The 71237-nt window shown below is 44.1% G+C and overlaps 2 protein-coding genes across 5 annotated transcripts; one reads left to right on the top strand and one right to left on the bottom strand.

Moving 5' to 3' along the window:
• Positions 1–5648: 5648 nt before the first annotated feature.
• On the top strand, positions 5649–19526 carry Gusb (glucuronidase beta). 3 transcript variants are annotated; one of them, XM_076923032.1, is made up of 12 exons: positions 5654–5928; positions 7807–7992; positions 8221–8402; positions 8857–8999; positions 9397–9584; positions 10361–10504; positions 10718–10896; positions 10987–11133; positions 13761–13845; positions 15569–15745; positions 18390–18525; positions 19053–19526. In XM_076923032.1, the coding sequence occupies exons 1-12, from the start codon at positions 5719–5721 to the stop codon at positions 19220–19222; spliced, it is 1947 nt and encodes a 648-aa protein (XP_076779147.1). In that variant the 5' UTR covers positions 5654–5718; the 3' UTR covers positions 19223–19526. The 3 variants fall into 3 exon arrangements, 2 of the variants coding, with proteins under 2 accessions (XP_076779147.1, XP_076779148.1); XM_076923033.1 differs by lacking the exons at positions 5654–5928; positions 8221–8402 and having other exon boundaries at positions 7850–7992; positions 19053–19372; XR_013107074.1 differs by lacking the exons at positions 8221–8402; positions 10361–10504; positions 10718–10896; ... (3 more) ...; positions 18390–18525; positions 19053–19526 and having other exon boundaries at positions 5649–5928; positions 9397–9541.
• Positions 19527–23414: 3888 nt separating this feature from the next.
• On the bottom strand, positions 23415–69527 carry Vkorc1l1 (vitamin K epoxide reductase complex subunit 1L1). Of its 2 annotated transcripts, XM_076923030.1 has the most exons (3): positions 69233–69520; positions 31524–31633; positions 23415–27961 (listed from the first exon to the last, which is right to left on the bottom strand). In XM_076923030.1, the coding sequence occupies exons 1-3, from the start codon at positions 69424–69426 to the stop codon at positions 27735–27737; spliced, it is 531 nt and encodes a 176-aa protein (XP_076779145.1). In that variant the 5' UTR covers positions 69427–69520; the 3' UTR covers positions 23415–27734. The 2 variants fall into 2 exon arrangements, with proteins under 2 accessions (XP_076779145.1, XP_076779146.1); XM_076923031.1 differs by lacking the exon at positions 31524–31633 and having other exon boundaries at positions 69233–69527.
• Positions 69528–71237: the final 1710 nt, after the last annotated feature.

The following is a 71237-nucleotide window of genomic DNA, read 5'->3' as shown; positions in this document are numbered from 1 at the left end:
AATCGCCACACAAACCCTATGAACACTGATCTCAGTTAAGCAAGAATAATAGTTATTGAATGCATACCCTGATACTGGTCAGACGAGGGACATAGCTCAGAATTATATGACAACAAATATCTTTTTCTATCAGCTTATAAAGGAAAAAAAAAAAGGAGTTCATATGCAGGTGCAAGAAGTAGTGCCCAGTGCTCAGCTCTGACTCAAGATGTTTTAGACATAGCTTTGATTTGATGGGTCAACAGTAAAGCTTTGTGGAATCTCTTAAGGTTAGCACACCTCATACAGAACATTCAGAACGCCGGGTGGTGGTGGCGCACGCCTTTAGTCACAGCACTTGGGAGGCAGAGACAGGTGGATTTCTGAGTTCAAGGCCAGCCTGGTCTACAGAGTGAGTTCCAGGACAGCCAGGACTACACAGAGAAACCCTGTCTCGAAAAAAAAAAAAAAAAAAAAAAAAAACCATTCAGAACATACAGAACAAACTAGGGGGTGTGGTCAGCATGTCCTTGCTCTGAACCAACTCATTTCTCTGTGTCAATGACTGGCAGGTGTGTTACAGCAACTATAAGAATCAGCTGGCAGGCATGGGACAAAATGGCTACAGCTATGCTGAGGGGCATGGGTTAGACCTTCATGCTGTTAGCTCCTAATTGCATACAACCAGCTGGTAGGAGTGGCTGGAAGCTTAGGTAAAGGTTCGTTGACCTTGCTTCTCTCCTCCTTTTGCAGGAATATTAACTTTTTAACAAGCCCAGCTCTGATTATGTTAAGCAAGCACATGTAGAGTTATCATTGAGAACTTGGTGTGGTGTCTGCAGATGGAGGCAGAAGACCTGAAAAGCTGGAGTATCTGTTATCTTAGAAAGCCATTAAGTTGTAAAAGAATAAAAACCACACACACATCTACAGGAACTCAGGAAAGGTCGGCATCGGGTTGTCTTGTTATCTTTACGGATTTTTGTTTTACAGATTTTTAACCGTATCCAACAAGCTTACAATCTTGAGGTACAGAGAGTTTATATTTTAGCTTTTTAAAAAAGTATATGGTGTCTTTTCCTGGGCTGTTTTGTTTTCTCTCTTTGTCCTAGAGCGGATGATGGCCTTATGACCCAGGACAAAGATTTTGTAGGAAATTTTCAAACAATCGTGCTTGGGTTGGAAGAGGGAGATCATACTTCAACTCCAGAGCCAGCTTTTTAATAAAGTACAACAATAAAACAATATCTTTAAAAAAAATTTATTTATTTTATGAGTACACTGTTGCTGTCATCAGACACACCAGAAGAGAAGAGGGCATCAGATCCTATTACAGATGGTTGTGAGCCACCATGTGGTTGCTGGGAATTGAACTCAGGACCTCGGAAGAGCAGTCAGTGCTCTTAACCGCTGAGCCATCTATCCAGCCCCCCAAACAATATTTTAATGAATAACCATATTGGAAAAAAAAAAACCTAGTAACAAACCTAATAACAAAACCCAGTGATTCCAGGGAAAGACCAGAGAAAGGTGAATACAAAGAAAGTTTGGAGATAAGAAATTCTGGGTACAGGCCAGCTGCAGCAGCGCAGAGAGCAGCAGGCAGCAGAACAGGGACTTATAGTGTCCAGGAGGTTGCATGTCAGGCATGCCCATATTGTCCCAGCCTAACTGCGGGGGAGGGGCCGCAGCCAGCGGGTCAGAGCTCTGGGAACATCTGGGAGATAGAACAACCTGGAAGAAGAATGAGGGGAAAGGATTGTAAACAGGAAGATGTGGAGAGGTGCCTGATGCATCTGTGGAACTTAAACAGCAGACTTCTGCAAGCCAGCGAGAGGGACAGAGACAGAGTAAGCTTCAGAGGAGAGTTAGCCCAGAGGTAGTTAGGAGCAGTTTACCACACTAAAATCCTGAAAAGGTAGTATGAGCTCAGGGGCCATTTGGCTGGGCTCAGTTTGATTCCCATCTCTTCAACAAAACTTGAAAACAAATCCAATAGATAACAGAGAACAACAGAAACACAGTGTGACAGCACAATCAGAAACAAAACAACAACAACAACAAACCAAACCAAATGAATTTAGACATATGGTGGCCACCTTCACTTACACACCAAAACCAGAAGGATTGGAGACTGGGTTTAGAATCTCAACAGATCTCACCTTTTATCTCTCCAAATGTCTAGACACCAAAAAAACAGAACAACTCACCAATGGGTCCAAGCTTCAGAAGCATTTGGCCAGCAATTATTACTTTCAATATGCAAATTTGAGGTAGTTGCCATCTGGGATCCCCAGGGCCTGTCAAATCCACTTTAGACTTGCTTCCTCTGGGGCCCATCCCAGAATCCTGGCCCTGAGTCTGCAGTCTCTCAGTAATCTCTCTGGGGCCTCCAAATATAGAGTTTGTGATCCATGGGAAAAGACCATAGACTAAATCCAATTATTATTAAAATATTTGGTGACCAGCTGCTGGCAGGATGAACAGTCTCTGAGCCAAATTTGAGACTGCCATGCAGGAAGGGTATGGGCAACGACTTTTAAAGGGGAAAGCCACATGAAGACCTTCAATATCTACGCAAGCAAATAAAAAGACTGTTCTGTTCTGCTAAGTTAAGTGGTTAAGGCAACTCAAACCAATCTTTGGCTATCTGCATAAGCAAGTTACAGAAGCAAAACCAGCAGTTAGTCATATTATAACAAGTATATAGACAGGACTGTACATTATTGGGTGTGGGGGGGTCACTGAGTCAGGGTTACAGGGGACTTATCTTCTAGGGACTGGAATCAGAAGCAAATGGCATCCAAGATGGATGCATGCCTAGCTTAAAGTGGATCTTCTTTAGCCGTAACACTTACTCATTAATGAGGGGAGCTGACTTTAGGACAGCGTACTCGTTAAGGACAAGGATATAAAGGCTTCTAGGAGGAGGCAAAGGCAAGACCCAGAATCAGATCAATTTAGTCAAGCACAGGGAATGTTTGTATGCTGCTAATCGGGTTTGCAATGTGAGAAAACACAGATTTAGTTACAATAATAGCCTCAGGTTCTTCAAAACAGCACTGGTATTTATAGCTTAAAAAAAAAAAAAAAAAAAAAAACCAGACTGGACTGGGGAGGTGGCCCAGTTGGTGAGGTGATTGCTGGGCAAGTCTGAGGAGCCTGAATCTGAATCCCCAAGCACCCACATAAAAAGCGAGGCACGAGGCACCTGTCACCCCTGAGCTGGGAAGACAGTAAAAGGTGACTCTTTGGAGCACTCCAGTCAGCCAGTTTAATGGAATTCGTGAGTTCCAGGCTCAGTTCCCAAATACAAGGCAGAGGGACTTCTGAGATGGCTTAGTGAATGCAGGTGTCTGCTACCAAGTCTGATGACTGAGTTCAGTCCCCGGGACTTACAGGGTAGAGGGAGAAAACCAGCTCCAGCCAGACATCATCAGATCGTCACACAGGGCGGGCAATCATGCAAATTAGTGTATAAATAAATAAATAAATAAATAAAAATATAATAAGACGGATGGGACTGCAGAAGTGGCTCAGTGTTTAAGAGCACTGGTTGTCCTTTTCAGAGGACCTGGGTTCAGTTCCCAGCACCTACATGTAGCCCATCCTGAGAGCGGAACCACCATGTCCAGTTCTAGGGAAGCTTTTTGTTGTTGTTGCTGTTCTTAGTGTTTATTTATTTTCTGTGTCCCCGTGTTGCGCTCGCTGGCATGTGTGTCTATGCTCGCTGGCATGTGTGTCTGTGCACCACCTGGTACAGTGCCTGTGGAGGACAGAAGAGCTCAGTAGATCCTCTGGGACTGGAGTTAAAAGTAGTTGTGAGCCTCCATGTGGGTACTGGGAATCAAACCGGGACCTCTGGAAGAGTAGCCAATGCTCTTAACCACTAAGCCAACATCCCTTAGCCCTCCCCAGAAAATAAATACATACATGCATACATGCATACATCCATCCATGCATGCATGCATACATACATCCTTTAAAAAAAATACAGATTGACCTCTAACCTCCACCTGCACATGGTCACGTGTTTAAGCACATCTGAAGGCAGGCACAGGAAACATAAACACTCAAAATTAAGCAAGCGGACTGGAAGCTCGCACAGTCGTGTTTGGCATGCCAAGGAACCCTCCTTCTGTTCAGCTTCATCCCCAACCCCTTAACCAGTATATCAATAATTGCATCGCAATTTAGGTATTTTGTAACATAAAAAAAAAATGGGAGCGTTTGTAAGAGTGGTTGAGGAACCTTCTCTTGTGCTCGAGTTCAACAGACTTTAATAATGCTTTTGGGAGCCGGGCCGTGTTGGCCCACGTCTTTAACCTCAGCCCTCAGGGGGCAGAGGCAGGTGGATCTCTGAGTTCCAGGCCAGCCAGGACTAAACAGAAAAAAACCTCTCTGGAAAAGCCAAAACCAAAGCCAACCAAACAAAATAACGCTTTAGGGAACTCCCTTTTGGCTCAGTCTGAAAGTCCAAAAACACATCTGGGGATGGGTGTATCTTTAGTCCAGCTCAAAGATTTAGGTTGAAACCTGAAGGATATTCACTTCCATTTTAAGAACTGGAAACTAACTGGGTGGAATACGTCTCTTAGTCCCAGCACTCGGGAGGCAGAGACAGGAGGATCTCTGTGATTTTGAGGTCAGCCTGGTCTACATAGTAAGTTCCAGGACAGTCAAGGCTACAGAGAGAAACCATGTCTCCCAAAACCAAAACCAACCAACCACACAACAACAATAAAAACAAAACCAAAAACACGTGGCCATCAAGACTGGCTTAGCTGTATACTTACTTACCCAAGAGGGAAATCTGAGCACTTAAAAGTCTGTTAGCCAGAGGGGCTGGAGTGATGAATTGGGGGCGGGGACGTGGGCGGTACTAACCACTGACTAGGAATGGCTGCTGCAGGTCATGTGACATAGCAACCTGCACTTGTGACTGGACACAACGCAAGCCCAGGAGACACTTCTTTCATGTCCAGTGCTGTCAGTTCTACAAGGGTCTTGAACTTGGACCCTTATTGTTAAAGTTAGATGCTCCAACTCTGCCTAACGGTCTTTCTGCCTTGCAGGCACCAGTTATCGGAAGGATGACCAGTTATCCAGGTCCTCCTAGGGTATAAAACGTGTTCTAAGCCAACCTAGGCAGCACCCCCTTACCCGCCTCTCACCTGGACGTCAAGAGAGCTTGGCTGCAAGCACCCGCTGTGAAACCACTCCCTTCCTCTCTTCCTACAAGAAGAGTTCCCCACCACCACCACCAAGTTGTCTGCGTGTCCTTTAACAACTCCTTTAATAAACTCTTAACTCCCCAAATCCTTCTCAGTGTCTCTTTTGAACCCTCATCCGCGACCTTTCACAGGAGTTGTGACGAAATAAAGTCAGGGACTTCAAGGGTTCTTTCAGACCTTAGCCTAGTGGTCCTGGGAGGTACAACCCCAGAGTGAGGGGAGGAAGGGGAGCTGTTAATGGCTGTGAGGCAGACAGGGACTTCTGTCAGGCATATGGGAGATGATCCAGGACTTCAAGCCTTTGGGGCTTCCTCTTTCTGCAGACTGTAGCCTCGGGGCCTCCAGATGGCATTGAGCAAGCAGCGGTACAAAAGCTTGCCCTCAACCAAGTTGGCGCAGGCGGCTTCTCTCGAGAACATGTGACCCTTCCAGGTCCCGCCTCCGCCCTTCCACGGAGAGCGAGGCTAAAAGGCCCAGCCGCTGGACGGTGGGCAGCCTGGCCAGCATGTCCCCAAAATGGAGTGTGTGTTGGGTCGCGCTGGGCCAGCTGCTGTGCAGCTGCGCGCTGGCGCTGAAGGGCGGGATGCTGTTCCCGAAGGAAAGCCCGTCCCGGGAGCTCAAGACGCTGGATGGACTGTGGCACTTCCGCGCCGATCTCTCCGACAATCGGCTGCAGGGCTTTGAGCAGCAGTGGTACCGGCAGCCGCTGCGGGAGGTGCGCGCTCTCCGGAACCCGGGGTCTGGAAGCTTCCAGAAACCAGGGGATGGGAGGAAGGGTGCTTGTACCTGGAGATCCCCTTGTGCTCACCTAGAGGAGGTTAATGCGTGTTTGCAGGCTAGGGAGGGGAGCAGCCGGAGCAGGAAATGGGACCTGGCATGCCTGAGAACCGCATGGACCCCAGGGCTTCCGCTAGGCAGGCGCTGCCCTAGACAATGGATTTTAAAAAAAACAAAGCACTTTTATTTTTATTTCATAGTGCTGGGGGTTGAACCCAGGGCCTTGTGCGTGCTTGTCACTACTGAGCCTTCTGTTTATGTTTTAAAGCTGTGTCTTATTCTACAACCCAGGATGGGCTGGATATCCCGGTGAACCTCCTGCTCCCGCTTTCCGGAGGGGTGGGGGTGGAGAATGTTTGTGCACATCCCTCCTGCATCCCGGTGCACACGCTTCCCGCATTCTCATCTAGTGAGAAGCAGAACCCTAGGAGATGCTACCCACCACAGAGATTTGGGGGTGAAGATAGAGAAGGGGGGAGCTGGTACACCATCAGGGTTCTGCTCAAACAAGGTCAGAAGGGGCTTGGGCGTTGCAGATTCAGATAGAGGACATGACTTTGCACACAGCTAGCATAGGACCCCATCCCTGCCCTCCCTTCTTATCTGGGTAGGGTTGGTGCAGAAGCAGGTTGAAGCAAACCTTTGTGCTCACAGCCTCCGCCTCTCTCCTATTCATTCATACAGCCTACCTCATTTCCTCTTCCCCTATTTGGCTCTCTCCTCCTCTTCCTCGTCTTTCTGTCTTCGTTTAAAATTTGTAACCTTTATGTATTTGTGTGCGAGTATGTGGCAGAGTATGTGGGCAGCCGTGAGCTACACAGTGCTTGTGGAGGTCAGAGGATAGCTTGTTGGAGTCTGGTCTCTCCTTCGTTCCAGGGATATCAGGTCTCAGGGTCATCAGGCTTAGTGGCTAGTGCCTTTAACCCACTGAAAGAAAGGGCCACAGGCCAGTCTAAAACAGGAAGGACCAGACCCTGACATAAAAGTCACCTCACCAGCAGTGTGTGTGTGTGTGTGTGTGTGTGTGTGTGTGTGTGTGTTTGAGACAGCTGTCCACGTTAGCCTCCGACCCATAGCAATCTGGCTACCTTGCCTCCCAGGTTGCTAGGTTAAGAGCTACCACGCCTGGCTTACTCTCAGTTTTCAACTGCACTGGCTAGCATTCAGAAGAGGAAGTAAGGAGGTAACGTTGCCCCCCCCCACCCCCCACCCCCGTGTGCCTTCTCCGTTTCCTCAGGGGCCCCTGTTCCCTGCTGTCCTGCTGTTGGCCTTCCTCCTTGTGGCAAGGATCACCCGCCTTTTATGTCAGGGTCTGGTCCTTCCTGTTTTAGACTGGCCTGTGGCCCTTTCTTTCATTCTTTCCATGGAAATCTTGGTCCTGGTACCGTCTGCCCGGTGGAAGAACTTAGTTTTAACAGTCTTTTCCGTCAGCTGTCCCTGCACTTCACTTGTGGACAAGTTACCCACCCATGCAGCCAGGATTAACAGAATCCACCCCCACCCCCTTGTGTCCCCTAAGCTTCTCTGGGGGGCTGGGAATGCAATCGTGAAGCATAGACCCGATCCTTCTCCTTAGCTAGAGTCTCCTGTATCCTCAGGCCAGCCTCAGATATGCTATGTAGCAGAGAATAGCCAGGGCATGACCCTGAACGGCCATCTTCCTGGCTGCACCTCCCATAGGCTAGGATTACGAGCGCGCACCACCATGATTGGCTTATGCGGTACTGGAGTTGGAACCCAGGATTCCATCTATGGTAGGCCAGAGATCTATCAGCTGAGCCACAACTGCAGCACGTGACACCACTTCTTTCCCTAGTCCGGCCCGACCTTGGACATGCCCGTCCCTTCCAGCTTCAATGACGTCACCCAAGAAGCGGCGCTTCAGAACTTCATTGGCTGGGTGTGGTATGAACGGGAAGCAATCCTGCCGCAGCGATGGACCCAAGACACCGACACGAGAGTGGTGTTGAGGATCAACAGTGCCCATTACTATGCCGTTGTGGTCAGTGTAGGGAGAGGTTGGCTGGGGGTGGGGGTGGGGGGTGGGGAGGGAAGTAAGGCAGTCTGGACTGTTGAGGGCTCGGTGCCATGGGTCGGAGAAAGGGTTGCTTCGTGGGCTCCGTTAGAACACTATTCTTCCATCTGGCTGATGGCGGGACCCTCTTCTGGAAGGGGGTAACCTGAGACAGCAGAGCCTTTGCCCTCTGCTCATATTTCCTTGTGTCTGCAGTGGGTGAATGGGATCCATGTAGTGGAGCATGAGGGAGGTCACCTCCCTTTTGAGGCTGACATCAGCAAGCTGGTCCAGAGTGGGCCCCTGACCACCTGCCGGGTCACCATCGCCATCAACAACACACTGACCCCTCATACCCTTCCACCGGGGACCATCATCTACAAGACCGATACCTCCATGTGAGCAGCATCCCTCCCCTCCCCTCCCCTTCCCCTGCCCAATGGACTTCCCCATTGAGAGAATGGCTCTAGGCCTGGATCTGATGAGGAGACCAGAGGATGCATGCTAGTTAACGTCAAAGGAGACAGAGTGATTTCTGGAAGTTCTCAGGCCAGCTAGATCGAGACCCTGTCTAGGGGTAGAAGGCAAGAACTGGTGGTGCCTGAGGTTGTCTTCTGCTCTGTACATGTGCACTGTGGTTCACACACACACACACACACTCTGTACATGTGCACTGTGGTACACACACACACACACACACACACTGTACATGTGCACTGTGGTACACACACACACACACACGCACGCACATGTACACACAGAGATACACACACACACCACACACATACACATACAGAGGGGAAGGGATTTAAAAAGCCACACAGACAATGGACTTTGGTTTTCCCACCCTAGGTATCCCAAGGGTTACTTTGTCCAGGACACAAAGTTTGACTTCTTCAACTATGCAGGACTGCACCGGTCTGTGGTCCTCTACACCACCCCAACCACCTACATCGATGATATCACTGTGATCACGAATGTGGACCAAGACATCGGTGAGGGTTCTGAGCGGGAGGCTGTGTGCTAGACTGGGTCCATTTTACCTCAATTCCCAAGAGGAGAAATCCCTAAGGAGAAAAAGGGCTTCAAGCATCTTTTAGCCCTTCCCCCACTTTATTATCCTCAGAAGACAAGACTCAGATTGCTCAAGCTGATACCTTTCTGGTGGATCCTCTTTTACAAGGAAATGAAGACCAATGAGAAGTGGGGTCTTGTCTAAAGTGACATGGCTCGAGATATTGGGTTACTTCTCGCCTCCCTACTGTTCCACCCCTAACCTCTACACTGCTCAAAAAAAAAAAAAAAAAAAAAAAAAAAAAAAAAAAAAAAAGCAGTTTTCTCTAGCATCTTGGGACCTAAGGGGACTTCTGGGACTACGTTTGTGTCCCACAGGGCTGGTGGACTACTGGATTTCCGTGCAGGGCGGTGAACATTTCCAACTAGAAGTACATCTCTTGGATGAGGATGGCAAAGTCGTGGCCCACGGAACAGGGAACCAGGGTCAACTTCAGGTGCCCGGTGTCAACCTCTGGTGGCCTTACCTGATGCATGAGCGTCCAGCCTACCTGTACTCCTTAGAGGTAACAGTGATTTTGGACTGGGGCTAAAGAAGGTCCTTTGCTGCCACCTGGTGACAGCAGCAGGCATCTAGGACAGGTGGCTAAGCGGTACCGTCTGAGATTTCTGGCTTTTTCTGTCACTTTGTGGGAGAGTCCTGCTGTGAAGAGTAGGTCCTGAGATCACATTCTGGTTAAAGACAGAGACTGTCATTTCTGCATCGAAAGTGCAGACATGTGGGATACATAGGCCCCCGGGGGTATTGAATAATAGGATCAAATGGGTGTCGTAGTTGAGGTCTCCATAGTGAATTCCAGGACAGCCAGAGCTACACCCTGTCTCAAATGATCAGTTGTCCCCTACCCCCCCGAAACAAAACAAAACCCCAAACGAGCTGGGATGTGGTAGTGCACTCCTTTAATCCTAGAACTTGGGAGCGGAGGCAGGCAGATTTCTATAAATTCAAGGCCAGCCTGGTCTACAGAGCGAGTTCCAGGACAGTTAGGGCTACACAGAGAAACCCTGTTTTGAAAAACAAAACAGCTGGGCAGTGGTGGCCCACGCCTTTAATCCCAGTACTTGGGAGGCAGGGGCAGGAGAATTTCTGAGTTCGAGGCCAGCCTGGTCTACAGAGTGAGTTCCAGGACAGCCAGAGCTACACAGAGAGACCCTGTCTCGAAAAACCAAAACGAAACACCCCCCCCAAAAAAAAAAAAAAAAAAAAAAAGCTTTAGCGGTTATGTGGCGTGAGAGGCTCAGTCAACTTGGGTGCTCATGCCTGGCACATCGGCTCTCCTAGGTGAAGATGACAACACCTGAGTCTGTGTCTGACTTCTACACCCTCCCTGTTGGGATTCGAACAGTGGCTGTCACAAAGAGCAAGTTCCTCATAAACGGGAAGCCTTTTTATTTCCACGGCGTCAACAAGCACGAGGATTCAGATGTGAGTTGTAGCTGTGGTATCCCTGTGTGGCTTGTTGGGAGTCACCACTATCTCCTTCCCCTTGCTCTGTGCCCTGTAGACTCTATCGTGTGCTGGGGTTTGCGGTGAGCCTAGATAGGGTAGACGGGAGTGACCCCATGGGCTGGGCTTCAGAAGAAAATGCGTATCCTCCAGTCACAAGGATAGAGGTCACGCAGCCCTGCTGTCTCCTAGATCCGAGGGAAAGGCTTCGACTGGCCTCTGCTGATAAAGGATTTCAACCTACTCAGATGGCTCGGGGCAAATTCCTTCCGTACCAGCCACTATCCCTACTCGGAGGAGGTACTTCAGCTCTGTGACCGATATGGAATTGTGGTCATTGATGAGTGTCCTGGTGTGGGCATCGTGCTCCCGTGAGTGGCCGCCCCTTCGCCGCCTACACAGCCCAGCTTCCCCAGCTTGTCTTAGAGCCTTTGGGGACCCTTTCCTCTCTCGCTCCACAGCCAGAGTTTTGGCAACGAGTCTCTTCGGCACCACCTAGAGGTGATGGAGGAGCTGGTGCGCCGGGACAAAAATCACCCTGCGGTAGTGATGTGGTCTGTGGCCAATGAGCCCCTTTCTGCTATCAAACCTGCTGCGTATTACTTCAAGTGAGTGCCCTTTCTCCCCTGGGCTGAGTCGGGCCTCTGGCTTTAGCCCTTGGGCCTGGCTCAACCTCTATAGGCAGCGGGGATCGTGGAAGTCAGCCATAACAGGGTGGACAGGTGCAGTCAATGTCAGTATCCCCTCCATCACTTCTGGGGACCCAAATCAACCCACCAAAATTGTGGGGTTTCTATCCACTGACCATCCTAATCATACTTGAAGTCCAGAGTTCTCTTCGATGCACACAACTGTGGATTTTTGTTTTGTTTTATTTTATTGTGTTTTTCAAGACAAGGTCTAGCTGTGTAGCCCTGGCTATCCTGGAACTAGCTGTGTAGACCAGGCTGGCCTGGTACCCACAGAGATCCGCCTGCCTCTGCCTTCCTATGGCTATGATTAAAGGTGTGTGTTACCACCACCTGGCAGAACGTTGGATTTTATAGAATTTTATTGATTTATTTTTGAGACAGGGTCTTGCTATGTATCCCTGGCTGGCCTCACAGTGGCATGGGTCTCTTTCATCCCAACTTCTGGGATTACACACATGATCTACTAAGTGTGACAATTTGTTTTTAAAGATTTTATTTAGTTTATGTGTATGAGTACACGGTAGCTATTTCCAGACACAGCAGAAGAGGGCATCGGATCCCATTACAGATGGTTGTGAGCCACCATGTCGTTGCTGGGACTTGAACTCAGGACCTCTGGAAGGGCAGTCGGTGCTCTTAACCACTGAGCCATCTCTCCAGCTCCCCCAAATTTTTTTTTGAGATTGATTTTTAATTTCTGTGTGTGTCATGGCACACAGGTGGAGGTCAGAGGACAGCGTATAGGAACTGGTCCTCTCCTTCTACCATATAAGTCCCCAGGCTTGAACTCCAATCACTGGGCTTGGCAGTAAGGGCTAAGTTATTTCACTAGCTCCTTTTCTGATTTTTAATTTTTTTCCAGATAAGATTTCAAAAAGAGCACTGGCCTTGAACTCCTCCTACTCCTTCTGTCTCCATCTCCTACCCAGTGCTAGGATTGCAGTGTGCTCCCTCACACCTGGCATGCATTCATTCATTCATTCATTCATTCTAGACAGAAACACATGCTCAAACTATAGGAAACCCACTTTGTAATGATTTAGGTTCACTTATATAAAACCGATTGATACAGGCATATGAACGTAAGTGGGATTTAAAAATATTTATGTGTAAAGGTATTTTGCCTACATGTATGTCTGTATCACTTGTGGGCTTATTGTCTTCAGGGACCTGAAGACATCAGATCCCCAAGAACTGAAGGTATAGCTGTTGTAAGCTACCATGTGGGTGCAAGGAATTGAGCCCAAGTCCTCTCTGGAAGAGCAACGCCTAGGTTCTCTCTCCAGCACCATAAAAGAGAACTTAAAAAAAAAAAAGATTTATTTATTTTATGTATGTGAGTACACTGCCACTCTCTTCAGATACACCAGAATAGGGTATCAGATCCCATTACACACAGTTGTGAGCCACCGTGTGGTTGCTGGGAATTGAACTCAGGACCTCTGGAAGAGCAGTCAGTGAGTGCTCTTAACCACTGAGCCATCTCTCCCGCCCACAACTAATGAAACAAAATGTTTAAAAGGTATTTTCTGGTACTGGGGATCCAGTCCAGGGCCTTGCCTATGCATGCTAGGCAGGTGTTCCACCATTGAGCTCCACCTTCCTGTCATGAGACTGTCACAGCCTTTAGGATGACTCATACAGCTTGTCACACAGAAGCAGGGGAAGTGTCTTCATCAGCGTTTCTCAGCCTTCCTAACACCGCCGTGGCCCTTGAATACAGAATCCTCATGTTGTGGTGACCCCCAACCGCAAAATTATTTTTGTTGTTACTTCGTAACTGGGATTTTGCTAACTGTTAGAAATCCTAATGTAAATGTTTTTGGAGACAAGAGGTTTGCCAAAGGAGTCTCGACCCACAGGTTGAAAACCCTTTTGTCTCCATGCCGCAGCGGCTGCATCCCAACTCCACATAGTATTTTGGGCTCCCAGATGTGTTTGAGGAGGTGGTGAGGAAGATGCATTCATTAAGGGACAGTAGGGATAAAGCCAGGACTGGGTAGGCTGGAGTACCCCAGAGTGGCCTTTGCTAATTTGGAGCTGTTTTGAGAGGGCGAGTTCAGGACTTATGCCCAAGGGGCAATACACAGCCTTCATATAAGAAGTGTAACGATCAAAAAGACGTAAAAAAAAAAAAAAAAATAGTCTTCAATGGTGATGGATGTCGATCACTGCTGAAGAGATTAGAAGTAGATCCCGGGGACCAAACCCTAACCCTAGACTAGTGCTTCCATTGAGTCGGCTCCTCCCCGTTCCTCCTGGCTCAGTGGTTAATTCAACTTAACACTAACGCCATTTCTTCAAGAGGCTTTCCTGACTCTTAAGTTAAATCGTGTGTGCCGCGCCCCAACTCACAGAGAGCCACGCCCCCTTACAGAGAGCCACGCCCCCTCATGCGCTAAACTTCCGCTCTCCTGACTCCGGGCAGCCACCTTCTTAGCTGTGAGCCATCACTGATGGGGAAGCTGGGAAGGAAAGGGAGAGACAGGTGTCTGAGAGCCCTTTCCGGATTGATGAGCCTGTCTTCTGCCTTCCATGGACAGGACGCTGATCACCCACACCAAAGCCCTGGACCTCACCCGTCCTGTGACCTTTGTGAGCAACGCCAAATATGATGCAGACCTGGGGGTGAGCCTGGAGTGGGGAGGGGGGCCATCTCCGCACTCCACGCCTCTGCTTTGGCCTTTTAGGCTTGTGTTTACTACAAGGACGCGGCGGCAGCAAATCCAGCCATTTTCACAAGTGGTTTTCAGGTTAAAGGGACCAACTTCCTGTTAACTCATACTGCCTAGGCAGTGTGGCTTCAAACCCCAAGAAGGCTGGGCTACATCCAGGGCAATGTACTTGTTTAAACCTGACCGGAAAAAAGGCCTGGTAGTCAAGAGCACTTGTTGCTCTTACAGAGGACCAGAGTTCGGTTCCCAGTACCCACATGATGGTGGCCTTGATGGTGGCTCGTGGCCATCTGTTTCCAGGGGATCTGACGCCTCCTGATGCAAATATACAGGGAGAACATTCATGTATGAGTTTTCTAAAAATAGCTAACAACAACGGAGGCCTTGTTAGCCCTGGCTTCTCTGTGTCTTTAGAGCTCACCCTTCAAAGAAACAGAGGTTTCAGGGAGGCCCAAGTGCTGGCTGCTCCAGTGTTTGCCCTATCTTCTGTGTAGGCTCGGAAGACTTTGCTGGGTGCCCCATGCCTGGCCTCTTTACCTAGAGTGCACTTCCCGAAGTGATGCTGCTTGATCCTCTAGAACTTTCTGCTGTTTTGCATCTTCCCGACACCACAGCCTGGAGAGGGTCTGTGGTCCCTTGGAAAGAACTCATCGTTCCAAGGGCGGCTTTAAAGTTGAGCTTTCTTGCTAGAGAGACAGGCTTGGGTGACACCGGAGGCTAGCTAGCCAGACACGGAACTTTTTGTTGTTGTTGTTGTTTTTAATTTTATATACATTGGTGTTTTGCCTGCGTGTGTCTCGGTGTGAGGGTGTCAGGTGACCTGGAACTGGAGTTACTGACTGCTGGGAGCTACAGAGTGAACCTGGAAGAGCAGCCAGTGCTCCTAACCACAGAGCTATCTCTCCAGCTCCCGAGGCTCAGAATTCTTTGAGGCTGGTTAGACCATCCTATCCCTGTCCCACGCACACCCCACCAGTGCCTGCGAAGAAATCTAGCCAGTCTGCCATTCACAGCCCGGCCTTCTCAATTGTAGATCAGAGAAGACGCTATGACGGGCTGGGGGCGTGGCTCAGTGGTACAACCTATGCTCAGCACGTGCAAGCCCTTGGGTTACGCCCCCTAGTGCCTGCCCCCAAATTAAGGAGCCGGCGATGTAGCTCTGTTGATGAGCGTTTTTTCTCGAATTCCCCAAACCCTGGACTTGGTCCCCAGCGAGGCAGAAAGCTAGGTGCGAGCCATGCACAGCTATGATCACTAGCACTTGGGAGGTAGAGGCCAGGGGGTCATCAGTTCGAGGCCAGCCTTGGACATATAGATGTTTGAGACCAGCTTGGGCTATATAAGTCTGTCTCAAAAACTGAACTGTGAGGAGAAAAAACTTATCCACTCTTCCTGTTGGATTACATCCCCAGGCAAGGCCACAGGACCAGAGAGAAGTAAAATCCAATAAGGTCAGAGGCTGGCTGGCTGGTGGCCTGCTTTGCTTCTAGCCATGGCCCAGTCAGCAGCCTTAGCCTAGTGTTATATATTAGTCCTGTTTAGATCTGGTCTTGACTTTATTTCCTGTGTAGGGTGGGCTAACCTACGTAATCTATTCTGACTTTGCCTCCTATTCTGACTTTGAAGTAGAGACCCTCGGTGTGAGGGGTGAACTCACTTGACCACTCTTGTCCTAGGCCCCGTACGTGGACGTGATCTGTATAAACAGCTACTTCTCTTGGTATCATGACTATGGGCATTTGGAGGTGATTCAGCCCCAGCTGAATAGCCAGTTCGAGAATTGGTATAAGACACACCAGAAGCCGATTATCCAGAGCGAGTATGGAGCAGACGCAATCCCAGGGATTCATGAGGTAAAGTTTATTGTCCCAGAGGCGATGTTACTAAGGCCAGTGACCCTGCCTCAGCTCTCAGGCACCTCCCTAAGCCTACACACTCTGTGGCCCCTGCATGCAGAGCTCTGCTTGGCTTGTGTGCATGCCAAAGACAGCCCATTACTGGCTGTGTTTCTACACAGCGCCCCCACCTGCATTTTTTTTGTTCTGCTTTTCTTTTTTTCCTAAGATCTCTGATGCCCAGGCTAGCCTCAGATACGCAATCTCCCATAGCCTCTTGAGTGCTGAGATGACAGGTGTCCCTCTGCACCTGGCCCAATAGCGACTTCTTAAAATTCTTAGCCCGTGAGCTGGAGAGCTGGCGAAGTGGTTAACACTTGCTGCCTTCCCAGTGGACCTCAGTCTGGTTCCCAGCACCCACCCTGGGTAACTCCAGTTCCAGAGCATGTGATAGCCTTTTTAGGCATCCACTGGTACCTGCCTGGCTGTAGATCACACAGACACACAATTCATCAAGTATTAAAAAGCATTTCCCAGCCTGGGAGAGGGTAGCTCAGCTACCAGTGTGTCTGTGGAGCACACATAAAGCTCTGTATCCTACCCCAGCCCTACATAAGCGTGTGGTAATGCATCCCTATAGTACTAGCGCTGGAGAATCAGAAGTTCAGGGTCATCCTTGCCTACGTAATGACTTTGAGGCTAGTCTAGGATACAGAAAGCCCTGTCTCAAGACAAACAAAAACATTCTTCCCACGTCGAGACAGGTGTTGGTAGATCCTTGGCAGTGATGGAAATGTCTGTCTCTATCTGCCCTCCTCGGAATGGTAGCAACCAGCCATGAAACAGCTACAGGGGATTTGAAATGTAGGCAGTATGACTGAATTGATTTATCCTAATATTAGCCACATAGTGGCTTGCAACTCCTTCATTAGTGTGGCTACGGGACTATTTCCATTAAAACTTATAACAGGCAACGTGGCCTATGTTTGTACTACCAATTGGGTGGAGGCAGTTGAGTTGTAGGACAGCCTGGGATACATGAGATGACCTGCTCATACAGATATGTGTACCTACATCATACATGTACCCCTGCATGAACACCTATGTGTACCTACAGCATACACAACATTTTAAAAAAAAAATTTTTTTTTTCATTATGGGTATGTCTGTGTGTCTGTCTGGGGATATGTGCATGTGTCTGGGTACCCACTGAGGCTAGAGATGTCAGACTCTCCTGGAGCTGGAGTTCTGATACAGGTACTGGAACTGAATCGTCTGTGAGAACAGGGTACCCTCTTTCTAATTTGTTTGTATGTATGTATGTATGTATGTATGTATGTATGTATGTATATGTACATTAGTGTTTTGCCTGCATATATGTTAGTGCGAGGGTGTCAGATCCTCTGGAACTGAAGTTGCAGACAGTTGTGAGCTACCATGTGGGTGCTGAGAATTGAACCTGGGTCCATTTGGAAGAACAGCACTTAATCACCAAGCTATTTCTCCAGCCCCAATAAAAGTCAGTCCTAGTCCCACACAAAGGAGTTGCTAAGTCAGGATGAGGGTACCTTCCAGACCAGTCTGGGCTATATCCAGGCTATGTGGTAAGATCTTGAAAGAAACTGCCCCCCTGCCTCCCACACACACACTTTATTTTAAAGTTGAGGTAAACACATAGTTTAACTCCCAAAGTACTTTAGCTTTAAGAACAGCTGGAGTTCTGTGCCTTTAGCAGGGAAAATACTTATTCTGTGAATGTGAGAAACAAAATTCAGATCCTCACCTCCCAGGTAGGTACAAGACCAGTATGGCGGTATTCTGGTAACCCCAGTGCTCTCTTGGAAGAGATGGGATCCCTAGAGCAAAGTGCCTTACCAGACTCACTGAAATAGCAAGAGACCCCGACTCTATTAAGGTAACATAAAACTAAGGATCACCTGATCTCTAACACAGGCAAATGAAAATAAATGTGACAAATACACATTTATTAACTAAAGTTTTTACTTTTTTTGTTTTATTTTGTTTTCCAGACAGGGCTTCTCTGTGTAGCCCTGGTTATCCTGGCACTTGATCTGTCCACCAGGCTGGCCTTGAACTCACAGCAATCCTCCTGCCTTTGCCTCCTGAGTGCTGGGATTAAAGATGTGTGTCCCCACCACCCTATAGGTTTTTACATTTTTTAAAGATTGTTTTTAAGACAGGGTCTCACAATGTAGCCCTAGCTGGCCTTGAACTCTTGATCCTTTTTGCGTCAGCATGGGTGAGACATGTCTTTGGGTTTTTTTAATTTTTTTTTTTTTTTTTTTTTTTTTTATCTTTGGGATTAAAGACATGGGCTACCTTGATGACCCCTCCCCAAGACAGGATTTCTCTGTGTAGCCCTGGCTGTCCTGGAACTGGTTCTGTAGACCAGGCTGGCCTCGAACTCAGAGATCCTCCTGCCTCTCCAGTGCTGGGATTAATGGCATGCACCACCACCCCCAGGCTGAAGGTGTCCTTTGAAGTCTCTTTAATGCTAGCTGACATCAGACTGCAGGGTCTCTGAGCCAGCATCAGTTAAGTCCTGCAGTTAGTGCAGCCTCGCATCAGGACAAGTCGTGGCCAAATGGATCTCACGCAAGGCTCAGCTACTTTTTGACATTCCCTTTGCATTAAATCCCAGGATCCGCCTCGCATGTTCAGTGAGGAGTACCAGAAGGCTGTCCTAGAGAATTATCACTCGGTTCTGGATCAGAAACGAAAGGAATACGTGGTCGGAGAGCTCATCTGGAATTTCGCTGACTTCATGACAAACCAGTGTAAGTGTCTGTTAGGTTTATAGATTTTTTTCTCTCAGCTTGGGCGTTTTCAGTTCTGGGCATTTGTGAGAATACTAGAAATGGGACTGGGGAGATGGCTTAGGGAGGAAAGTACCTGCTTTGGTCTATTTTACCGTGGTTAAAAGGAGAGAAGCAGGCTTCCGATTGGGCTGTATCTTCCTCCCCCAGCCTTTCACGGGAGTCTCACTATGCAACCTCGGCTAGCCTGTAGACCAGGCTAGCCTAGAACTCATAGTGATCCAATTGCCTCTGTCTCTTGTATGGTAGGATTAAATGTGTGAGCCTTCATAGAATTTCAAACGTTATTACATTTTTATTTAATCAGGGATTGGGAGAGTGGAGTATGTGTGCATGCCACAAAGGTTAGGCAACTTTGGGGTGTCTGCTTGCTCCCTCCACCATGTGGGTGCTGCCATTAAACTTGGGGTGATTAGGTTTCATAGCAAATGCTTTCTGAGCTATCTTACCAGCCCTCCTTGGTTTGTTTTGGTGTTTGTTTGTTTTAGCACCCATGAGAGTAGTAGGAAACAAGAAGGGCATCTTCACTCGCCAGAGACAACCCAAGACTTCCGCCTTTATTTTGCGAGAGAGATACTGGAGGATCGCAAACGAAAGCCGAGGTCACGGCTCAGAGCCGAGGACCCAGTGTTTTGGAAGCAGACCGTTCACGTTCTAAAAGCTCAAACTACCTCGCTGCAGACTGAGCCTGCAGAAGTGAAAGGAGTTCTCTCAGCAGAGCAGGTGTCCCCAGACACTTTCTGGCACGTGTTTCTACTCTGGATTTTGGGAACTGCTAGAAGAGGATTTTAGAAGTGGCACTTAAGGGCTGGAGAGATGGCTCAGCGGTTACGAGCACTGCTTGTTCTTCCAGAGGTCCTGAGTTCAAATCCCAGCAACCACCTGGTGGCTCACAACCATCTGGAATGGGATCTGATGTCTGAAGACAGCTACAGTGTACTCATCATATATAATAAATAAAATCTTTAAAAAAAAAAGTGACATTGAAGCTTTTCTCATGTGGGGACAATGACTTGCAATGCTTTAGGCTCAGTAACATGTCCTGCTGAGAGGTGTCCAAGGTCATTTCTATCTGTTTTTGTTTGGGGGGGGGGTCTTGGCTTTATGTACTCTTGAAAACCTGCTGTGTGAACACGCACACTAAATTAAGAGCTACTGGTGAGGGGCTGGAGTGATGGCTCGCAATTTAAGAGTACTGACTGTTGTACCCAGAGGTTCCAGATTCAATTCCTAGCACCCACGAGTGGCTTAACTAGGAGCTGCTACTCCATTTCCCAGGTGATCCAAATGCCCTCTTTCGGCCCCTGAAGGTACATGTATAATAAAAATAAATCTAAAAAAACACTGTTTTCTTTCTTCTGTTACTATTATTGTTGGTGTTGGAGGCTGGTGTTATCTGTGTAGCCCTGGCTGCCCTAGAACTTATTCTGTAGACCAGGCTGGTCAAAGAAATCAGAGATCCACCTGACTCCACCTCCCAAGTGCTGGGATTAAAGGTATTTGCCACCACCACCATTACACAGCAAATTTGTTTTAAAGTGCTGGGGCATCCAAACCAGGCTAGTCTTGACGGAGTGAGAGTGAGTCACTCAACAAACATCACAGAGGAGCTGGGTGTGGCGGCGCATAGTTCTAATCCAGCACTAAGGAGGCAGAAGCACTAAGATCTCCAGAGTTCCTGGTCAGACCTGTCTCAAAGCCCCCACCAATGAGCCACAGCCCATGGGTGGTCACCTGTGTAGAGAAGTCCTGTAACAAGTGACAAGCCACTTTCCAAGGCTGAGAAGACAAATGTAAGATTCAAATGCCACGTCTCTGAATTGTGAGCTCACGACTCCAGCCCGGTTTTCATGTGTGTATGCATGCTTGTGGGGGCCAGAGAACAATCTCAGTGGCTGTCCGTGGTTTCTGAGACAGGGTTTTAGATTAGAGGAGGACTCTCTAAGTAAACTAGGCTGCTGGCCAGCAAGCCCCAAGGCTTCTGCCTGTCTCTACTTCTCCTGTGTTGAGATTGCAAGCACATGCCACCAGTCAGTCTAGCTTTTAAGCATGAGTTCCGAGAACTGAACTCAAGGGTCCTTATGCGTGTACAGCAAGCACCTGACTGACAAAACTGTTGCCACAGGCTTCCCTATAGTCTCCGCAGGCGGGACAGCTTTGTGTAGAAGCCCAGTGGCTCTCACCAATGTCACTGACTAGGATCTCTTTAAACAGGGCCTATATAGACTAGGGTTCTGTGTCTGGTACCTCCAGCGTGATGATCTGTTGTCATGCTGTCTTCCTTCCAGGGGTTCCACTGAGGCAAGGGTGCATATAGCACACTATTTTCCCCAACATCAATCTTGGTTTTCCGAGCTGTCCAGTCAGATGGAAGACAAGGAGCTACATGCAAAGCTGCAGACTGCCGTCTCTGCTCAGGGTCAGTTTCATGACTCTACACAAATCTCTTCCCAGTCTTCCTTTCCTAGACCCGTGAAAAGTAGAGAGCCCACACTTACTTTTTTTTTTTTTTTTTTTTTTTTTTTTTTTTTTTTTTTTTTTTTTTTTGGTTTTTTGAGACAGGGTTTTTCTGTGTAGCCCTGGCTGTCCTGGAACTCACTCTGTAGACCAGGCTGCCCTCGAACTCAGAAATCCGCCTGCCTCCGCTTCCCAAGTGCTGGGATTAAAGGCGTGCGCCACCACCGCCCAGCCCACACTTACTCTTGAGACCCTTGTAAAAACCAAACTGTTGAAGCTGGGTGTGGTGGCACGTGCCTTTAGTCCCAGCAACACTCAGGAGACAGAGGCAGGTGGATCTCTGCTGAGTTTAAGGCCAGCCTGGTCTACAAAGCAAGTTCTAGGACAACCAGGGCTACACAGAGAAACCCTGTCTTGAAAAAAAACAGGAAGGGGGTGTGGGGGAAGAAGAGACTATTGTTAGTTCAAGTGGGAAGAGATTTTAGGGGTTCTGTAATTCATGTCACCACAGACCCTTTACGTTTTTCAAAATTCCCAAGTTTTGTGTCTTAGTTTAACATAATTTTAAAAATATTTTATTGTCTGTGTATGTTTGTGAACCACATCGTGTGCCTGACCTGATGCCAGTAAAGGCCAGAACATAGAAGATCCTCTGGTACTGGAGTTATAGGCCTTACACATCCACCCATGCAAGCTATTAACAGGAACGCATCCCCAATCCAAAGCCTAAAGTGTCACGCAGAACACGTCATTTATTCAGGGAAGGATGGGTAAGTTCCAGTTCAAAGAGACTCATCTTGGTAATAGACATTACCTCTGTAGAGGACTGAGGAATGGAAAACTCAGAGCTATGCAGACATCTTAAAACATTCTGTGTAACATCTATTGTCCGTTCTCGCCCCCATCCCTTTTATACCTATGGGTGTTTTGCCTGCATGTATGTCTGGACACCACTGTATTTGCATGCCCGGTTCCTGTGGAGACCATAGTAAGGCATCAGATCCCCAGGAACTAGAATTAGATGGTTGTGGAATGCTACATAGATGCTGGGAGTCAACCGTAGGTCCGCTCAAAGAACAGCCAGTGTTCTTAACTGCTATGCCATCCTCTGCTGTTTTGTGAGATAGTGACAGAGCCTAGGCTGGCCTCCAACTCCTGATCCTCTGACTTCTGTCTCCCTCCCAGGTACTGGGATGAGGGGCATGTGCCACCAGTATCTATCTGGCTTACTGGCCCCCTCTCCCTTTTTCCTCCATTTCCCTTTTCTGCTAGGAATGTAAAGCCTGCTAAACAAATGTTCTCCTAATGAGCTGTGCCTACAGCCCTATCATGGCTTCTGTCTTACCCCTGGAGCTATACTTACAGGTAGGTGGCCATGAGCCACCATGTGGGTGCTGAGAACTGAACCTCTACAAGTGATTTTTTTTTTTTTTAAAGATTTATTTATTTTACTTATATGAGTACACTGTAGCTGTCTTCAGACACACCAGAAGAGTGCATCGGTTCTCATGACAGATGGTTGTGAGCCACCATGTGGTTGCCGGGAATTGAACTCAGGACCTCTGGAAGAGCAGTCAGTGCTCTTACCCACTGAGCCATCTCTCCAGCCCTAGAAGTGATTTTTTGTTGTTTTGGTTTTTTTTTTTTTTTATAATAGTTATTTCATGTATGTGCACACTGTAGCTGTCTTAGACATACTAGAAGAGGGCATCAGATCCCATTCCAGATGGTTGTGAGTCACCATGTGGTTGCTGGGAATTGAACTCAGGACCTCTGGAAGAGCTGCCATTGCTCTTAACCACTGAGCCATCTCTCCAGGCCTCTGTAAGTGTTAACTACCAAGTCCTTTCTCTACTCTCATTATTTTTTGAGACAGGGTCTCACCAAGCAACTCTGGCTGTCCTAGAAACTTGTTCTGTAGATCAGGCTAGCCTCGAACTCTCAGAAGTATATCTGCCTCTGCTGTGAATAAAGGCCTAAGCCACCACAGCATCCAGGATTTTTTTTTTTTTTTTAATTATTTCATGTATACTGGTGTTTGGCCTGCATGTGTGAATGAGTCAGATCCCTTGGATCAAGAGTTTCAGACAGTAGTGAGCTGCCAGGGGGGTGCTGGGAATTGAACCCAGGTCCGCTAGAAGAACAGCCTGTGCTCTTAACCACTGAGCCATCTCTTGAGTCCCCTGTCACGGATTATTGAGAATCGCAGAAATCCAAGAACACAGACCCTAAAAAATCTGAATAAAGATTTAAGAGAAAAGACTCTTAGTACCTGAAGGGATGGGCTTCCGGGACCACGGATACTCATGTTCTCCCTCACTCTAGACTTGGTTTCATCCGGCTTCGTTTTTAAAGACTCCACACGGAAGTAAGAACGATGGCAGCACAATATCCACAGGTAATTGTCTACATTTATTTTATACCAAAAAAGTTATGTGCAACAAATAAACATTCTTACATATTTACATCTGTTTTTATTTACCAGTTAGCAAAATGGTATCCTAAATCTCTGATAAAGAATATTTCTATCTATATTAAAGAGGGAATCTTCCCAGTGAACTCCTTTTTACATGAAGGTTTACTCAGGAGCTTTCGAAGCAGTAGTAGTATTTTAGATGGAACATACTTCACAGGTTATATACACCTATTATCTAGGCCACGCTCAGTACCGCCTCGGAACACCTTACCTCTCCTGGGCCAATTCGTTTAAAGGGGGAGGGGGAATCTGATCGCGTTGCCTGAAATCCTACTCTATTCTTTATGACTCAGGGTCGCTCTCACAAAATTAGGATTCTGAAGCGCACAGCCTAAACTGCTAAGGGGCGGGGTCACTGATGGATGTGCACTGGAAGAAAACAGGAGTGGGTGAGGTGCGTAGCCGGTGGGGAACTTTGCTGACATTTTTCTGACCTTTAAGGTCAGGTCACCCACCACCTGCCAGTATCCATCAGAAGCAACTGCTGGTACCAGCTAGAGCTTAGCCAGTAACTGCTGAGCGTTTTTTTTTTTGTTTTGTTTTGTTTTGAGATTTTTGCTTTTCTAGAGACAAGGTCTCAAAATAGCCCAGATTGCCCTTGAACTTCTGGTCTTCCTGCCTCTACTTCCCAAGTGCTGGGATTATAGGCATGTGCCACCACCATGCCTGGCTGCACTTTTAATAGTCTTTTTAATATAATTATAAATAAAACAAAAAAGCAACAATATTAGTTTTATTGCCCTCTATCTTACCTCATAGGTACAAGGATCTTTTGTATCAAACAAATACTTTCATATGTATATGGGTGTTTTGCCTGCATATATATATATGCCTGCATATATGTTTATGCACCATATGCATGCAGGGCCCTCAGAGGCCAGCAGAGGGTATCAGATCCCCAGGAAGTGGAGTTGCAGATAAAGGTTGTTAAGCAGACATGTGGTGGGAGCCAATCCTGGATCGTCTGGAAGAGTCAGGACTCTTAACTGCTAAGCCACCTCCCCAGCCCCCAAAACTTGTCCCTTTACATGAAAAAGGTCAATGCTTTTCACCATTCCTTATGTATAATGAATTTGAACCACTCATCCTAGCACTTGGGAGGCTAAGGCAGGAGGAATGTCAAGTTTGAAGCCAGCCTGGGCTATGTACTGAGTTCTAGGACAGCCTAGGCTGCAGAGAAAGAGCATGTGTCTCTTTAAAAACAAAACAACCACCACAACCAAAGAGCTGAAGGAGAAGCTACATAGATAAAGCAAAAATAATTCTTGGAATATAGCTAGTGCAACGAGTTAAACCTGAGTTGTATCAGAAGTTTACCCTTCCTGACAGAAACTGGCTGTGGGAAAGGACCATGGGAAATCTCACAAGCCAACCACAGGCCCTGGAGCACACCTAGCCCGAACTTGTCTTACTCCCTCAAATATCGTCACTATGAATCGAGAGGCTTCCTTTGTTCTGAGTCACTTCAAAAGCATGGAGCACAGAATTACTGTAGGAATCCTTTTCCCACTGGCCTGCCCTTCCATATTTATTGTTAAGTCAACTAGCAGTGTTTATTCTTAGTATATTTTGTGGGTAGGGTTTTAGGGTTTCACTCTACAGCCCTGGCTGTCCTGGAGCTCATTACTTAGGTCAGGGCAGCCTAGAACTCAGAGATCCACCTGCCTCTGCTCCCCAAGTGCTGGATTTAAGGTGTGTGTCACCAGGCCCCGAGGCTTCTTCAGTGTTTAAATCCTCAGTCTCCAACAGTCCTAACAAGGTTAGCAGTTTTATAACACAGTGTTTTTCTCCCCCCCACCTCCCCCCCCCCATTCCACTAGGTTTAATAGAGAAGCCTGAATTCCCTCAGGGCAAAACTACCAAATAAAACACAACAGGCTCGCTTACTGAGAACATATATTTTAGCAAAAAAAAAAAAAAAAAAAAAAAAATTTCTTTTTTTTTTTTTTTTTTAAAAGATAGGGTCTCCTGTAGCTAATGCTGGTCTCTATTTTGCTATGTAGTCAAGAATGACCTTGACTTCCTGATCCTCCTGCATCTATATCCCAAGTGATGGGAGCGCAGTCAAGCATGAACACATGGGTCAGCAAATGCTGCTTTCCCAACAGCACCTGTTAACTCTCAGTGAGAAAGGGGTCTTCATTCTATTAGGTCACAGGAATGTAACAAACAAACAAGTCATACAATCAATATTGGTGGTACTCCCAAGACTTACGAAAGCAAAGGGAGGCCTTAATTGGTCTGGTGGATAGAACCCTCTCACATTTTCATGGAGACAAGGTTTAACTCCACTCTGCTGAGTGATGAAGGACAGGAAAGGTCATTTGGAATGGGGGACCCAAGGGACATGTTTAGCAGAGCCTTGACATGTAAGTAGCAGAAGTCTCAGCTATTAGCCACTCCACTGCTTTGGGAGACCGGGACACAGGGGTATGAGATGACCTCACTGTACAGTTCTCAAATGAGGACTTGGTTTACCATAAAGACCGTTCAGTACTTTCTAGATGGTCTGTAACTACTTAAGAAGACAACAGCAATGCATACATAGTAAGATAGTCACGGAAATGTTCACATTCATGGGGAAACACAACTTTTGATGAAATCGGAATTAAGCTGTCTTAAGAAACTGGTTAGAGCCCCCTAAAGGAGCATTACAATTCCTATTTTATACCTGCCCCGGGCCAAAATTCTATGGTGCACCAGTTACAACTGAAGGTCATAAACCACTCAACAATTGCCGTCTCAGAATTCGCTGTCTAGTTGCCTATTTTTTAACATATTAACCAAATCATAAACAAAAACATTGCCACTTCTCAACCCGAGGAATAAAATGGCCACACAGACCCTTCTGGTAGAATGCAAGTTCTCTGCTTCATGGTAAGGAAGGAAAGGAGGGATACTTCTGCCCCAGTTCAACACACAGAATGATTTGGTTTGAGATTTTTAAGACAGAAGGCACTTTTAACATCTCCTGTAAGATGCTAACCAGAGAAACACAGTCACCATGCCATTGGGGTTTGTTCAGATCACCTCTGGGTTTCTTCTCACTGCTTCGGGGTGGCTACCAGAGTGGGACAAAGTTTCCACATTTCTCTTCCAGGTCTTTCTACGTGTTGTGTTTCTTCTGAGTCAGCAAACAGTTCCTCCTGACAGCCCTAAGGTTTACAAATTCAGTATGTGATTCTGAAACACTTACTGACCATCCTTAGTGCAAGAAGAAATGAGAAGGGGCAATACTATGGACCGACCTCAGAGCACTAGGCTTGTGCCCACTTCAGTCGTAATACTGCTGAGCTGACTGGCACCGGCCGGAATCAAGGGAATACACATGTGTATTGAGAGCTCGGCTACTGTTTAAGAGGCTTTGCCCAGAAACGCAATAGTGGTTTCAGTTTTTCTCAAAAACTACATCCACTTCCCACCATCAGTGTCCTGAGAGCCTTGGAATTAAAAGGTCTAGTCATGTGACATCCTGTACAGTTAGATCCATCCAGGTCTGACTAGTCAAACTTGACTTGGCTGTTCAGACTTAGTTTCTTCGGTCTCAGAGTGGGAGATGGGAGGGAACCAAGCACCCTACTGTTTCTGCTGTCCATACTGCACCAGGGCCGTCAGCGCATTTCTGTTTGCGTCCACTATCTCCACTACTTATCAGTCACGAGGAGCTGACAAGTCCTTGCTACACTTCAACTAAACTGTACAGTAAGTTCTGCAGGGGTGGATCCAATGTTTCTACCTTTATTTACAAATATCACACGAATGGACTCTAATTAAATCTACAGGTTTAAATCCATCGGCTAAAAACATATTACATATTGTAAACATGGCAATATTTAATACAGTATCTATTCTAAAATATTTTCATGTTCATGATCACAATTTGTTATACCTGAAATTGAATTTATACACATTAAAGAATTACTAGCAATGGCTGCTCACTTTACGGTTGAGGACCGGGGGCTAGGGCTACATTTTATTATCTCAGAAACATCTTCAAGGTAAAGTTAAAGCTTGTCTTTGATTGGCTCGGCGTATCCTTTTTTGTATCCGGATTTAAAATGAAGACTGACACAGGAATAGCTAGGGCCCCTTCTAATTTACATATTTTAAAAAATCAGTTTAAGATTCTCAGGGAAAGTGTCTGTTGTGAATTTAAAAAAAAAAAAAAACTTGCAAAATAAACTTAATGAAAGTTTAAGTGTTTGAGCCGGTTGGGTGGAGATCTGCTGGCCATCGGTCAGTCTTCCTTAGGCTGCAGCTGTCGCTTCCAGGCCTCATTCAAGTAAACTAGTCGTTTGTAATTGATGACGAGGAGGAGGAAGTTCAGCACATATATGGTGACGCAGATGATGCAAAACTCCTTCAGCACAAAGTACAGAATGTAGGCCAGGTACAAAGACCCCACCACAGACACGATGGAGGAGGTCATGAGGACCAGAGCTGCAACTGCGCTGGCTGTCATGCCTGCAAGAGAGAAACAATGGCTGGGTCAGGGCCTGCCTGGACAGATGCTTCTTTACTGACAAGTGACAGGCTGTGGCTAGAAGCAGTTATCAATACTGACCTTACCTTCTTGACTGTGAGAGAAAGCACACAGAGTGCAAACACTGCCTATCTGTCTTAGGACTAACCAGGCTGAATTGTACTGACAGGAGTCCACAGCTGCCAGGGTTCTGATCTGTTACTACTGCACAGGGAAGCGTACACACCAACCATGCAAGCTCGCCATCACATGGAGCAGAGATGCTGGTGCAGTCTCCTAATGAGCTCAGGAATGAGGGCAGCAGCCTTCCTTCCAAGCTGTGGACTGGGTAAGGTCCACTCTTGTCATGCATTTCACTACAGCTTCCCTATCTGGGGAGATGCTGCCTTTCATGTTTAGATCAAATTTACCAAAAAGCCAGACCACGTGATGCCCTTACCTACACTGTGTTAAAGAGGGAAGAGAGAGAAAGAGAGAGACAGAGAGAACACACTTCAGAGTGGCTAACTGGGGAGAGGGAAAGTAAAACAGGCCAGTAAGGCACAGCTGCATCAAAACACATCAGGCAAAAAGGCAGTCGGAGCCGGTATGTCAGTATATGTCCATAATCCCAGTACTTCAGGGGCTGAGGCAGAAGGCTCAGACTGGAGGCCTGCCTGGGTGCATAGTAAGACCCTGTCTCAAAGAAAAAAAGAGAAGCAGTCAAGTATTAAAAGCCAGGGCTCAAAACAAAAGGTGTCTGGAGTCTTCACTGCCTTCCTATGCTCTGTCCTGTAACTCCTGAGGCCAGCCACACAAGTACTAGACACAGTGATTGTCAAGGTCAGAGCACATTCAACTCCTGACCTAGCCAACTGCTAATGGGCCAGCAAAGCCTAGACTCTGTCAGATGTACTCAAACAGTACTCACCTGTGCTAAGTCATCTATGCTCAAAATCTAAGCCTGAAGAGTTAGTGCTAACACCTTAACTCTATCAAAGAAAGTTTTAAAATGATGCAAGAGGCAGACATAGCGATCCACTTTATAATCCAGTACTCCAGGGCTACGGCAGGAGATCGTCTGTGAGTCTAAGGACAGCCAAGGCTACAAATGATTGTGGCCTAGTTGGAGATAAATAGAAAATATTTTGAAAAACAGCACTTGTGGGCTAGAGGACCACTTGTGGGCTCAGGAGCAGATCTCTTGTCACCTAGATGCACAAGGCTGTGGAGTTCAACCTCCTGCACAGCAAGCAAACAAACAAAAAAATGCATACATAAAATGATGTGTCAACTATTTCCTGTGTTTTTTTCTCTGTTCCAATTTACACAGCAGACCGTCCTCTACCTCTTAAGTCTGCTGTGAGAATGAGGTGGGCTCCGATGAAGCCTGCCTTTATGAACTACAATCTGGTGCTCAGAATGTCCTGTGAGTGCTGCTACTGTAATAACTGCAGTGTATGCAGGCACTTGTGATTTGTGGAAAAATTGTGGACTTTAGAACGTGCCGCTACTAACAATAATATAACAATAGAATATCTTATAGCTGTAAAAACATCAACCAAAAACAAAACAACAACAACAAAAAAAAACATTTAATGTATTCATTCCATATAAAAGTATATATAAAAAGAGATTATTATGATAGATCAGTCAAAAAAAAAAAAAAAAAAAAAAAAACCAAAAAGAATAAGCTGTAGGAAGGAAGGGAACACAGCATTCGCTTTTTATGTTTTGAAAGTAAAGAACCATTGCTGGGTGGGGGCGGGTGGGAGCAATGGAGAGGAGCTGGAGTGGATCTCAGGTGGGGACCCCTTTACCACACAGCAGCTTAACATTTGAACTATGTGAAAAAAAAAATCAATTTCCAATGATGACTGTCACACAGTCCACGAGGGAGTGAGGTGGCAAGCCCTGGATGTGTTAGATGACTCAGAAAAGCTGACATTCCAAAAGCACGTGGAAACTCAAGTCAGCAAATGTGAGTGGCTGTGCCCATGACGGGACTCACACAGGAACTGGAGCCGACACAGTCGTATTATAAATGCAAACCGCCTCACCTTGCTCCCACATGAACCTGGATGACTTTTTTTCTCTAAGCCCTTTCTTTCCTACTAAGGGAAAATGACGGCTCCCTGAGTTGGGGTTTGTACTTTAGAAATCCACAGATTCAACAAGCTGGAGGTCAACTTCCCCCCTTCCCCCAAAAGGACCCCTCACTCTGCTTTTGCATGCACAAAGAAGCATAATGACCCTACAGCTTTAAACCCCATTCTGCTTGTTCTACTTCAGTTCACCTTAACCTCTTCACACTCCCTTCTTTAATGGCTGCACACAGCTTTCTAAGATGGAGACACCTCTGCTAGCTCAGCCATCGCTTACTGCTGAGCCCCCAGGAGCAGCTTGCTGTTTTAAACTGTACTATCTTGACTTTTATCTGTTTTAAACTGCACTTCTTAGTTCTTCAGGACAAATACATACACTCAGAATTGGTCAACCCTGACAATACTTCTTAGAAAAATTCATACTCCAAATGTGAATGGCAGCAAGCCAACGCCAGACTGAGGTTAACCAATCACTGCACAGAAGAGCTGACAAACAAGAGAATAATATATTAATAGCTAAACTGAAGAGTACAAGCCCACCACAAAGCTACTGTTTAAAAGGATTATCACAAATAGGCTTTAGTGGGCAGTAAAAGAACATTAAAGTAACATCAAAGTGATGGCTACTGATACTTGACAACTAGAAAAGTTAAAAAACAAAACAACAACAAAAAACAAAAACACTTCTAAAATGGACTTTAGATGGGGACCAGATGATTGGAAGAGGCAACAATTTGGCATTCGGCAGTAAGTGTTAAAATCCATTTATTTATTTTTTTTAAAAAGTTTTTTTTTTTTTTTTTTTGACTCATTAGCCTCATGCTTGGAAATTTATTTCAGGGAAATAATTTAAGGAAAGGAAGGTGCTTTAAAGACACTGGATCCCCATGGCACTGTTTAGTGACAATGTGAACCTGAGAGGCCCACAGACACTTAGGACAGTAATACTGAAAGTAAGAGGCTACACAAATTTGTTGTTGTTTTCTTTTCTTTTTTCTTTTTTAGCAAAAGGATGCAGCTCAGGTGTCCAGTACTAGGTTTGATTCTAGCACCAAAGGGACAAGCAGAAGCCCCACAAGACAGGGAACAGTAGATACATAGACATGCTGAATGGCAGCTTACTGCTACTGTTTTCTGAAGATGTGATATTTTAAGATAGTCTATAATGCAACTTCAAAACACAAGCTTACAAGCAAGACTGCAGTAGTAATGTCCATGAATGGGGCTGGGTTTCTGGACATCATGACATGATACTAGCCATGACTATAGGTCCACTGATACCAAGGTCACCATATGATAAGAAGCAGTGACTCACACTTCACAATACAAAACTATTCTGGATTCCTGTAGTTCTCTATCATTGGCACGTGCTTTTTACTATGAAGACACACTAGGGCGAAGACACAAGCACTGAATGGGTATAACAAGCTTATTTCTGTATCTTTGTATCAATACTTACCAAGTAATAACTGTAGTATATAAAATATAAGTCCAAAGACACTGTTTGGCTGGTTTAATACACCATCTTTTCCAAAAATGGAACCCAAAAGACCAAATCCTCGACCCCATCTGTAAAATAAGGAAAACCAGTAACCCTATATTTGAGATTCCCTAATTTTTTAAATGTAAAATTATTTGAGAATGTTATCCAATTCCACAATCAACTATGTTGACAAAACACTTAAATATCTTTTGTTCCATGACTGATTTGCGCAAGGGGAAGGCCAAACATTAGATTTCTGTACTGTGTCTGAATTGAATTGATGGTTTACTACAAATATCCCTAAAAGCTCTGTATTTCCACCTAAGAATCTCCAGGGCCACTTTCTTTTCCTAGGGTAGGCATACGGTTTCTTTACTGACAGTATTAGCATTTGCAAGAGTAAGGCTCTCTCAACTCCAGTCACTCTCAGACTTTCCTACTCAGTAGCTCTCTGTGGCATGCTGTTCTTGCATGACAGTGCTTAGCAGGGTCCCCGGCCTCCACTCACTCACTCCACTTCCCACCCTAGGCTGTGAGCATCTACAAAGCCTGCAGCCACGGCTAAGTGCAGCAGCCGAAAACGCATGCGGTCCACTCCATAGCTGTATTCAAACAAGGCAGGTCTTTGAGAAGCTGTTTGTTTACTGGACATTTCACAAGGGTCAGCATGAGGAGACACACCCTGATCTCTGAATAGAGAGGACTATCAGAAATCATAGGTCTCTTCTAGAATCCTGTTTCCAAAGTAAAAAACTGGTATTTCACATTCTACTATACATTTTCATTCCGTTTTTCAAAATTTGTATGTGACTTCACATTTTCAGAATCTTTTAAGATAATTTTTATTGAATTTGTTTTCTGACAATTTTATTCATGTATAAAGTTCATTCTGTCCACTCCTTTAATGTTTCCCACCTCTATAAGCCCCTAAAATCTTACTTTAAAAAATTATTAAAACCAATTTAATAAGATAATACATACAGACCAACAGTAACTGGATAAAAACCTCAAGACACTTCAGCTTTAACCCAGAATGACAGTGCTTCCTAAATACAAAAAGGAAATGATGTCTGAGAACAGGAATGAATGACTGAATCAGGCTGGTTTAAAGGACTCATGTCCAAGCAACAAAACAGAAGCCCTTCACAGTCGCACTGAAACAATAACCATCCCACTCTTGGAACTGTGAGCCACAGAGGACTTTTATTACTCAGACCTACACATTTCAAATACACAGAAGCAAGTTCCATTACATGCATGAATTCTCTTACCCAGCAAATACTTAATGGGCAGTAGAGTAATATACCTGAGGGGCAGCCCTGCACTCGTGGGACTGACATTCTAGTTACAGGGTGGGCCAGCATTTGGTAAAGTGAAGTCTCCTAGGGAGGCCTTGTCAAAGTGCAGATTCTGCTTCAGTGGGCTGGCAGTGGGGCTAAGACTGAGTTCAACAAAAGGAGCTGGGGCTGGAGTGCATATCTGTAATTCCAGCACTCTGGGGGCTGAAGCAAAAGGACTATTATGAGTTTGAGGCTAACCTGAGCTACACAGTGAGTCCTAGGACAGCCTGGGTTAAAAAAATGAGACCCTGTGTCAAAACACCAACAAAAATAATCAAGCAGAAACAGATCTCCCATTTGAGCTACAGCTGTAGGACTCACTCCTACATATTCATCAGAACAACTCCAAGCTTGCACATCAATGTCTACTGCAAATATGGGTAATTACATCCATGTAATAACCTGAGATCAACCCCCAGAACCCACATAACCGACTCTACAATGTTTTCCTTTGACTTTCACATATGTACCATGGCATAGAACTCCACAATCATCCCTACACACATCACGTATACATATCTATATACAATATTAATAAATTAAAAAAAAATAAGTGCCAGTAAGGTAGGTCAGAGAGTAAAGGCCTTTGTCACCAAGCCTTACAATCTGACTTCAATTCTCAGTACTTATTTTGGTGAGGAGAACCAACCTAAAAGCTGTCCTCTGACTGACACATACCTGCCATTAACATGAATGCACCCATAAGTAAACAACACACCAATCTTGTCTGAAAAACAGCCAAGGAACCGGTACGGATGGAACATAAAAGAGAGGGGAAAAAAGAATTTTCATTTTTTTTTAAAGATCTCACTGTGTAACCCTGCCTGGCTTAGAATCATTATGTAAACTAAGCTGGCCTTGAACTCACAGATTTGCCTGCCTCGGCCTTAGTCCTGGGATTAAAAGTGTGTGTCACACCAGGCGGTGGTGGCGCACGCCTTTAGTCCCAACACTTGGGAGGCAGATGCAGGTGGATTTCTGAGTTCGAGGCCAGCCTGGTCTACAAAGTGAGTTCCAGGACAGCCAGGGCTACACAGAGAAACCCTGTCTCGAAAAACAAAAACAAACAAATAGTGTGTGTCACTATGCCTGGCTTTACGCCAGCGTGTATTAAAGAAAGATCATTTTGAAATGGGTATCATTGTGTAATTCTATAATCCTAGGACTTGTGAGGCTGGGAAGGAGTATACGAAGCTGAGGCCAGCCTGGGCTATATAGTGAGGTTCTGTGTCCAAAAAACTAAAAGCACTCTAGAGGGCTGAAAGATGATTCAGCACCTAAGAGTGTGAACTGTGTTCAGTTCCCGGCACCCATGGTCAGGGGACTCACAACTGTTTGTAACTACAGCTCCAGGGAAGCTGACGCTCCCTGGCCTCCTTGGGCACTGAACTAACTAACATGTGCCCCCCTCCAACACTCTCCATGCACAAAACTTAACATAAAAATAAGGCGGTGGCTGGAGAACTAGCTCAGTGGTTAGGAGCGCTGGCTGCTCTTCCAGAGGACCTGGGTTTGCATCGCAGTGGCCACACAGCAGCTCACAACTGTCTGTGGCTCCAGTCCCAGAGAGGCTGACATGACTCCCTCTTCTGGCCTTCTCAAACACCAGACATGCATATGGTTCACAGACATACATGTAGGCAAAATACCCATACACATAAAATTACAAAAAATGTATAAATAAAAATAATCATGGAGTAGTGGTGCACCCTTTAATCCTGGCTCTCAGGAAGCCAAGACAGGTGGATGTCTGAGTTTGAGGCCAGCCTGGTCTACACGGAAAGTCTGAGGTAAGCCAGAACTACATAGTGAGACCTGTTTCAAAAACTAAGTAAATAAATAAGTGAAATATTTGAAAACCTTATTTTAAAACGCATTCTAGGTCCAATACTGAAAACAGACTGGAAGGAGACAGCAGTGGTAAGGTGTCCAGTTAGACACCACTGAGGGATTCGCAGCGGGGTGTGCGGCTGTGGTGGCCACGCGGCTGTGGTGGCCCTGCGCTGGGAAATGAGATCCAGGCTATTCGGAAGGTGCAGCTCCCACAACTTGCTCACAGATGGAACATGCAGTATGACACAAAGAAATGATGCAACATGACACTCAGGACTTTGACTTGCTCAGCTAGGCAGAGCAGCTGTGTTTCCTGAACTGGGAAGGAGGGTCTGATCAGAAGCTCAGCTTTGGACACAGGTTTACACTGCCTTCAGCAGCACGGGAGAGATGTCAGATAAGCAAGTATAGACTTGCAGTGTAAGCTAGAGAGAAATTTGGTGGTAGTCAGGACTTCTGACAGCAACAATAACCTTTGATAAATTAATGGCTATCAATCAACAACTGACATATGACTCAGCTTTAGAGATGGCAAGGGTGAACACGTGGCATAGGACTTTGGTGGCTTATGCCTCTGTGGACATGAACCATTATTGTTCTTGTTTCATTTGTAAAGTTTTTGCCTTCAAATGTTCTCATATGCATATTTCAGTAAGACAACACCCAAGCAACATTAAAATACTGAGTTTCCTCAAGAGACTCTACATTTAGGAGGCTTTCCCTTCAATTGGCCCTGAAAGTTGAATGCACTTCCTATATATGCTGCAATGAAGGCTGTGGATATTTTCTCAAAACCTGCCTTTCAGGGATGGGAAATGGCTCGTAGTAAAGTGTTTGTTATGTAAGCAAGGAGATCTGAGTTCAAATCCAAGAACCTATATAAACTGCTAGATGTGGTAGCATCTATGGTCCCAGCCAGGGGACAGAGCCCCGGCAAATGAATACCTGCAGCTGGTTGCCTAGATAGCCTAGCCATACATACATACATACACACATACACACACACACACATACACACACACACATACATACATACATACATACATATATGGCATGTCCCCTTACAGTGAGTGACTCTATGTCAAAATGAAGGTGAGGCTATGGAGATGGTTCAGTAGTTAAAGGTGCTTGCTGTGTAGCCTAACAATCTGAGTCTGAGTTCTATCCCTGGGACCCACATACATGGTGGATGGAAAGAACAGATTACTACAAATTGTCTCTTGACCTCCAAATAATTCTGTGGTGTATCTACACAAATACACAAAAATAATAAAATAACTTAAAAAAAAAAAAGCCAGTAAAGGGAAATTGAGGAAGTCATTCAACACTGACCCCCTGCCTCCATGAACACTGTCCTGCGCATGTGCACATGCATGCAAGAGCTGGCTGAGAAGCATTCTGTGGACACATCTTTAAAAGTCATTCTACCCACTCATTTCTTATGGGCTTTAATAACATTTTTTTTTTTTTTTTTAAGTTTTAACGTGTGGCCTCTCATCTTGTAGTCTATACTGGTCTAGAGCTATGTTCCCCGGGCTGTCCTTAAACTTGGGACAACCTTCCTGCCTCAGCCTCCCAAGCGCAGGGATTACAGGTGTGAGCCACCATGCCTGACTGAGTTTCACTCCTGAGTCAGCCATAACCACCAGAAAGCTGTCTTTGGACAACAGCACTGTCTTTCATATGCAACTGTTTCCATGGAGTTTAATGTTGGTACTATGTCTTAACTGCCAAAGGAATATTTGTCTGAATACTTCGTTTGCTAAAGGAATATTGCCAAACACCTACACCTATGTATCCTTATGCTAAACTTTTAAAGAGATTACTAATTCATGGAAAGAAGGCTTTGCTCGCTCTTTCTCTCTCTCTCTCTCTGTCTCTGTCTCTGTCTCTCTCTCTCTCTCTCTCTCTCTCTCTCTTTCTTTCTCTTTTCTTTAGACAGGGCTTTGCTAGCACCCAGCTAGCACCAACTCATCCAGGACAGTGGTAAGCCAGCAGTAATAATGACTTGCCTCCGTCACTCAAGTCCTAGGACTATGGACATGTCCCACACCTGCCTTTAATGCTTCCCTTTGTAGGCAGCGGGCCAACTGGGCATGATGATGCAGCTCTATAACCCCAGCACTCTGGAAGGTCTAAGATGAGTGACAAGAAATATATAAGGATTAATTCCTTTTTATCATCTTCATAAAAAACAAAATTAGAGTGCTAGAGGGAGAAACACCAAAAGTAATTTCCTCTAGAAGGCTTGAAGGCAGATTCCTGGGATTAAAGGTGTACATCACCATATCCTACCACTAAATCCAGAGTTTGCTGAGCCCCAAGAATCTACCTGTCACAACTTCCCCAACCTTCAACACTCTGTGTGGGTGCCGAGGGTCGGAACTCAGTTCAAGTTTGCATAGCAAGCACTTTGATCACCGGTCCATCTCCCTACCGGAATTCTCCATGTTAAGAAAAGATATTGGTGACAAAGCAAATTGGGGAAAAAAGACCTCATTGTGTCCTATTAAATGTTTGTTTTTTGAGACATAGTCTCACTATGTAGTTCCTGGTCAGGAACTCATTATATAGACTAGGAGGGCTGCAAACTCAGAGAGCTGCCTACCTCTGCCTCCCCAGTGCATCACCACACGTGGCAGATTTATTTATTTTTTAAGCATTTATACACATTTTTCTTTTCTGTTTTTGAGTTTTTCTATGTAGTCCTGGCTAGCCTGGTACTTGTTATATTGCTGGTCTAAAACTAATGGCAATCCTTGCCTCAAATTCCTGAGTCACCACTCAGGCACACGCTATTATGCCATTTAATTTATGACTTAACCCTAATTAAACTAGAGAGATAAATTTTACATATGAGCAAAAATTTTACATATAGCATACTGCATCAGCAACCCAGAAGAGGCTGGAAGAAGTGTCCTAGCAGACAAAGACGTGTGGTCCTCCCCAAAACACAGCCTCGGTGCCCAGACTGCCAGTGAAAGACTAACAACCTGGTGCTCTGCCTTACAAGACTGGTGTGTGTGTGTGTGTGTACATGGTAGTGAGGTAGCTCAGTTGGTAAAGTGCTTGCTATACAAACATGAGGACCTACCTGGGTTTGGTCCATCAGCACTCAAGCAAAAGCCAGGAGCGGTGATATACACCTGTAATCCCAGGACTAGTGAGGCACAAGGATCCCTGGGGTTTGCTGGCTGGCTACCCTAGCCTTCTTGGTCAGTTCAGGCCAATGGAAAGACCCTGTCTCAAAAAATAAAGTGGACCATACCAGAAGAGCCAAGGTTGGCTCTGAGGCTGAATTTTTAAAATTACTTGTAGCCTGGTGCAGTGGTGAGCACCCTTCATTTATTTTTAATCTGTTTCAGATGTCATTAGTTTTACTTCACGTCTGTATGGGTGTTCTGGTTTGTGTACTACATGTATGCAGTGCCCTAGAGGGCCTTATATTCCCTGGAACTGGAGGTACTGTAGCAAGATTTTCCCTGTCTAATCTACTTAAATATCAGTGCAGCAGGAGGCCTGTGATTGGCCAGGGAAATGTCCAAATGGGACAGAGCTAATGGGAGGCGGAACTAAGGGTTACAGAGAGAGAGGGATGCAGGGAGATAGAGAAAAAAATCAAGATGGAAGATGAACAGACTGATTCAGAACCAGCATGGCCTTAAGTAGCCTCAGGTAGTTATGATATTAAGGTTAGAATAATTGGGATAACTAGTCAAAATTGTGTGGGCATCTTGTATCATTATTAATTGGCCTTGAAATTATTGTGTACTGAGAATTTATTGATTTATAAATCTGACTGGTTAACTATGAGCTTAAGAGTTTTGATTTTACCAGGTTAATGGGTACTGTGATATCTATTAATGAGGCTGGTGGCCATTGCATGGGGCTAGGCCTAGCACCATTGAAACAGTGGAGTTGGCCTAGGGGCTAGGCCTAGGACCGTGGAGGCCACAGAGTTGGGACTGCAGAGATAGCGACCACACCTATGTCTGGAGAGTAGCCCGGCGGGACCACACTAGACCTGAGTAATGCTGGCAGTGTTGTGGGAAGCCTGCCGGTACCTTGACATTTTAATACCTCCGTCAACAGGTACAGATGGTTGTCAGTGATCATGTGGTACTGGAAAATGAACTCAGGTCCTCTGGAAGAGTATTCAGTGCTCTTAACCCCTGAATAATCTCCAGATGCCCCGCCCCTACCTAATTTTTAATGGAAGGCCTGGGGACAGAACACAGAGTGCTCTATTTCTGAATTTTATTCCTAGCTTTCTTTATCTAACATTCTTTAAAATAATTATGTTTTGAGGTTTTTGGGTTTGGTTTTGGTTTGTTCCTTCAAAGCAGGGTTTTCTGGCAGTCCTAAAACTTGCTCTGTAGACCAGGCTGGCCTCAAACCCACAGAGATCTGCCTGCTTCTGTGTGAACCAATACCACCCAGCTTGAGTTTATTTTTATACTTTTTTTTTTTTTAAATGCCTCCAACACTGGGAAGCAGAGGCAGCCAAATGGGTGAGTTCAAGGCCAGGCCAGTCTACAAAGTGAGTCCCAGGCTAGCCAGGTACTAAACAGTGAGACCATGTCTCAAACAAACAAAAAGTTGGTTCTAGTTTGTCTCCTCTCATCAGTCTCTTAGAGATCTTAATAATTTCTTGTCAGTGCAGACAAGTTTAAAGAGTAAAAAAACCAAGGGACTTTTAAGATGGCTCTGCAAGTATTATATTACAGCTGGTAATGTCAACTTCCCAGAAGCCTCACCTGAGCAGCAAAGACAGAAAGGCTGAGGCTGAAGGAGACTGCTCACCTTTTGCTCACTTGGCCTTCTCTCTTACCAAGGAGTTGATCTGCCCTGTTGCTGCTGCTGATTGCCTAACTGATATCAGAACCAGTATTTCCAGGCTTCCCTTGTGGACTAAGGGCCAGTGGTTCTCCAGGAACCTTTCAGATTTTCCACATCAAACTGTAAGTGCTCAGGCACACAGCCTTGTGGGCTCTGCAATCACAGAGTTGACCAGTGAGAGATGGCTACTACAGGTCTGCTCTGGGTGCTGAGTTACTCACTCAACCTCTAAAATGAACAAGCCTGATGTGGTTGGTGGTCATTCAGAATTCAGAATAAATATCTATCCCTTAGGGCCAGCACTCAGGAGGCAACTGCAGTTCCTGAAGAGGCAGCTGGATCTCTCTGCGTTGGAGGTCAGCCTGGAACAGTGAGTTCCAAAACAGCCAGGGTGCAGACACCTAGTCTCAGAAAACAGAACACAATTTTAAAAATCCTGAGCAACTAACAGGTTCTCAGCCTCTGGGGTGTGATTCAACTGTTATTGTTTTAATGCAAGCTGATTTAAATTCTTTAGTATATACATATATACTGTGTAATATATATTAATCCCATTGAATCCAAAAGTCCTCTGAGAACCCTGAATAATACAAGTAAAAGCGTCTGCCACCAATCCAGATGACTTAAGTTTGATTCCAGGATACACATGGTGGAAGAGAACTGAGTCCAGAAAGTTGTCTTCTGGCCTCCACAGGAATGCTGTGGCACATGGTGCCTCCTGACCGCCACATAAAATTAAAAGGTAAGAAAGTAAGTTTTTAAATAGTGAAAGTTAAAAACGTCAAGGGAAAGAAAAAGAAGCTCTGAAAATTGCTTTTCACTGATTATCACTACCTTATAAATTCAAACTTAACTTTTTCAGACAAATAAAACCTTCTTATTTGTAGTAAGAACTAGATCTAGTCCTTTCATCTAAAGTTATTTTAATTACTCACACCATAAACTCTAGGAACTGGCTATTGTTCAAAGATGAGGCTGCATCAGAGGCTATGATATGACTTCATTGTGTATAAAATTCCGAGTTAAGCAGTCTGAATAGAATCCAACTGTTAATCTCGTCTCCTAATTCTATAACATAACTTGCTAATAGTGGTTTTGGATTTATGAGGATTATTAAATTAATGCACTGCCAAGTTCAGTTGTCACCCAAGAGGATGGATAGTCACCCAGAGACACTCTGGATTGTCAGATGCAAACTTTTAACTATTGCAAGGAGGAGTGCATGTGAGGGAGGAAAGGAAGAGGAAAATGATGTAATTATATTATAGTCTCAAAAGTCAAAATTTTAAAAACCTTTATAACTGTCTATGAAATAGTATCTGTTAGTACAAAGTACTGCTCTTCTGTAGTTTGTTACTGTCACACCTGTAAAATAACTATGCACGTGACTATGTGCAGTTTTGTAACTCTCCATCTTGCTCTATGTGTTAAGTATTCAAATGCGATTGTCAGTTGATTAAGCTATTTGAGCTTATAATTTACATGTCTGCTTTTCATTGTTTCAGTGACAAATTCTATAAACATATCAGTCCACAATGGACTAGGAATTAGCATTTGTGTGTATATACAGTGCATGTTCACATGGGTGGGGTACATACACGTGTGCTTGTATATATGGGAGGGTCAGAGGTCAACTTCTTCAGAGGCTTGTCAACCTTGCTTTTTCACTTATCAGACAGTCTCACTGGAAGCCAACACTTTCTGATTATGTTAGTCTGGCTAGGTGGAGCATCCCAGGAATTTGATGGTCTCTGCCTCCCCAGCACTGAGCTAACAAAAGCTCACCACACAGCAGCCTTTTTATGTGGGTACTGGGAGTTGAATTCAAGTACACATGCTTGCCTGGCAATTACTGTACCACTGAGCCATCCCCAACCCTCACCCAGCCTCTGGATTGGAAATTAAAATTTGTATTAGATTCATTTTACGTTGTGTTTGCCTATATGTATGTCTGTGCAACCCACAAGTGTTGTCTGGTGCCAGAGAGAATTGGAGGAGGGGTGCTGGCTCCCTGAGCTATAGTCACAGATAGTTGTAAGGCATCATGTGAGTGCTGGGAACTGGACGTTTGCTCTTAACTGCCCTAGACTGGAAATTTCACAAACTTCACCACAGTTTGGGAAATACTGGGCTAGCCATAAGAAGCTACATGCATCTTTAGCTGGTCAGCAGATTAAATATGGATAAAATTCAGAATAAATGTCTATCCCTTGAGATTATGTTCACTTCAAGTAATTTAAAATTTTAATATTTAAAAATCAGAAATGGAGCCAGGCGGTGGTGGCGCACGCCTTTAATCCCAGCACTTGGGAGGCAGAGGCAGGCAGATTTCTGAGTTCAAGGCCAGCCTGGTCTACAGAGTGAGTTCCAGGATAGCCAGGGCTACGAAGAGAAACCCTGTTTCGAATAAATAAATAAATAAATAAATAAATAAATAAATAAATAAATAAAAGAAATGTGAAGTTTACAGGAGCATATTTTTAACCAAGTCAATATTTACATGTAGAATATGTATGGCCTTCATAAACCAGCGTATTAAGTCTCTCACACACTGTTTCCCTGTTAAGTAATAAAAGCAGAACCAGGACATAGTGGTTCCTATTTAATCTAGCACTGTGTCCATAGAGATTGGTGAAGAAGAGACCAATAGAAAGTTATCTGAAAAACTGGAAACCTTTACATGTATGTGCTAGGTACCTGTGGAGGCAGAGGCTGACATGAAGCGTCTTCCTCAACCACCCCTCTAGGTTTTTTTTTAGACAGGGTCTTTAACTGACCCTGGAGCTCTCTTACTGGTTAGACTGGCAAATCCAAGGGATTCTCCAGTCTCTATCTTCCCAGTGCTGGGATTACAGATGGGTGTCACCCAGCCACTTCTGTGGCAGGCGCTTTATAAACTGAGCCACCTTCCCAATCCTTCCCAAAACAAAACCTAACTATGTCAGACTACTAACAAATAACAAATCGTCTTTGGAAATATCAACATGTCGTGTTAAAGCCTAGACTCCCTGAAGTTTAAGTACATTTTAATTCAAACAACAATGAACTGCTGGCTCACAGATCCGAAGACGACAAGCTCATCCAGCAGCAGTGAAAATATCCCTTCCTGGAGAGTAAGAGAACACAACAGTAGTGTTGGTTAGGCTTCAGGAACTCAACACTGGATGGTCCACAGAGGCTTCTGATGAGAATGCAGCTTTGTAGCTGGGCAGTGGTGGCGCACGCCTTTAATCCCAGCACTTGGGAGGCAGAGGCAGGCGGATTTCTGAGTTCTAGGCCAGCCTGGTCTAACCGAGTGAGTTCCAGGACAGCCAAGGCTCTACAGAGAAACCCTGTCTCGAAAAACCAAAAAAAAAAAAAAAAGAGAGAGAAAGAGAGAGAGAGAGAGAGAGAGAGAGAGAGAGAGAGAGAGAGAGAATGCAGCTTTGCAGGTTCTTTCAAGCTAGCCACCAGGAAGAGGATGTCAGAATTCTGCCACTATGAGTATGTTTTCAAGTATGAGGGAGGAAATCAAAAGATGGTTTGAAGGATGACTTCAGTGAGACCTCTGACACTCACAAACCTAGACTGAGGTATAAGACCACGTCCCTGTCACTCCCACTCTGCTTCAAAGAATCCACTGAGTAAACATTCCACTAGTTCTACATTACACACTTAGACTACACACACACACACACACACACACACACACACAGAGGAAATCTACTTAGCATTACAGGAGCTGATGGCAGGGGTGGATATGAATGAGAATGTCCTTGTGTCAAGTCTTCTGCCTTAGCTCAAACACTGCTTTGTAATCTTTCTCTCAGGCAAGAAGTTTACGTAGGGCCTTGTGAGTCTAGGCTAGCCTCAAACTCATAATGTAGCAGAAGTAGGCCTCAATCCTCCTGCTTCAGCCTTCCTATAGTTGGGTTTACAAGTGTATGCCACTCAACCCAGGTGTAATTCATTTTACTCATAGATGAAAATCCCCAAAATACCAAATTTCCATTCTCATAAAATTCCTTCTAAGCCAGGTGGAAGTGGCACACATCTTTGATCTCAGCACTCAGGAAGCAAAGGCAGGTGGATCTTTTGAGTTCGAGACCAGCTTAGTCTACAGAGAGAGTTCCAGGACAGCCAGGTCTACATAGAGAAACTTTTTTCCAATCACAACAAAACAAAAATAAATTTAAAAAAGATCAATTTCCCTGTAGTTCCTCAACAGGAAACTGCAGGCTCTGGGGCTGGAAAGATGGTGGTGTAGAGTGTGCTCTGTTCTTGCAGAGGGTCCCAGTTTAATTCCCAGTACTCGTGTCAGGCGCCTTACAACTGCCTCTAATTCCACCTGGAGGGGATACGAAAGCCTCTTGTGGCCTCTGCTGGTAACAGGCATTCACATATATTCACACAGGGAAAACATTCATACTCATAAAACGTGTTAAATACATCTTAAAAATAAAAATTAATATTTTGGAGACATTTTCCTATCTGTAGATCATCATAAAGTGAGAGAGTAACCACCGGATCTGGGAAAAGACTTTAGAGAGGGGAAAGACTGGTAACTGGTCAACCTGGGCTGGTGGTGTGTCTTCAGTCTTAGGCATTTAGGAGGCTGGGGTGGGATCAAGGCTTGAGCTGTCAAATTCAAGGCCAGTTTAAGAAACACAAGGTGGAATCTCATCTTTTAAGAAATATCCCACCTAAAAAGCATGTCTTGACAAGTTTAAAACAGCGATAGAAAATACAGAGCAGATACAATCTACAGAAACAAAAGCTCAGTAGTGAAGTTCTTGCTTGGCACAAGGCCCTGGCTGCCTCTTGGTGTGGTCACCTTTCTGTTGCTTCTTGGAATCTGTGCATCTGTAGTTTCCTTGGCCTCACAAATGTTTTACATCTTCCTCTCTTAATTCTTTCGGGGGCTCCAGATGCATATGTTAGACCGTTTGCCTTTAAAACTGTTGCCCCTGCTACTGTGCCTAATGATTTATTACTATTTCCAGTTTTCTAACATTTCATTTCTTGCTTAAATTGTTACATCTTCAACTTTACAGGTTTATAGGCCCCTCCTTCATCTGCATTCTTTTCCACCTCTAAATATTTTATTTGAATAAAAAAAATATATATATATATATTTTGTTTTTTTGAGACAGGGTTTCTCTGTATAGCCCTGGCTGTCCTGGAACTCACTCTGTAGACCAGGCTGGCCTCGAACTCAGAAATCCGCCTGCATCTGCCTCCCAAGTGCTGGGATTAAAGGCGTGCGCCACCACTGCCCGGAAAAATATAAATTTTTACCTCCATTGTGTAATTCATTTCTTCTACCTCCTTAAACAAACAAAAATTAACTGTTTCAAGGTCTTTCTTACTTCAATGTGTCATCTCTGAGACTGATTTTTCTCCTCATTTGAAGCACATTTCCCTAGTTCTTTCTGTGCTTAGTAATTTTGAATGCTAAAATACTGTTTTCTCTTTTGAGTGCTAGGTTTTTGTTTTGGCACACAGTGTTAAGTTTCTTGGGATCAGCCTTCAAAATTGCTTCTGTACTGAGAGGGTGGGTGCTGCACAGCCTTTAATTAGGGCTGAGTTAGCCTCATCCCCAGGGCCATACATACCCTTTGATGGCCTGCAAATACTCTGGCTAGTAGGAACAGTCTATGTCCAACTCCGTGTGAGGTCCTGGATCGCTCTGTCTAGGGCTTTCCCAGTGCTGAAGTAGCTCCCTCTCAAACAAGTGCAGATCAGTGCTCACCCACACTAAGACCCTCTACCTGTCTCTGTATCTTTTTCCCCTAGGTAATCTACCCCCAAATTGTCTTCCTCCTCTCCTACTCTACCCAACTTTTATGTCTAGCTTCCCAACCAAGTTAAGACCACCAAACCTTGGGGATCTTTTAATTCATTCTGCAGCCTGAAAACTTCTCATGAACTGGGACACCCTGAGAGCTCAGGTTTGCTTCTTTCTCTGAGAGCTCTCTGGCCAGTGCTACCCAGTACTACAAATTGCTGTCTTGTATTCGTACTTGTTTCTTTTTCTTTTAGTGTTGAGGACAGGACTAAGGATTGCATTGCCTAGGGAGTACACTATATACACCACTGAGCTAGTTTTCTGGGCTTGGTGGCTCTGGACCAATGGCAACTCACTTCCCTCACAGTTGCTCACTACAATACCTGACTTGTTCTTTGAGCTAGTCTCACTATAACATAGACTGACTGGCCTCCAGTTTGAGAGGCTCTTCCTCTCACCCTTCCAAGTGCTGGCATTGCAGGACAAGGCCACTATACCCAGCTAATTTTCTGGTTTCTTTTCTTTTCTCTTTACTACTTCTTTATGTGTATGTCAGAGAACAATTTGCAAGAGTCGGTTCTCTACTTTGACTATGTGAGTCCCAGGAACTAACTTTGGTCATCAGGTACCTTTACTCTCTGAGCATCCATCCACCTCACCAGCCCACTATGCTGTTTTCTTAAGGTAGCGCAGTATGATGAGTACGGTCAACATCACAGGCTTTAGACTCTCCTGGAAGATGGGCCCCTGAGCACGCCTGTGAGGGAACCCCTTCATTGTGCTGACTGGTGTGTGGAGACCCATCTGAACTGGAGATTGGACCAGCCCCTGATCTATATAAAATAGAATAAGCTGAACTCAGGCACTCCTTACTCTCTGGTTGCAGATGAAGCATGCCTGATGCGTCAAGTTCCTGCAGACTCTAAACTAGAATAAACTCTTTCTCCCTTTAAGTCACTTCTGTCAGAATGTCTTGTCACACAGGTTTTCCTTTTGGAAACTAACCCAGGGAAATAAATCTTGCTGGACAGAATGTTACAAATCAAATGGCGATGCCTTCACTTCATACCTAAAGCCTTTGTCTTACTCAGCCCAGTATGTCCTCTTCGTAATGTCTGACCAATGACTTCCCTCCTTTTTCCTGACAGTTGCTCCCCGTTCATGTCTGATACTGAACTCTCTCCTTCATAGTGCCTTAGTGCCTTGGATTTCTTCACTTAGCAACAACACAGAGAAGAAAAACAAACTTTAGAATGTAATCAATTATTTTTTTTTAAATCAGTCTATCCTTTTTTAATACATACATAACCAGAAAAATAATCAGAAGCTAATTCCTTTCCAATGTTAAGAAAGATGATCTGTTCTGGGTATTTTTGTTGTTGTTGTTTTGTTTTGTTTTAAGAGAGTTTCTTTGTGTAGTTCTGGTTGTCCTGGAACTCGCTTTTTGTAGACTAGGATAGCCCCACTTCATAGAAGATCCACCTGCCTCTGTCGTCCAAGTGCTATGATTAAAGGTGTGCGCCACTACCTCCCCACTGTTCTAGCTGTTTTTTTTTTTTAATGTACATGAGTGTTCTGTCTTCAGACACACAGAAGAGGGAATCAGATCCTATTATAGATGGTTGTGAGCCACCATCTATAATTTAACTTGGGGCCTCTGGAAGAGCAGTCAGTGCTCTTAACCTCTGAGCCACCTCTCCAGCCCCCAGTCCACTCACCTCAACTCTAATGATGCAGAGCCCTCCAATAAGCCTCAGTCATTTCAACTTTCTCCTGTTTCCACATGCACTCAAAAACCCTGCCATAGCTAGGCTTGGTGGAACATGCCTATACATTCTAGCACTCAGGAGGCTGAGGCAGGAAGAGCACAATTTGAGGCCAGAAAGGACTACATAGTGAGATGATATTAATGAAAGCCATTTAAAAAAAAAAAAAAAAAAAAAAAAAAAAAACTAACAAAAGTCAGAGTTTCAGACTTCCCTACCATAAACAATTCACAGGAACAGTAAAAACTACAGAGGAGTTAGAAGAATGGTCTCAAAGTAGTATTGAAAGGCACTTTTTTCCAGGTCAGAGATTCAGAAATCATCAAATATGAAGCAATCACCCTGGCCTACAAGATTATATATATAGAGAGGTAGATATGAGGACAGGCACAAAGCTGGATAAGCCCAGAGGAAAAACTACTGAGCGGGGTTGAGAGGCTGGAGATACATGCCTGCCTTTCTGCTTGGTGCCCACTGATAAAGGAGAAACACACAATGAAATCAGGCTTCAAACAGTATTTTAACATAAGCTATCCTGACAAACAACTTGACAGTCAAAATGGCTGATTGAACAATGAACACCAGTCATCAACTTATTAACCTCAGAAACTGGCTCTGAATGATGGTATCTTTTTATGTTATTTTAAGTAGTAAAAGAACGAGGTACAGAATTCAAAAGTTGTAAAGAAGTATGGACGAAGTCTGGGGCATTCTATAAAGTAAAATAAGCTTTCAGCCGGGTGAGGAGCACATGCCTGTAATCTCAGCACTCCAGAGGCAGGTAGATCAGGAAAGACTTGGCTGCATGAGTCTTTCCAAACAAAACTTACTCACAAAAAGACAACTTGTTGTTGAATAAGCTTTGCTGTATTCATTTTACCTCTACTTTTAATTTTTTCACTATTAAATTCTTTAAGTTTTATTTTATGAAACTTGTTAATTTTTAAGACAGTCACATGTAGCCCAGGTTGGCCTTGAACTATGTAACAAAAGATGACTTTGAAGTCCTGATTGTCCAGTCTTTACCTCCCAAATTCAAGTAAACTCCATGTCCAGCTTAAAGTTTTATTCTCATTAATTTTGTCCTTTTTTCTCTTTCTATTTGCCTTTTGAAACAGTGTATCATTCCATACCACAGACTTGTGGTATTCTTCCTGCCTTAGCCTTTTGAGTGCTAGGTTAATTAAAGGCATGAGCTACCACACCCAGACAAAGGCTTTGGAGCCCTGGTTGTCCTGGAACTCACTCTGTAGACCAGGCTGCCTCTGTCTCCCAGTGTACTGGGATTAAAGGCATGCAACTCAGCCGCCGCCACCACCACCCAGCTACCAACTAGAGTCTTTAACATTACAAAATACTATGCAAAGAAGGTAGCTTTCATGTCTGCCTGTGTTCTCATCCAGTTCCACAGACCTTCTGATAATACATTCTACTCCCTCAGAGAGCATCTCTATATGCCTCTAGGTCTTTCATTTGTAAGAAGAGTAAATGTAGACTTAGAAAGAACTCCCATGAGAATGCGAGATTCCAAGTGAGGAAAAGAAGGCCTCATATCTTTTAAATGAAACAAATTACACAGAAGTATAGTACTTATTAATATCTATTGTTTATGTACTTTGGTCTTTTCAGAGACTTCTGAATTAGTTCATACAGGATTACCATTCTTATTCTAAAAGCTAATTTGGCATATGACCAAATCATCATTTTCATTGTTTTTTTACTGAGAGGAATGAGGATTTGTGCAAACTTTTATGATACCCAATGTGGCACTGTCTGAACACTACTAAACCCCTACAAGCATTGCACACATGGCTATAATGGATTTACTGAAACTCAAGATAGTCATTTTCACATTGCTACACTAGTGAACAGTATTTTTCAAATACAATTTTTACAGGTGGCCCTTGTTAGCTCCGCATCTGCAGACTAAGCCAACTGTGGACAAAAAATACTCGGGAGGAAAAACGTGGGAGATGGGGTTTAACCAGACTTTAAGTAGCTAAAATCCCAGCTCCTTGGAAGACTGAAGTAGGAGGATTACAAGTTCAAGGCCTGTCTGGGCAACTTAGTGAGACACTGCTTCAAAATAAAAACTAAAAAGAAGGCTGGGCATGAAACTTAATTAGAACACCTGCCTAACACATCTGAGGCAGGTATCTGGTACCATAAAGAAATCTGTACTAAACATGTAGACCATCATTCCTGAAACAATATAGTGTAATAACAACTGTTTCATAGTATTTACACTCTACTAGGTATGATAATGAGTCTATAGACGATATAAAACATAGAGGGTATGTATATGTTATACATCACAAATACTACTGTGATGTATATGAAGAATTGGAACATGGCACGTACAGCTAGCAATGACCCCAGCAGACAGCTATAGAGCTTACTCTCAGAAAGCACACAAACCCTAATGTCACAGAGTGATGAATATCCCAATCTAAACATACCCAAGTAAACAGTACTCAAAGAAAGAACGTGAAAATCCCACAACGTCTGTATGTTTCTTAGCATGTTCTCCAACTGTGTGCTCACTTCTAACAGCAGTGATTCATTAATTTTGTGGCTCTGAACTTACAATTTTGGTCTGGCTCTTTCACTGAATGTAATGTTTGGGAACTGCACACACTTTGTGAACCGTCTTTTATTTGTGTTGCTCTGTAGTGCCTGAGTGTAAAGCCATCAAACATTACTTACTATTCTTGAGGTAGGTGTATTTCTAATAGATATTATCGAAGTATTTCTTGCTGTTTAGAATTCTACCACTGATACACAGAAGCAGCTATTTTCTACACACTGTACTCAACAACCTCTTGACTTGTGCCACTCTGATAGAAAATCTTTCAGTATAGTTAGCTTGCTTTCCTCTTATGACTAAAATTGTGGATCAGTTTATGTTAAAGAGGTATGGAACCGTCCTTTGCAGTATCTTCAAATGTTCAGTGCTCATCTACCTATTTTCCAGAATCAAGGGCTGCTGCATTATGTTATTCTGATGGAAACTAGCCCTTTGAACATGATGCAAATATTTTCTTCTAGTCTACACAGGAGTTTAGTCTAGTTTTTGCCATGTTTGAGTTATCTGATTTGATTGGTTTGGCTTGGTTGACTTTTTGAGACAAGGTATCACTATGTGCTCTGGCTGTCCTGGAATTCACTACACAGACCAGGCTAGTCCCAAACCCACAGAGATCTACCTGCCTCTGCCTCCCAAGTGCTGGGATATATAAACCCATCAATTCTTTTCTTTATGATTCCTGTAAAGGTCAAAGCAAGGAGAACTCTCAGGTATCAAAGTGGGATTATAAACTGGTACATATCTAAAAGTGTGTTTGGTATTATACACTAAAACTAAACATCCATAAACTCACAGCAGTTCCACCAATTTCAATTACACAAAATTAGTACTTACGTCTACTAACTGTGTACAAGGTGAGTAGTCTTTATTCATGCTAGCCAAAAATTCACAACCACAATTTCCATCAGTAAAAAGATAAACAATGTATAAACAAGGTCATAGACAAAATGCTAAACACAAGAAGCTAGACATTAGAAAGGATCTATTATAAGATTCACTTTACTCAAAACCAAAAAAATGGAAAAAAAACCTAAGGTATGGACTGAAGCCTGAATGTGGTCACCTCTAGGAGAGGTGACACAAACTACAAAGACAGCAGAGAATATGGAGAGCTGAAAACAGTTCATATTTTTATTGGGTTGGTAGCACTTTTGTGCATTCATATATAAAAACTTACTGATGAAAAACAAAGAAATAAAAAACCATGCCTGGCTGTGGGGATGCATGCCTTTAATCTCAGCATTCAGGAAACAGAGGCAGGGAGATCTCTGTGAGTTCAAGACCAGCCTGGTCTATACAGTGGGTACCACGACAACAAGGGTTACATGGAGAAACCCTGTCTCAAAAAAAAAAAAAAAAAAAAAAAAAAAAAGTGCTCATTTGGTTCTTGAAAATGCATGTACTATATCTCAGAAATATTTGTTTTCTTTTTCCCAAACTGGTACTCAGACTGCCAAATATAATTTCTTGAGGAACTCACTTTTTAAAAAAATATTTATTTTTATTTATGTGTATGTGTCTGAGCATATGACAAATGTGTGTGAAGATGTGACCATGAAGCCTAGAAGAGGGAATCAGATACCCTGGAGCTAGAATTACAGACAGTTTGAGCCACCTGATGTGGGTACTGGGAACTGAACTGAGATCTGTGTTTTCTGATCAGCTATGGCAGAAAAGCCAGTGTGATTAAAAGAGAGACCAGCACCACCGAAGTGAAACCTCTGCTCTGTTAGAACAATAGCTGTTGGTTAGCTGGGGCTAAGGAATCTGCTGTGGTTAACAAGAGACCAGCAAGACTGAGACAAAATCTGAGAAGTGGAACTTAATTCAGGGTGAGCACAAAGAAGCTGTAGCACAGAGGGGATCAAGTCTTTTGGGTATTTTCTGCATTAATGATTGATGTGGGAAGGCCCAGTCCCCTCTCCCAGGAGAGCCAGGATGGTACAAGAAAGCAGGCTGAGCAAGCCATGGAGAGCAAGCCAATAAGAAGCACCCCTCCATGATCTCTGCTTGCATTCTTGCCTCCAGATCCATCCTACCTTGACTTTCCTCAATGATGACATGTGACTCAGAATCGTAACCCAAATAAGTCCTTTTCTCCCCAAGTCGCTTTTGCTTGTGGTCTTTATCACAATAATAAAAACAAACTAGGACCCTATGTAAATTATTTTGACTTGGAAGAGTCTCTGAAATGGTCTCAGAAACCCTATGTCTCACACTTTGAGAACTCTTGAAATAGAGTACTTAAGAACATAAGACATAAGCCCAATTTAAAAAAAAAAGAAAGTTACAAAAAGAAGGAAGAGTCGGTTATACCTGATCCATGACAAAAGCGGCTGAATAGAGCAGACTAATTACTCTCTTAACTGTACTGCACTAATAATGGCAATATAGAAAAAACAACTGACTATCCTATACCAATAACAACATTTTCACCTGTCTCAAGAGGGGGTTGGGGGAGAAGAAAAGAAAAGTCAGGCAGTGGTGGCGCATGCCTTTAATCCCAGCACTTGGGAGGCAGAGGCAGGCAGATCTCTGAGTTCAAGGCCAGCCTGGTCTACAGAGTGAGTTCCAGGACAGCCAGGGATACACAGAGAAACCCTGTCTGGAATAAACCAACCCCCCACCCCCCAAAAGCACTTACTGTTCCTCTAGAGAACCCAAGTTGGGTTCCTAGCACCCACATTATCAGCTCATAACCACCTGTAACTCTAGCTCCAGGGGATCTAACACCTCTGGCCTCTTTGGCACCTGCACTCACACGCACATACCCACATGCAGACATATGCACACCTACACATGATTTAAAATTTTTTTAAATTTCTTTTAAAAGAGAGAATATATCCTATAGATTATTACACAAATGCAAAAGAAAAACAGGAAGTAATATGAAATATTTTCACATTAGAGGACAAACCCCCTTCATTTCAAAGGGGAATGTTGCTAATATAAGGATTTAAATTAGTTGGATGTGACAGCATAGGCCTACAATTGCAGCACTCAAAAGAATTTCTAGCTGGGGACCAGCAAGATGGCCCAATGGATAGAGAGGCACGTGCATAGGGGCCTGACAGCTGTGGTTGGATCTGAGTCCTATAAAGTGACTTGAGAGAAGTGACCCCTAGAGTTGTTCTCTAATCTCTATAAGCTCACTGGTGTAACACAAGGACACATGCATGCATGTACACATGCGCACACTGACGGAAACAAAACTGTCATTTCAGCACCTGGGAAGAGGAGGAGGAGAAAGAAGAGAAAGAAGAAGAGGAGGAGGATGAGGAAGAGGAAGAAGAAGAGAAGGAGGATGAGGAAGAGGAAGAAGAAGAGAAGGAGGATGAGGAAGAGGAGGAAGCAGAAAATCAAGAGGATGAATCAAGTTCTCTGCTAAAGGCCAACCTGGGCTATATGAGACCCTATTTTAAAAAGAGCTGTTGGCACAAACCTATATAATTCCAGCCACTTGGGAGAAGAACTGCAAATTCAAGACTAGCCTGGACTGCAGTAAACTTCAAACTAGCCTGAACAACTTACTGAACCCATCTCAAAGTAAAAATACTGCTGGGAATGTAGTTCAGTTGTAAAGTACTTGTCTAGCATGGGTGAATTCCTAGGTCTAACCCTAGGAACTGCAGCAGGCTGTGTGTGTGTGTGTGTGTGTGTGTGTGTGTGTGTTTCAAAAGGTTATCTTTCAAGAAAAAAGAAAAGGCAAAGTTCTATATAGGCGTGAGCATGTGAGCGTGCAGAGTACCTGCATGCATATGCCTGTGTAGCTCCTACACACGAGTCAAACAAAGACAGAGGAACTGCTAGGAAAATAAGCATAAAATTTTAATGTGCCTTTCAAAAAAGAAGTTATCTAAAGAGCCAAAGCCCAAGTGAAAGGCCGCTCAATTTCTTTAGTAATCAGGGAAAAGCAAATTAAAACAAAAAAGTGTTAAATAGTACAATCACTTTGGGAAATTGTTCTATAGTTTCTAAAGAACACTCACTCTCTGACCCAGAAACTATTCCCAAAGACATACTCAAGAGAAACGGGAACATATGTAAAAAGATTTGCAAGTGATTGTTCACAGCAGCTTAGTTCACCACAGCCACACTCTTAGAACCAGCTCTCAATACAAATGAAGAGAACTTAGCAACAGTAATAATGGCTTTAAAAAATTATACAGCCAACAAGTTCAATGAAAAATCATTATACTGAGTGACCCCATTTATAAGTTCAAACTACAGAATGAATCACCAGTGTTAGACGTTTACCTGGAGCTGTAAAGACTGCTTAGAGCTTAAGAGCACATACTCCTGCAGATGATCTAAGTTTGATTCCCAGCACCCACACTGGAGCTTACAAACTCTGTAACTTCAGCTCCAGAGGGATCGGAAATCTCTGGCCTCTGAAGACGAAGATGAATACACACATAAACACTGACACACGGACACCTTTAAAAAAAAAAAAAAAAACCCCAAACGAGAAACATCTTTTTAGAAATGTAACAGGTCACTCTGAGGCTTTTAATAAAGCTTGATATTCCTTCATGCCAAAAGAGAGAGAGAGAGAGAGAGAGAGAGAGAGAGAGAGAGAGAGAGAGAGAAATGTAACAGCACCGACTGCTCTTCTAGAGGTTCTGAGTTCAAATCCCAGCAACCACATGGTGGCTCACAACCATCTGGAATGGGATCTGGTGCCCTCTTCTGGTTTGTCTGAAGACAGCTACAGTGTACTCATGGGCTAGAGAGGTGGCTCAGCGATTAAGAGTACTGGCTGCTCTTCCAGCGAACCTGAGTTCCAGTCCTGGCACCCAAATAGTGACTCACAACTGTCTGTAACTGTAAAGGAGTCAACACTCTCTTCTGGCTGCCACAGACACCAGGCACACATGTGGTACTCAGGCATACCTGGAGGCTAAATACCCATACATATAAAACAAAAAGTTAAATGTATCAACCAACTATACTATTCATAACAAAATGTTACCCAGCAATGACTGACTAATGAACAGCTCCATAAACACAAAAGCTTACAAAGATTTACAGAATGAGGTGAGCATGGTAATGTACACCTTTGATCCCAGTACTTAGCAGATCTAAGTTTGAAACCAGCCTGCTGGTCTACATAAGAGTTTCAGGACAGCTAGGGCTACACAGTGAGACCTTGTGTCTGTCTGTCTGTCTGTCTGTCTGTCTCTCTCTCTCTCTCTCTCATCTCTTACAAAATAAATCACTAAGTGAAGGCAGAGAAAAACGAACAAAATGAAAGGTTCCCTTAACAAAGTTCCAATGAGGAAGGCACATCGATACACATCTGTAACCCTGGCACCTGAGAGCCTGAAGATGAAGAGGGAAGACCTCATGTTCAAGACCAGTCCCTCTGGGACCATCTCAAAAAGTCAAAAAGTCAAAAAGTCAACTTCTACCTTTCAGATGAGCAGCCATCTTCCAGAAATACACCAAAATGACAAACACACAGGCAAAGAGGAGAGTCACCCACGTAAAAAAATTAAGTCTGTTTTTCCTTCTCTGGCCTGTATCTGTTTCTTCTTATTTTTCCTTTTCTTGTATCTCTACTATCTAATTTTCTTCTATTGTTTGTGTCCATATCCTTAGTATCTAAGTATCCCCCTCGTTTCTATTTACACATTTTTCATGTTTATCTACAGCTTTCATTGCTTTCTTCTATCAGTTATCTTAGTATTTTTCTCCTTTTTATTTATAATCTTTTCTGATTTTTCTTATCTGGCCTGTATGTTTTTCATATTTTACCTTTTCTTGTATCTCTATAGCCCTCTTTAAGGAGGTATAAAAAAAATTACCATGATTATTAAGATAATAAATATTGGCATAATAATCTTATTTGTCTTATTCCCTTTATTAATTTTAAATTTTCACCTGCTCATATTTTTTCTACAGCCAGTCTCCTTTACTTAACATGTACAGATAACTTTAAACATGTCTCACTTGGGCCGGGCAGTGGTGGTGCACACCTTTAGTCCCAGCACTTAGGAGGCAGAGGCAGGTGGATTTCTGAGTTCGAGGCCAGCCTGGTCTACAGAGTGAGTTCCAGGACAGCCAAGGCTATACAGAGAAACCCTGTCTCGAAAAACAAAAACAAACAAACAAACAAAAAAAAAGTCTCACTGGTCAGAAGGTTCATTGCTCTGGATTTTTCCTTGTGTTCCCTCAGTCTCTCCTGTTTAGTCAGACCTTGCACAGTCCTCCCCTGCCCTTCTCTTGGTTCACCAGAGAGCCATTTTCGCCTTCCTCATAGGACGTACCATCCATCCATCCATCCATCCATCCATTGGGAGTTGCTTCTCTCCTGTTCTCATTCCTCCTGTCTCCCAGGGAAGTTGTCTAAAATTGTCTCCTCAGGACACCAGGACGATGACTCCTCAGCACCGGTCAGGCCAGCCCAATCCCCCTCAGCTCCAGCCTCCCACCTAACTAGGAAACTGCTTTGGGACGTGTTGTCTATAGATAGGGCCAAGCTGGTTCTCTTTCCACTCAGCCTGGTCTTCTTAAAAGCAGCTTCTTCCTTCCCATCTCCTCAGCATCTCTCAGCTTCTAAGTTCATCTACCTGCTGGTTTACAACTGGCTCCTTGCAGCTCTCTTGCAGTTCTCTCCCAGCGTATCCTTTTAGTCTCTATTTCCCAGAATCCTCTCGCTTCCTCACATGTCCCACCTCCTATTTCCTGCCTCAGCTCATTGGCCATCTTTTTTTTTTTTTAATTGACAGGTGATGCTTATGAGAGATTCTCCACACACCCATTTTTATGTTCTTCAGGCTTTCAGAAAACATGGGGTGCTCTTTTGGCCACATGTATCCAGACCTCAAGAAGCATGGTGTTACAGACATCAAGGGAATGGGTGCTGTTGAAAAGGAATGGACCATGAATGTTCACACTGCAGACTGAGTCAGCGCTGCCAACACCGTGTTGCCAACACCGCTGTAAACGAGTACGCTAATTAAGGGCAAGATTCTTGTCAAGAGAATTAATGTGCAGACTGCACAGATAAGCGCTCTGAGGGTAGAGACAGCTTTCTGAAATTGGTAAAAAGTAAATAAGAAAACTGTATCAAAACAAACAAAAGGATGCTGAAGAGAAAGGTTCCGGGTTCAACTCATGAACCCAGAAAAGCATATTCTGTGAGAACCAGTGGGAAGGAGCTAGAATGCTGGGGCCATTATGAATTCATGGCTTAAAAAGAAATAAAAGACCTAGACTGTTTTTTGTTTGTTTGTTTGGTTGGTTTGGTTTGTTTGTTTGTTTGTTTGTTTTTTTTTTTTTCCTTCGGTTTTTTGAGACAGGGTTTCTCTGTGTAGCCCTGGCTGTCCTGGAACTCACTCTGTAGACCAGGCTGCCCTCGAACTCAGAACTCCGCCTGCCTCTGCCTCCCAAGTGCTGGGATTAAAGGCGTGCACACTACCGCCCAGCTAAATAAGTCTTTAAAAAAAAAAAAAAAAAGACTAGAGATTAGTTGATCAGGAGAGAGCCCTGCACTTATTGAGCTGACTGTTAGTTATGGGTATTATTATTCCTTATGAATATTATAATAAAAAAGATGCAAAGCCCAGGGACTTTTACACTGCGTTTAACAAGTTTAAAGGCAGCAATCTATTGGGCCTGCTGACTCAGCTACACTTGGTGAAGGAGGGAACAGAGCCTCAGACAAGCCACAGGTTACCAGCTTGTGCAGCTGCCTGCGATGCGATGCCTTCCTTCACTGACAGCATTTTCAGGGGAAAAATACAAACTAATCTTGGGCATGCTGAATTTAAAGTACTTTTATATAGCCAAGCAGAGAGGTCCAGTAAGAAAACAGACATGCAGATCTGTGCTCAGAGGAGAAGCCACAGGTGGAGATCACAAACTTTGGCTTCCTAATTAAACCTGTTAGAAACAATCGAGACATGACTGTTAAGGAAAAACAGAGTCACTGGAAGGCCCAGAACTAAGCCACTCCAACATTTAATGACCAGACACAGAACAGGCAGTAAGAAAAGGGCAGGGACCAAGTGGTAGGAGGAAAATCAAGAGAACGTCATGAACCATTGAGCAAGATAACATGGCATGAGAAAGCCACTCTTCAGGTTGATGCATACTTAAGAGAAGATATGGATTATGGGTAATACTCAGCAAGCCAGTTTCTGCTCCACCCTTTCTGGTTAACTCAAGATGAGCAGCATCCCACCAGAAAACAACTATTTCTGAGAATGCATGCACAAGTGGTTCTTGGTTATCTCATGAGGAGACAAATCACAGCCCTTCTGCTCTGCTCTGCCTCTCTAGGAGGGAGATGACAGTCTTTTAAGCACTAAGTCTGTGCAACTGGACAGTGTCACTAGTAAAAGGTCAGCAAGCAGGAGTTGGCTCACTATCTGTTTCTTCCATATCTGAAGCAGCCAGAGAAGGTTCAATACCACCCACCCCCACTCTTCTCCAGGAGACACCCAGGGCCAAGGCTACTGCTTGTGCAGAACAGGCCTGGGGCAGGTGGCCAAGGCCGGTCAGCAGTCAGCCAAGGCAAATGGGCTCCTCCTGTTACATGCCCCAGGGCAGGTGGACAGGACCTAGTGAAATCAGGCTTTGCTCAGACCTCCAGGGAAGATCTAGTCATATTTGAAAATTTGATGGTTCATCTCACATATTTTAGTTTGAATAATTTAAGTTAGAGTCTAAAAAATACCATTTCTACATGTACCAGCTGAGTTCATGCCAGTCTTCTGTCCTAAAGTTTGGTGCCAAAGTCTTAGTTAAGAATAAAACAGGGGGTGGGATGGGGGTAGGGCGACGATGGGGGAAGCTGGAGAAACAGCTCAGCAATTTACAGCACTTGCTGCTCTAGTAGAGGACACAGATTCTGTACGCAGCACCCACATAGTGGCTCACACTATCTACAACTCCAGTTCCAAGGGAATCTGACCCCTATTCTGGCCTTTAAAGGCACTGGGCATACATATGGTTCACATATATGTACATGCAAGCAAAATATTTATATACATAAAAGTTTCTTAAAAAACAAAAAACAAAGCAGGGCCAGTAAAATGGCCAGGGGATTATAAGTCTGAGATCAGCCTGAGCTATACAGCAGTTGCTGGCTACCTTGAGCTATAAAGCAAAACCCTGCCTCAAAGTATAGTAACAACACAAACCACAACTGACCCATCAGTATGTGAATTCATAATTCTTAACGCAAAGGGTTTGTGGAACAAGCTTTTTCTTCTTTTGTTTTTTTGAAACAGGTTCTCACAATTTCTGCAGGTTCTAAGATCCTCTGGCCCCAGCACAAGTTAAGCGGGACTGAGCTCACACACCAAGCCTGCCCTAGCACTCCCTCATTAAACTTGTACATCACAAATAACTAGTATAGAGATGTAAAAGTATGGGAAGAGAACACATGGGGCTGGACTTAGTTTATACTACAGAACTTGGAAGTGAGTCGGGGAGGTGGGCAGTAGACAGAGCAGTGCAATGCTCTCTGCTGAGTCTCCATCCCTAGAACACATGGAAAAGCTATGCAAACCTGGTGGGCCCCTGCAGCCCAGAGACAGGAGAGTGTTAGGCTACATTAGCCAGAAGTGGCAAGCTCCAGATGCAGTGGTCCTGTCTGAATAAATAAATAAAGTGGAGAGTAATTAAGGAAGACACTCAACATGCACTTTGGGCCTCCACCCACATATGTGAACATACTTACATGCCTGTACCCCATACAAACACATGAAAAAAAAAAACACAAAAACTTAGAAGTATCCTTAATATTCAACAACAAAAAAAAAGGTATGAGTTCAGTTATCAACCCGATGAAATAACTTTAATCATTATACTAATGAATGACATTAAAAAAAAAGATCATAGTTAATCACCGTGGTGTAGGCATTTAATCCCAGTTCTGAAGAGGCAGAGGGGAGTGTGAGACTAGCCTGGTCTACATATCAAGTTGCAGGACAAGGGTCACATAGAGACTTTCTCAAAGAAAGCAGGGGAGGAGGGAAATGACAATATGGTGCCAACTAAGAGAGACTTGAGAACAGGTTTCACAATAATGTCTCTTTAGGCTACAAATTAAAAGACTAGGAAAGAAAGCTAAGTGGCATTTTCCCAACTGATGGACCCTAATAGCTGTCTTTTTAATACATTTACTTAAGAGCAAAATGAAGCCATAAAGGGAATCTAGATTAAAAAGGCATCAAATAAGCAATTCAAGAATAGAAAGATGCACTACATCCCTTGATGGAAGAACTAGTTGAAAATGTTGGAGAAAACAGACTCCTTCCAAAGTCATCTACAAAGCCAATACAATCCTAACAAAATCTCAAAAGGGACACTTTTAGAACCCAAATCTAAGATTCCCATGATAGTATATTCATGCATATAGCTCAGAAAAACTTGGAAACAAGCACATTTACACTATTAGATAACAAATTTACTATGTAAAGCCACAGGGGTCCCAGAAAACTGTGGTAATGGAGTAAACACAGAGAAAAACCTTTCCAGAACAAGAAGTCTTATCTATCCAGGAAAGTCTGGACTAGCTCAAATATAGACACGTCTGTATAGCCTCTGTGTGCGTGTGTGTGTGTGTGTGTGTGTGTGTGTGTGTGTGTGTGCGTGTGTGTGTGTGTGTGTGTGTGTGTGTGTGTGTGTATGTATGTATGTGTGTGTGTGTATGTGTAAATACAAGCATGTTTGTAAACAGGAGTTAGGCAAAATGCTATCTATTTAGAAAAAAATAAGCCAGATCTCTACTTAATGCTAAACATAAAAATTCCACACAAGATAAAATTGTGAACATTTTTTTTTCCTTTTTTGATTTTTCCAAGACACAGTTTTCTCTGTGTGGCCCTAGGTGTCCTCGAATTCAACCTATGGACTAGGCTGGCCTCAAACTCAGAGATCTGCCTGCCTCTTCCTCCTGCTGTGCTGGGATTAAAGAGGTGTCCTACCACACCCAGCCAAATATTAAAAAGAAAGATTTTAATATTCTAAATTTGGCTAAATACTAAAGGGAAAAAATTCAAAACCTATAAAGAAGTAAAAGATCTAACCAAATATTTCACACTTTATATAAACAAAGGCACCATAAACAAAATTAAAAGGTAAATGTATAATCCAAATACAAGAAGTCCATACAGTTACTGGGTATGGTGGCAGAGGAATTTAATCCTAGTACTCGGAGGCCAAGCGGTTTATAGACCAGTTGATAGGCCAGAAAGATAGAGCTCTGTGAGTTCAAAGCCAGCCTGGTCTACATAGTAAGTTCCAGACCAGCTAGAACTACATAGTGAGAGAAATCTTGTCATTTAAAAAAAAAGAAGGAGGAGGAGGAAGAAGAGGAGGAAGAAGAAGAGGAAGAGGAGGAGGAAGAGGAGGAAAAAGTCTACAACTACAATCATGCCTTAAAAAAAAGATCCACAAAAATAAAATATTCAAATCCTTTAAATGCATACAGGATGTCCAAATCAACACAAGAGATCTATATAAACTGGATTCATAAACAATTGTAAAATACAAACAATTATTAACAATGTTTAAACAAAAAACAGTTGGTAGAGTGTCTGCCTATTCATGGAGTTTTAGGTTCCATCCCAGTACAAGCATAAACAAGTCTAGTGGCATATGCCTGTAATCCCAGTACTTTGGAGATAAAGGCAGGAGAATTACAAGTTCAAGACCAGCCTGCACAACACAATTTGTCCCAGGACCTACATTCAGTTCCTAGCAACACCAATAACCATCAGTTATTGCCGTTCTAAGAAATCCATCACCCTCTCTTCTGGCACCACACAGATGGATATGCACACACGCAGGCAAAACATACACATAAAATTAAAAAAATAGATTTAAAAAAACCAGTAAGCTTAACAAATCCTTGAGGAGGGAGAAATACCAATCAAGACAACGAGAGAACATTATTCATGTGCCAAACTGGCAGAGACCTAAAGAGTTAGACTGCCCAACACTGTCAAGGGTTCAAGGTTCCTGATATTCTCTCACATTACGGGTGTGGTTTTACGTGACAAGGGAAAGTAGCTGTGGTGTGCTAGTGAGAGGAGAAGACATTAAATACACATAAGACTCAACCATGTTCTAAAATAACCATGAAGAGCACTTTATGCAGGCATGGTCCTTAGACACTTTCCATACACTAACTAGTGCCCTTCACGTTCCCAACAGTTCTGTGAGGTAACACTATTATTCCCTCATTGGGAAAAGGAGGAGACAGAAACAGTGATGAAGTGATAAAGGCAAGGTTTCAACCCTCTTGCCTCATGCTGACACTCTACTTCATGCATAGAAATAAATATATATTTATTTCATGTATAGAAATAAATCAAATTCTAAACACAGTGGCATTGACTTTACAACCTAATTTAGTTCTTCATTTTGTCATAGATTTTCTACTATTTTATTTCTCAAATACAATGACATTTTGGTTGACAAAAAAAAAAAAAAAAAATCAATAACCACAGACAGCAACAATATGTCCCTGAAATTCCAGTAGAGAAGCTGATGCAGAAATAAGTTTAGGTATGGTGGGTGGGGCTCACCTGTATGGGAAGCCTGAGGTAGAAAGGTGAAGAGATCAGGGCTAAGCCTGGGCTAAGCTCCTGTCTCAAAATAAAAACAAAGACAAATATGAAACAAAAATTTCTAAATGAAACTTTATGTGGTTTGTGAATTTGAGAAACAAAGCAGATTTTACTCTAATTTCATCTTTATTATTTATTTGTGTGGAAGAGTATTTATTTGTATGGAGTTCAGAGGACAACTTGAATGAATCTGTCCTCTGCTTACACCATGTAGGTCCCAAGGATCAAACTCAGGTCATCAGGTTTGGCAGCAAACGCCTTAACCCATGAGCCATCTTGCTGTCCCTTTTAGAAATCAGAGCACCTGATAAAATCTGTAACATTTACAGTGAGAACAATAACGTTCTTCTGATGAATAAAAACTAAGTAATGATGAATGAGGCAGTCTACAACAAATTTGTTTTGATCACAGAGTATCAAGAAAAACCTGATTCATCAGAGACAAACAGCTGCAAATGGTAAGTATTTTGTTCTTTAACAAAAACAAGCCTTTAATCCTGACACTTAGGAAGCAGAGGCAGGCAGATCTCTGTGAATTCAAGGTCTACCAAGTGAGTTCTAGAACAGTCGGAGCTACAGAGAAAACCTGTACAACAAAAGTGCATTAAGGCTAAATTTACACCTGTCTAAAAGACTACAAAGTATATCTCCAAGTTAAAAGCATACATATTATTTAAAAATGCAAATGCTTGCTTTTACCATAAAAATTAATCCCAGATTAAGGCAAACTGAGAAACTATTCCAGGATGCTTTCCCGGAGTGGTAGCAGCATCACAGGTCACTTACGTTTTCTTCCTTTTGCTTGTTTTTATTTGCCCTCCAAGTACACTGCATTTTTTTTCCTGTAATTTTTCTTTTTTGTAATTTTGTAATTTTTTTTTCTGTAATTATAGACGCAGAAACTAGCAAAAAGAAAGAAAACTTCTGGAAGCACTCTTCAGCCAGCCTCCTTGATGACATAACTCGTTCACTCTCATAGCCAGACCCTTGACTTTAATGTACTGCAGTGGCACTCAGCTCTCACAGCAGGCACAACTCGATCACATTCACACCTTTGTGCAGTCCCAGCTAATTCCAAGACCCTTTGTGCTACTTCTCAACCACACCACCTCTTGGCTTCCATTACTTCCATTGCAGCATCTACCCCTCCATGTCTAGTTTTATAATTTCAGTGTTACATAAATGCTCTCCTAAGACATGACATGCACTCTTTTAAGACTGGTGCTTCCAACTTGATGTAACTCTGTTGTGATAACCTAGCAATACAAATCAGTGGTCCCCAATATGTTAAAGGATAGTGCAATGATGTGTTTGGGCCTAATTAAATGCTTATAGTGTTTAAGTTTAAAGCACTAAAATAGGAATCAAACACTTGGGAAATTCTGACACAGAACAAGGATTCTGAGGAATAAATTTTATATAGATATTGGTCTAGCAGTTTTGCACAAGTACTTTGTAAGAAAACAATCCAAGGCTCGGCACTCATGTTTCTTACATGAACATGATGTGGAAGAATGCCTGGTTTTCCATTTTTCTATTGAAGCTCTAGATTTCAGTCCTTTCCTGAGGTAGGTCTGTCACATTCAAAGACAATGCAAGCTGTTTATTCTCACTAATGGCCAGTTTTCCAATGTTCATGCCTTTCCAAATACCATTTCCTGCAGTTGTTTCATACAGGAAACAATGCCTGTAGAGTCTTAGTTCTACCTAGTGATTTTGTCAGCTTACCAAGACCTGATCCTCTATGTTCACAAGACTCACTACTCTCAGAAAGAATTACCCGGGTGGTTCTCAACCTGTGGGTAATGACACACACCACCCCCCAAAGACCATCAGAAAACACAGATTTTACTATTCCTAACAGTAGCAAAACTACAATTCCGAAGTAGGAATGAAAATAACTTTATGGTTGGGGTTCACCACATCATGAGGAACTGGATTAAAGGGTCACAGAATTAGGAAGGGTGAGAACCACTGGGTTACCCCAAAACTGATTCAAAACTTCCCCTTCTTTGCAGGTGCCTAGATTCTTTTCTCTTTCTTCATAGGGTTAATCTCCTAAATCCTCATGATAGCTACTTCACTGAGTATCTGTTAACTACTGGGTGTGACAAAGGGCAGGCCTTCACAGATCTAGGCTTAGAGGGCAAACACTCCACAAACTTTCTTCTTGAACACCACACCTCCTTGTTTTTCCAAAAGACTGCTGTAAACAGGTAAAAAGCTATTACTAAAAACTCAGGCATTTTCTTATGCATTTCTACAGAAAATTTGTCAACACTTCTTATAGTTGTTTTTTGTTTTGCTAATACAGGCACCACTATAAATCAGTATTACATCTAAATGAAATTTAAAGTCACGGTGAAAGTCTAGGCATGGTGGCACATACCTGTAAACCCAGTAACCAGAGGCTGAAGTAGGAAGATTATAAGGTTAAAGACAGCCAAGACTATATAGATAACTGGGGCCAGTGAGATGGCTCAGGGGTAACATCTATCCCATTGATAAGCAAGCCTAACAACCTGGGTTTAATCCCAAGAACCCAAATAAAAGTAGGAGAAAAGCCACTTCACAAAGTCCTCTAACCACCACATATGCCTCCTCTCCCCAATAATAAGAAAGAAATTTAAAAATAGTGAAGTTCTTGGAGTCCTGAAACAGTCTGCCTGCATTCCAGTCAGTCAGGCCTCTGCCATTACACTCTCTGGAATACATTTCATTCACACACTGTGTCCCTCAGTTTCTCATCTGTAAAGCAGTGATGAGTTACTGAGCTCACAAGACTGTTGCTAAGATAATATATGTGAAGTGTTTAGACTCCTGCCCAGCAGAGAACAAGCCCACCTTATAAGCACACATCTATCTTTACCATAGGGTAGCCATTCACATTCATCTCTTTCTAGTCCTCCTTAGGCTTTGGCGGCTTCTGAGATATATGCTACGTCACAATAGCAACACAGCAATCTGTTTCTTAAATCCATCTGAATTCATGAAATTAGGAAGTTTTCTCTCACATACAGTTACTAATGTTTCACTGATATGAATACAACACAAAGTACAGAGTGATAGAAATAATGCTTATTGGCAAAAAGCAAAGAGGCAGGCCAGAACATATGATGAAAACTTGCTTAAATTTTTAAAATACTTGGCGTGGTAGTACACAGTCTGAAGATCTGTCCTTTCAAATTGCTTAAAATACCTAAAAATAAACCAATGATGGTGACAGACAGTAGTAGCATTACTACTTTTTGGTTTTTTTGAGACACAGTCTCTCTGGATAACCCTAGCTGTAAGATTCCTACATAGCCTAGCCTAGCTTTGAACTCAGAGATCCTGTCTGTATCTCATAAAAGCTGGGACTAAAGACATGTGCCACCATGCTAGGCTCCTTTGCTATTGCTGTTATTGGCAATTCTGCTGCCTCTGAACACTGGGGGAAATGTCTCTTTTGAAATCCAAAAGTTTGGAACTACTATTATGCAATTATACTTCCCAAAACACAAAGCCTTAGACACACAGACTGCTTAGGAATCTTCTTTTCTGTTAACTTTTTTTTACCATTTATTCTATTAACTCTTGGACTCAAACTTTCTTTTCCTGAAATAGCTAGATCTTTGACTACTACTGCTATCTGGCAGTACATTTCTAAACATAATTAAATAATGTAAAGTATCTGATAATGTTTCACTTACGGGCTTTCCCATATTGTCAAGAGCATCTTTCAGATATTTTATTCTACCCAGTTTCAAAGGAAATCAGTTTATAAAAGAAACTTCATCTAAATCCTTTTATCTTCATTAAATACACACACACACACCTTTCAAGACAATTAATAAAAAGGCTATTTCCTGAAAATAGTTTTAGTGTACATATGAGATGTATTTTATCTTATTAGAACACCTTACTGCTTATCTATCCTTTGGCAGACATCAAATTTTAAAGTGTTAAAGACTTTATGTTTAATTGTGTGTATGTGTTTGAATGTAGGTATGTGCACAAAAGTGCAGGTGTCCTCTGAGGGTACTGAGGGCTGGAGTTGGCTCAGAGCACTTGTTTTTATAGAAGACCAGGGTTTGACTCCCAGCACCCACATGGGCTGTTCACAAATGCCTGTTAACTCCAGTCCCAGGAGACCCAATGCCATCTTCTGACCCAGGCATGCACATGGTGTACAGGCAAAATACTTATACACATAAGATAATAAATACATCTAAAAAGAAAAAGAAAAAAAGGAGGGCATTGAATCCCCTGAAGCTGAAGTCACAGGTGGCTGTGAACCACTCAGTGTAAGTGCTGGACTCACCCTCTGGAAGAGCTTCTAACTGCTAAGCCATCTTTCCAAACCCTAACTTAAGTATTTACATAGATCACTATATAACTAAACATTCGTTTTAGCCACAACATACTAAACTCACACTTTATATATCATAGAGATATAGGAGCTAGACATGATGATACACACCTATAATCTCAGAACATGAATGAAAGTGGAGGATCTCAGGAGTTCAAGACCAGCCTCAACTTATTCTACAACACAGCAAGTTCCAGGCTAATTTGGTAACACAAAGAATGCCAGGCATGGCGGCATAAACCTTCAATTTCAGCATTTAGGAGGCAGAGGTAAGCAGATCTCTAGGAATTCCAAGCCAGTCAATGCTACATAGTAAGACTATGACAAAAAAATAAAATAAGTGACCTATGAAACTCAGTCACAGAGAGTTTACCTAACATTGGTCTGCCCTGTTTTCAATCTCCAGTGTGACTGACAGAAAAAGATTTTTAGTCTAACACACTTTAAAATAATTTCAATTCATTAACTGATGTTACTAAATATCATGATATCATGTCTTATTAAAAAGCAAAACAAGAACCTGACAGATGTGTAGGCAAGGCTACATATAATCCAGTACTCAGGAGACTGAAACTGGAGAACTACTTTCAGTTCAAGTTGGCCAGAACTACAAAGTAAGACCCTGATTCAAGAAACAAAACGCATGAAAATTTGCTTCTTGTGGTACATATTAACTAAGAGAATATTTAGCGTATAATTAAATGGTTCAGAAACAGTCTCTTAAAGAAAAGCCCATTAGAAGAACTTAAAACACAGTAAATTACTTTTTACATGACCAAATAATAAGAGGTCCGGTAAGATTCTTTTATAAACTGCATTAAAAAAAATTCTAAAGTTGGTAACAATCATAACTACATTTCATATTAACCTATCCAGTCATTTTTATTTCATGGTTTCTAAGTATCTAAAATATGCTGTTGCATATTCTTTTTATTCTGCATTTATTCATTCAATTAATTTGGAGTGTTATAGTTAAGTTTAAAATCCTTTCCAAACATACAAAGAACATAAAAAATGTGTGCACAAAATAAACTCAGTGGGCCCAGTAAGAGGGCTCAGCAGGTAAAGATGCCTGCCACCAAGCCTAATGACCTGAGTTCGATCCCTAGGACCCATCCATCTGGTGGAAAACGGACTCCCACACATTGCCCACTGACCTCCACAAGTGTGAGTGTGAGTGTGTGTGCTTACCCTACCCCCAACAGAAATATGTCCAATAGAAGCAAGATACACTCAGTAGTTCTCCAAGTGTCTGAAGAAAGTCTAAGAAGACTTAACATGGATGGAAATAAATTCCTGAGGGCTCTTTGTCACACCGATACATTCTGCAATATAAACTAAATGCATTTTTTAAAATGCTTAATGAGGCCACAATGACAACCACGTTTCTCCTAAAAAGCTACAGGAATTCCATTTACTAGCACATGCGCTAGCCTAGCCTACCTACTCTATGAAAAGGACTGAGTGGAAGAGAGCACCAGCCTCAAGTCTCCAGATAGATACAGGAGAAACTCCAACCCTAGCTTCTTCAAATACTCCTCCACCAATATGGAGGTCAATTTATCAAAAGGGATGAAAGGAATGTGGTAAAATGAAAGCACTGTTAACAAACATTAAAAAGAAGCCTTTTTTAAAAGTGTAAAATGCTTTTTTTCCAAGAAAAAAATTAGTGCACTACCTAAAATGTTAACAGGAAAAAAAATCGATTGTACTTTCAAGAAACAAAAATTGTTCCAAATAAACCAGGTTAGCAAAGTTTCTAAATTTTAATCTTTTGCGGATTATTCCGCTAATACCAATCGGCAACACTTAAAAGTCATTCTAAGTCATCCGGTGGTGCATGCTTGTATTTCCCAACTCAAAAGACTGAGGCAGGAGAATAGCTGTGGGGGTTACAGAACGATGAGTTTCAGGCCAGTGTGGGTTACAACTCAGATCCTTTCTCAAAATAAAATAACAGTCATCGTAGTACCTAAAACATCATCACTACACACAAGGTGTTCATCTTTTACTCAAAACTTAAAGTAGACCCAAACTCTGGCCATTTCCCCCCTGCGGGGCACACTTCATAAGATACACGAGGGAGAAAAATCCAAGAAATCAGATAGGGTTAAGTGCTGGTACCTTCCTCTTCCAGAGTAGGGTCAAATGCGTGTCTACCCGCAAATGTCACTGTCGCCTCCAGAAAGCTGCCAATTCTCCTTAACTCTGAGTACAAAGAGGCCTGAGCACCGAAAACACCTGTCCCGAGCAACCCGGAGGGTGGTGATGAAAGCCACCCGTGGGAGAGCACATCCGGACACATAGCCTCGGGGTAGCAGAGGTCCGAAGACCCCGGAGGTGAGTGCTGGCTTCGCCGATCCCTGCATCGGGGTCTTCACACGCCTCTCTCCGCGACAACAGGGAGAAAAGTCACACCGGCCAGGACGCGCCCGCGCCCTCCCGGCTACACTGTGCCACCTCATCCCGGAGGCCTGCTGCCCTCGGCCGCCGCCCCCCGGTCACCGCCGTCCGTGTCGCGGCCCGGGCCCCGCTCCCTCAGGCCGGAGCTCCCCGCGCGCTCCCCGGCCCCCGCCGCCGCCCGCGTCGCGCTCCCCTCACTCAAGCCGGGCTACCTGGAGGCCAGGGCGGCGGAGCACTTCACCCAGGGCCCCAGGTCGCAGAGGGCCCGGTGCTCCGGGTCCCTCTCCTTCTCCCGCTCCACGTGGTAGGCGTAGATGGAGAGCAGGATCCCGGCGGCGCACACTGCATACCGGGCCACCCGTTCCCACCGCGGCACCGACACTCTCAGCAGGACGGGCGCCGCCATCTTCCCCCCTCCGCCGCCGCCGCCGCCTCCCTCCGCCTCCACCTCAGACGCCGCCGCCCGTCGGGGCCCGACCCAGCCGCCGCCGCTGCCGCCACCGCCTCCGCCGCCGCCGCCGCCGCCACCGCCACCGCCGCGCCCCATTGGCTCGGTCGCCTCCTCCGGGCCCCGCCCCCACAGGCGCGCGGCCCAACCGCCCCGAGAGGAGTGAGGCGGACTGGGCGGGGAAGGCGCGCGCGGGCACGGAGGGAGGGGCGGAGCGCGCAACCGCCAGGGAGGCGGTGCGGCGCATGCGGAGGGCGGGGTCTAAGGGAAGGAAGGGCTTGAGAAAGGGCGGGGTTTGACCAGAATTGGGGCGGGGCGAGGAAGGCGCACATAAGTGTGGAGGGAGGAGGCGGAGCGCGCAACAGCAGGGAGGTGGTGTGGCGCATGCGGAGGGCGTGGCTGAAAGTGGGCGTGGTTTGATTTAAAAGGGGCGGGTGGGAAAGCCGCGCGCGGGCGGGGAAGAGGCGGAGGTTGTAACCAGCCAGGGTTGCGTGGCGCAAGTAGAGGGTGGTACTGAGAAATGGGGTTCGTTATACTGGAGGGCGCGGTCAGAAGAGAGGCGGGACAAGGTGGGGCGGGAGCGAAGGGAAGGGGCGGAGCTCAAAAACTGGCGTGCTGGATGGGGCAGGGGCGTGACCAGGAGAGGTGAGGGGTGTGGCCTGGGAAGGGGTGAGGAGCGAGATGGCTTGGCTTAACCTAAGGGGGGTGTTACAAGGGATCGATTTCAAAGATCGTACTACAGTGCATGAGTGGGCAAGTCCTTGACCCCTGGTAGCAATCAATTGCCTTCCCCCCCCAACACACACACACATTTTCGTCGTTATCACTTGATATTTCTTATCCAATCCAAATTATCCCTACCAATGGCTCCAGAGCTCCAGAGACACGTTTGCGTGACATGATCTTCCCCAGGCACCACCTCCGGGCATCTTGTGTTCAACATGTGAGAAACTTTTTTCTTAAATATGCAAAACTATTTTTACATTTTAAAAAAAACCTATTTTTAAGTGTGTTCATGAATACTTCTCTATAATTTGGATTTGATGTGGCTTTAACATAATCCATACTAAAAGATAAAAATGAACTAAAAAAAAAAAAACGAAGACTTGGAAAACTTACAATCAGAAGAAAACGAAGGGGGAGACGTGAGGAGGCAAATAAGCAGGCCATAGAGGCTTGCAAAACTGTTAAAATTGAGCCATAACGGAGTCTGAGCTTCCTGGTGGCCAAAACTGGAGAGGAGAACACACGTAAAGGCATCTGTGTCTATGAAAAAAGAAGCTGTTTATGGAGATTGCTAGCTTTTGCTCCAATGCAGCTCTCAGGCTTTGGGGGCATCACATTAGTGGTTTTAATTTAATAAATAATGTTCTTCAATTAATTATACAATGTTGGGTAACATCACCTCAATCTTTTGCAGGTTTAAACAAGCTAATAAACTCTCCCCCCCCCCCCCCCCCCCCCCCCCCCCGTTTCTCTGGGTCAAGAATCCTCAAACTCAGAGTGCCCCTCCCTCCCTTTCCCTCTCTCTTTCTCTTCCTCTCCTCTCTACCTTGGATCAAATTAAGATGTGAGGCATGGCTGTAGGTATCTCAAACCCTGAGAGTCCTCTTTCAGTCTCACTCCTATGGCAGTTAGAAGGCTGCAGGCCTTCCCTAGATGCTTGGCAGTAACAACAGTTCCAATTTGTACCTCCAGAAAACGCAGCTGGCTTCCACCCTACCCACCCCCCAAAGTAAGAGGTTAAAGAAAACAAGATTTAGCCCAAC

The sequence above is a fragment of the Arvicanthis niloticus genome, chromosome 24 (genome assembly GCF_011762505.2).
Source record: "Arvicanthis niloticus isolate mArvNil1 chromosome 24, mArvNil1.pat.X, whole genome shotgun sequence".
Lineage (NCBI taxonomy): Eukaryota > Metazoa > Chordata > Mammalia > Rodentia > Muridae > Arvicanthis > Arvicanthis niloticus.
The sequence above is the reverse complement of the archived record's forward strand: the minus strand, read 5'-3'. Positions and strand labels throughout refer to the sequence as shown.

Excerpts from the sequence above, each read along its gene's own strand:
- Gusb (XM_076923032.1), top strand. The coding sequence starts at position 5,719 with ATGTCCCCAAAATGGAGTGTGTGTTGGGTCGCGCTGGGCCAGCTGCTG. Across the intron at positions 5,929-7,806 it reads ACCGGCAGCCGCTGCGGGAG|TCCGGCCCGACCTTGGACAT; the intron begins GTGCGCGCTCTC and ends TTCTTTCCCTAG. Across the intron at positions 8,403-8,856 it reads TACAAGACCGATACCTCCAT|GTATCCCAAGGGTTACTTTG; the intron begins GTGAGCAGCATC and ends TTCCCACCCTAG.
- Vkorc1l1 (XM_076923030.1), bottom strand. The coding sequence starts at position 69,426 with ATGGCGGCGCCCGTCCTGCTGAGAGTGTCGGTGCCGCGGTGGGAACGG. Across the intron at positions 31,634-69,232 it reads TCCGCCGCCCTGGCCTCCAG|ATGGGGTCGAGGATTTGGTC; the intron begins GTAGCCCGGCTT and ends CTTATTTTACAG. Across the intron at positions 27,962-31,523 it reads TATACTACAGTTATTACTTG|GCATGACAGCCAGCGCAGTT; the intron begins GTAAGTATTGAT and ends TCTCTCTTGCAG.